This window comes from Trachurus trachurus, assembly GCF_905171665.1.
Source record: "Trachurus trachurus genome assembly, chromosome: 18".
Taxonomy (NCBI): Eukaryota; Metazoa; Chordata; class Actinopteri; order Carangiformes; family Carangidae; genus Trachurus; species Trachurus trachurus.
The window spans coordinates 29,177,879-29,245,829 of NC_139909.1; the positions used below are offsets into that span (position 1 = coordinate 29,177,879).

Below are 67,951 nucleotides of genomic sequence, written 5' to 3' on the forward strand. Positions count from 1 at the left end.
CTCATTTCTGCTTATCCACCCATGCTGGAGTGTGTGTGTCACTCCGTACCAACCAACAGTGGACCTCTGTCATTCCATATAAACCAAGTGTGGACCTTTTTCTGTAATGTAAAACAGTAAATAAAATACATCCTCATAAATACAGATTCATAATGCAAGTACATTAAAATGACCTAAAACCCTGAGTTTTAATTCAAATATTTTTCCTATAACAACAATGCAGTCAAGGAGTATAAAACTCTTGTAGGGGAAAAAATAATAGACTGTAGATATGTGTGTTGCAGTAGTACACCCTACATTTAAAAATAATTACAACATTATTGGTGCTACTTTATTAGAAATGTTTGTGTTAAGTTTTGATGAAAAATGTATCTTACGGATGATCACTTTTGCTTATTTCTTTCTTATTCATACATGATGGAGTGTGTATTTCACTCCATGCTAACTAAGTGGGCACTTGTATCATTATGCACCAACCAACAGTGGACCCCTGTCATTCTATATAAACCAAGTGTGGACCTTTTTCTAAAACGTAAATCAACAAATAATTCCTATACAGATTTATGACGCAAATACATTAAAATTAATTGAAATCACATGCATTTAAAAAGTAAAAGTCTGACAATAGGTGCTCCCAACAGGGCTTTATCTATATGAGATGTACGTGGCCAAAAAGTAACTTTTTGTGGCTCTGAGCCATCAGGCCATGTCAAACTGTGTTTTCCCATGACAATAATGCAGTTAAGTAGTATAAAACACCAGTACAGTGAAAAATTAATAGACTGTAGAAATGTGTCTGGCAATAGTTTAACATAGGGACTTTGTGAGATTAATCCTCTCAATGAATTATCCCTTGTATCTCTGACAAACTGATCTCCCAAACCCTCTGTATTTTCCCCAAAGATAACAAATTGCCGTGCCAATACTTTAATATCAGTTACTCTTTGATGGTTTACTTCTACATAATATATCATCATAGGTTGCCATTGAGTTTTCTGTAATATAAAACAGTAAATAAAATACATCCTTATGAATACAGATTTATGATGCAAGTACATTAAGATTACCCTAAATCCTAAAACCCTCTATTAAAAAATGAATAGACTGTAGAAATGTGTGTTGCAGTAGTACATCCTACATTTAAAAAATAATTACAACATTATTGGTGCTACTCATTATAAAGTTTTGATGAAAGTTTTCTCTTAAAAACTATCACTTCACACTCACATGATGGAGTGTGTATGTCACTCCATGCTAACTAAGTGGGGTCGTGTGTCATTATGCACCAACCAACAGTGGACGCCTGTCATTCCATATAAACCAAGTGTGGACCTTTTTCTGCAATGTAAGTCAACTAATAATTCCTATACAGATTGAGAACACATGTATATTGTAAAATTGAAACCCTGTGCTTAAAAAAACTGGACAAGCAACAATAGCAAGGTCAGTTATTTTTAATGTTTAATCAGAATTCAACAGAAATGATCTAAATTACCATTTCATTTAAAATTTTGTTATGGGTGATCAATTTTTTCAATATTTTAAAATGTCTATTATACCTAATACAGTGTTGAGTTTAAACTTAAGACATCCATGAAAACAGAACCTTTATATTTTGTTACAAAGAATAACAAATTATGTTTCAAGGTACTGGTTTGTTCACTAAGGAGCCTGTTTGATAGCCTCTCTACAGTCTGAAAGGCTGCCGGGGCTGCAAGTCGTTCACACTATGGAGGAGTGTAAGAAACGACGTGTGTGAATGAGTCGTTAAAAACCCTGCTCCAGCCTGCCGGGGCACTGCTGAATATGGTATTTTACACACACACACACACTCAGGTCCCCTCTTGGCTAAAGTTAAAAAAATTAACCAGAAGGTTTTTCACATGATTTTTAGTTGATTTAAAGCATGTCCAAGAGGGGACCTAAAAAAAGTCCCCTGTTGGCTGCTTGGTCCCCTGTTGGTGAATGTGTAACGACGCCGATGTCCCCTCTTAGATAGGTACAACAGTGCACACACACACACACACACACTCTCTCTCTCAGCTCTCTTACTCTCTCTCTCTCACACACACACACACACACACACACACTCTCAGCTCTCTTACTCTCTCTCACACACACACACACACACACACACACACACACACACACACAGAGGGAGACACACACTCATACGTATGGCGTCTATATGCACACATGCATATAGAGCATAAACCCACGCAGACTATACGGGTACATGTGTGGACATACGAGCAGAGCAGGGCAGAGCTGATATCCTGACCCACACACACACATGCACACGCACAGACACACACAATTTCAACCATACACACATGCGCGCTGCCTACACACACCTAGAAACAATTATTGCATCAATGGGAGTATCAGACAGTAACTCACCTGCAGGGTTCCAGCACTGCCTCCAACTTCTGCAGTTTATCCAGCTCAGCTGCTGTTGGCATGGTGACCTTGGTTGCATGGAGGGCCAGGGCATCTCTCAGTGGTTGATTTCTCAGAATACGCCTGATCATCTCCAGGGTGCTGTTCCATCTGGTTGAAACATCCGGTGTAAGCACCTCTTTAGTTTTTCCCCTCGCAACTTGTTGCTGCCCAAGCTCCGCTGAATTTGGCGCACTGTGCTTGAAATGGCCGACTACCTTTCTGCATTTTGCCAGTGCATTATCAAATGGGCTGTGTTGTAGAGAAACGGTGATAGCTCGCTGGAGAAGATGTGCTGTGCAGGGCATGTGCTCAAACGGGAGCTCCTTAGACGCCGCGATCATGTTCCGTGCACTATCGGTGGTCAGCGTGCTGACTTTCTCTGTGATGTCCCACTCTCTCGCTATGTGCATGAAATGCTCCGCGCACGTACTGGCGAAGTGCCTCTCCTCTGTTTTCATAACAGTTAGAGCTCGCGACTGAAGTCTCCACTCGTTATCAAAATAATGCGCCGTGACGCCGAGATAACTATGATTACTCAGTGAGGTCCAGTAGTCTCCGGTCAGCGCCACTGTGCCTGTCTGCCCCAACGCCGCCGCCACCTTGGCTCTCTCGCCCTCATACAGCTCGTGGATATTCTTGACCGTAGTGGCTCAACTAGGCAGTTCGTATGTCCAGTCCTTGGATGCAATGCGGATTATTTCTCGCAGACCGTCGTCCTCCACAATACTTATCGGCCTGCACGCTGTAGCCACCCATTTAGCGACTGCTTTTGTAAGTTTGCGGCTTGTAGAGTCGTCCACCTGTTTCCCTTTCAAATTATCCAGCGTGGTTTGCTTCATGCGAGGAGGGGGCGCCGGCGTCTCTGCATCCGCTGTGTGCTTGGCCGACAAGTGGTATTTGAGACTTGACGTACTCCGGTGGTAGGTAAATTCACGGTGACAATAAATACAAATGACTTTTGTCCTGTCACGAGAGCCATCTGGCAAGACTTTGTAGCTGAATTTGCCATTCAAAATACTACCACTTTCCATTACTGCTCACGGGGATGTAGTCTGTTGGCGGCATCGACCTCGGTGCATTGCTTCCTGGTTTTCCAAGCTACGGAATGGCCCGAGGTTCAAATGTCACTGCGTTAATCGCGCGTTAAAAAAAATAGTGCCGTTAACTCTTTGACTGCCAGCCATTCTCACAGCAGCTTCCTCCAGCTTGCCAGGCATTTTCCAGCTTTTTGACTGATTTCCGTAGACCCACCATATATTATGTACTGTTACTACATACACATTCAACCCATCAAAGGAAAGATGAGGGTCTCTACTTTCCAGCAAAAAAACCTGTTTGTTTCTATCTTGTTCCAGTCTTGTGAAATTGGTGGTTGAATATTGGTTACTTTAGCCCAAAATGCCATTTTGGCACCAACATCTTGAGAAAAAGAGGTTTTTGTGTCGGCTGTCATTTTCAGGTGAACCAGTACAATTGGCTCCTTTATATTTTGCTTTAGTGATGCCTCAGCATCTGTACAGTTGTTCTCTTGTAAACAACAACTAAATCAACACTGACAAATGACTTTTGATGACAACAGACAAAACATTTAGCTACTGACACACACTACTGCAGCCTCTTTTCTTTCTTTTCTTTGAGTTAGGCTACAAATTTTTCTTTCCTTTTTTTTAGTGTGTGCGTACGTGACGTGTGCGTGTGCATGTACGTGTGCGTGTGTGTGTGTGCGTGCGTGTGTGTCTGTGTGTGTGTGTGCGCGCGCGCGCGGATCAGTTCGACAGGTTTTTGTAGCCGAAACACGGCGCTTTAGATCAGATCCAGCTTCCTCTGGTCAGCAGGCAGCGGTCTCACTCTCTCTCTCTGTCTCACACACACACATCTACACACAGCCTACAGCTCTGGCTGACGTGCCCCCTGAACCCACAGCCACAGACAGTCTCTGCACGCTCACAACAGACACTCACCATCTTTAGCTCTCGTCACGTTCGCCGGCGCCGTCCGCTCCTCATCCACACTAGATCGCGGGATTTTCAAGCTGCTATCCGAGTGATTTCTCGCAAAATCTGGCGACTTTCCAAACGCTCATGACGACTAACGACGAGCGATCAACGGGGTTGTTGTTACTAACATGTGTGCTTTGTATCACGGAGCTGCACGGAGCTTCACGAGCTGCCGAGCTGCCGAGCCGCCATGAGCCCCGCCGCCGCCCCCTAAGCTCTCACCGGCGGCCAGAGTGTCACGGGGCGGCGCCGCTGCAGTCAGACACCCGCACCGCTCCGTGAGGGGGGAAAAACACACTATATTTTTTATATCTCTCAATCCAAATGTGTTTTTCTGCACTTTATTTTGATGATACAAGTCTGATCTTCACAGAGGAGTAGGGCAAGACATTCAACATGGCGTTGCCATTAAAAAAACGCTAAGACGTGTTATCTCGTCTTTGGCAGACTACGCTTGGATTCGCTAAGACGAGATAACTCGTCTTTGGCAGTGAAAGAGTTAAAGGCATGCTGGGTTAACGCGTTAATAACGCGTTAACTTTGACAGCCTTAATATATATATATATATATATATATATATATATATATATATAAATACACACATACACACATACACACATATATGTGTATATATATTAGGGCCGGGACTCGATTAAAATAATTAATCAAATTAATTAGAGGCTTTGTAATGAAATAATCGCATTTTAATCGCATATAAATATTTGACCTGAGAACAGTGAGAAGCATTTTTTTTTTCACATGGATTTTAGTATACCATTGAATAACTGAATACATAAGCTTAAGCATTCGAGGTGGTACTTAACCAAGACCAACAGACTAGGGATGCAAATTATCAATCGATATTTGATACATACAGATTAAATGGTCTTTCCTTCCAATACACTATGATGATTACTGTAGTATTTAACTAGGCTACTTAAATCACAGTAGCATAAACTGATTTGTTGAACTCAGCCTGATGTAAACATTAATAAAACTCAGTAACCAATCACACAGGCAGCTCCATGTTGTCCCTGTGTGATGTTGTGACAGTCTGAAGACAGAGCTCTGAGGGTGAAGTCCTATCATAATGAGATGCACCTGTGACAGTGACAGGTCATAGATATAGCGCTGCAGCTGAGCAATTAGCGCTATATAGCGCATTTAGCGTGCGCCCATGTCTGTGTATCTATGTGCAGGCAGAGATCAGAGATGGTGTTTTAAATAACCATGCTAGTGTTTCACCAGCTCTCATCTCTGCCAGTCAGCCTCTCAAACTGCCGCCTCTCTCGCGTGCGGGCGCACCGCACGTAGACACATGTGAGAAAAAAAAAAATTGAAATAAGTGCGATTAAAATGCGCTAATTTTTGTGTAATTAATTAATCGTAATTAACGCGTTAAAGTCCCGGCCCTAATAAAAAAAAAATATATATATATATATATATATATATATATATATATATATATATATATATAGATAGTTGGTATGGTTTACGAGGCTAAAAAAGGAAATATGCATATACTATAAATACACATACTATATAAAAGAATAGAATAAAGATATATACAAAATACAACTAAGTAATTTCAAAGGAGGTTAAATCGAAAGCAACTGGACTTGGTTATTTGTCTAGGAAGACGTTTCACCTCTCATCCAAGAGGCTTCATCAGTTCATGTAGCATCTGACCAGGCTGGGACTGGTCCAACTATCTGGTGTGGAGACCCAGGTATTTAACCTCTTGTGGGGGCGTTCACAAGGGCGATGATGTCACTGGTTCCCTTTCTTGCTCCAAGTGCCAACGACAGTCGTTTAAGTGACTGTCTTTGATGGAAAGTTGGTTTCGACTTCGTTAGTGCCCTATGTTGTTATAACGACAGTCGTTGGAGTCAGATGGGATGGAATGGAATGAAATAAGATTGTTGAATCTCCTGGGAAGGGATGAAAGGGCAGCATTGTAAATTGGAGATAGGTGGTCTCTCAGGGTTTATGAACTGATGAAGCCTCTTGGATGAGAGGTGAAACGTCTTCCCAGACAAATAACTAAGTCCAGTTGCTTTCGATTTAACCTCCTTTGAAATACTATGACCTGGACAAATGAGAATATGCACAGGCTTACAACTAAGTAAGTTATTGTGCAAAATGTTGTAGTGCAGAGTGACTGTCGGTCAGTAGGTTTAGTGTTATTTAGGGGGAGCTGGGCCATTGTTCATTAGGCTGACTGCAGAGAGGAAGAAACTGTTCTTGCGGCGTGAGGTCCTGGTCCGGATGGATCGGAGCCTTTTGCCAGAGGGGAGGGGCTGGAAGAGTTTGTGTCCAGGGTGAGAGGGGTCAGCAGCCATTCTGGCTCTGGTCTCCGGGTCCTGGAGATGTACAGCTCTTGAAGAGATGGGAGGCTGCAGCCGATCACCCTCTGGGCAGAGTGAATGACACGCTGCAGTTTGGCCTTGTCTCTGGCCGGAGCTGCAGCACACCAGACTGACATGGAGGATGTGAGGATGGATTCGATGGTGGCAGTGTAAAAGTTCACCAGCATCTTCACAGGGAGGTGAAACTTCTTCAGCTGCAGCAGGAAGTATAGCCTATCCTCTGCTGAGCCTTCTTGGTGAGGGAGCTGATGTTCTGCTCCCATCTGAGCTCCTGGGAGATGGTGGTGCCCAGGAAGCAGAAGGACTCAACCAGGGTCCCTGTAGAGTCACAGAGGATGACAGGGGGGGGGGGGGCAGCTTGGTCCTTTCTGAAGTCCACTATCATCTCCACTGTCTTCAGAGCGTTCAGCTCCAGGTTGTTCATGCTGCACCATGACACTCCTGTAGGCTGACTCGTCCCCATCAGAGATGAGGCCGATGAGGGTGGTGTCGTCAGCACTATGGTCTGGTGGTCAGATGTGCAGCTGTTGGTGTACAGGGAGAACAGCAGAGGAGAAAGGACGCAGCCTTGGGGGGATCCAGTGCTGATGGTCCGGGTGTCAGAGACATGCTTCCCCAGCCTCACCAACTGCCGTCTGTCTGTCTGTCTTCCAGCAGTATACTGACGTGTCTCTACATATCAGAGAGGAAAAGAATAGACATAAAAGTAATAATTAGAAATCCACAAGACCAAAAATATTAAAAGATTTTTTCACCTCAACAACAAATGTTGATTCATGGATGCTAAGGAGAAAGAAGAGCTGACTGTCTGCTAACATGACAGCTGCAGCTGGACTGGGACAAATAATCAGCCCTGGCAGTGTTGGCCCAGACTGGCCCAATACAACTGATCAGATACCACTGACCAGATACCACAGTTTCTGTTTTATTCAATAAACAAGTGTAACAGTTGTCTGCGTTGTGTTGTTTAGTTTCAAGAAGGATCGACACTCTCTTAGCTTCAGGACCGGACTTTTATTGCCTGGACAATGATACGGAAATGACTGGTCAGCTCACGGTCAAGCACAGCACTCGTTCGGCACAGCATGGGCTCAATCCTCGCATACTGGCCTTATTTGTGTACATCATTAATTAAATATAAATATATAAACAAAACACATGTACCTGGACAATGATACGGAAATGACTGGTCAGCTCACGGTCAAGCACAGCACTCGTTCAGCACAGCTTTATGGAGGAAAATTAGCAAGTTAGCTTAGCCTTCGAGCTAAGGTCGCTAGTTATAAACATTACACAAAATAAACCCTCTGTAACACATTTTGTTACATGTAAAACTGTCGCCAGCTTCCTGAACATAATATCATGATAACTGCATTATTACATTACATTGTTTACACAGTTTCAGTAAGAGTAGGCTATAACGCTGTGCTTCGTGTAACAAACCTACCATGGGCTCAATCCTCGCATACTGGCACTGTGTTTACGTCACAGCCCATATTTATGTGCTGAGGAGAGCCCTGCTAACCAGTGAGCGTCCGTGATACATGAATAAAGATAAATATGATTGGCTGTCACTGTGGAAGTGGAATCAACACCAAAACTCTGTTACACAAGCACTTACTCTTGATCTTTCCTGTAGATTACTAAATAATTACTAAATATTTTGATGATATCGATTGATTTTATGATATTTTGGTATTAGATCTAATGCTTATGAATGGCATCTTTTAAAATCTACTCATCACAGAATTAACTGATTTGTTAAACTTGCTTTTCTATCACAACAAAATAACACTGACAAATAAAAAGTAGCTAAGTAATAAGTAAATGTCAAAGACGACTGAGAAAGTCAGCGCTAACCTATGTATGTATGTGGAAACTTCCGGTTTTCAAAATAAACGAGGACTGTCAAATTGTGATTTAAAAACACACGACCTGGAAGCGATTGAGCTAAAAATACCCATATTTATTTAAAAGTGTAGGAGCATAGTACAACACTTGATTTATGACACAGCTTTTTAATGAAATTTTGGCAGTCCTCGTTTATTTTGGAAACCGGAAGTTTCCACATTCTGTAGTACGTTAGCGCTGATTTTCTCAGTCGTCTACTATTTGCAGCCATAATCTGTCTGCATTTGCAATGTTGGGGCGGCTGGCTTGACTACAGTCTCATATCGCCCCAAAGGTACGTCAGCCAACCGGTAAAATGCTCGGTAGCATACACCAGATTACAGACTGGTAATCTAAGAATAACTAGAACACGGTGGATCAAGGTACGCAAATACATACAGAGCACAGCTATTTCAAAAATAAATTAATGTTACTTCCTTCCTTGTCTATCACAAATATTACAGTTTTTGTTTTTAGGTGTCTTGGTCATATCAAATTATATTTACAATTTGTTTATTACAAAATGTAGATTGAAACATTAATGTAGACAGCTGTTTTTTTTTTTGCTTTTTTTTTACTCACCCATGTGTTAATATTTATCTGTAAAGGATCCTCAATGATGCTATTAATGTGAGTGATCTATAAATGTCCTTAAATATTGAAAATACCACACTTGCTCATTCACCAACAATGCAGAGTTGTCATTTCTTGGGCGCGTTTGCAATACCCATATTCCTCCACCAGGAGGCGCTTCCATTGGACCAATGCGTGTTGTTACTGTCTAGTTACAGCCACCGAAGATGCTGCAGGGGGAGTCGATGATTTACTACCCAGAAACCTTTGGAAGAAAAATTGTGATTGGTCCATTTCCCGTTCCATTATATTAAACCATTGTTTCCCAATTCCCGTTCCATTATATTAAACCATTGTTTCCCAAGAAATATTAGTCCAACTTTATAACAATGATCTAGAAAATATTACTAATGCGTTACTCACTGAATAAAATTATTGGGAGAATAAATAAATAAATAAATAAATAAATAAATAAATAAATAAAAGTGCAAAAATTATTTCAATATTTTTTCTTAGGCCTTCACTGAATACCTTGAAGTCCCCAAAGCACATGTCGTCGCTTTCTTCCTCCGATTCATCTTCCGAGGTCCAGCCCACGTAGGGGAGGAAGTCGACGTCTTCCTCTGCGATCAGCTTGGGGATGTCAGTGAAACCGTCCTCCGGTTGCTCCGAGTCCTGAAACAAGGTGCACAACGTGATGTGATGAAACTTGAGAGTGACAGGGGTGAAGGTGGCCGTGACGGACAGCTGCCAGAGGTGAATACAGGGAGTCGAATGTGGAAAAAAAGGCAGACGACTTCACAAACCCGTTCCTCGATGGCGACGAAGCTGGTGAACTGAGACTGGTTGGAGAACTCTTTGCTCAGGTTGATGATGAAGGACTTCAGCTCCGCCTTCTTCCCCTGGAAAAACAAAAATCCACGTCAGCAGGTGGAGCTCAAACTGGACGACTACACTGAAGTGGGCTGTTTTAAACCACACACACACACACACACACACACACACACACACACACACACACACACACACACACACACACACACACACACACACACACACACACACACACACACACACACACACACACACACACACACACACACTTAATTTTGTCGGCTATTTTTCAATTTAGTTTTAGTCTGGTGTCAAATGCCCTTATTCGTTTTAGTCATATTTAGTCAGCTTGTATTCTTTTTTGTTTAGTCACATTTTAGTCGACGAAAAGTCTTGGCATTTTAGTCTAGTTTTAGTCAAAGAAAATCCAAAGTATTTTAGTCTAGTTTAGTCAATAGTCTTTTTTAGTCTTTGAAAGCATGTTAATCACAACTAACCTAGTCAAACCAATAGATTAATTTTAGTCTTTTTCTCACTCATCTCACAAGATTTATGTCATTATTGACAGCTGTCAGATGAGCCAACTTTCCAGCTTGTGTGTGCGTTTATGTAGGCCATTTGTCAGTATCTAAACAGAGATGAACACACACACACCTACACCTACACGCTTGTCGGCTGACCAGCGCGGAGACGCGTCTACGCCAGGGACACACCGGCCGCAGAAGCGCCGCGAGTAGCCGCGAGGCGCCGAGAAGCGGAGCCCTTTGATGTTAACGATTGTGTCGTTCACACCAGCACCGGAGCCATATCGCTCTGGTTCACAGCAGCGCGCGCCGCGAGTGACCCTGTCATGCCGGGCAGGAAGTCGCACAAAGAAACAGCGAGAGAATCCGGTTAATTTTCAAAATAAAACACAGCGATTGACAAAATGCAATGATATGAACGGGAGGTGCTCCGGCTCGCACATGATTTCCGTTGCTCGGAGCTTCGCAGCGCGATTCCGCTGCCGATTTACAGCGCCCGCAGTCCCCCTGCAATGGCCATGCACCCCCTCCCTAGCCAGTGTGTACTCGCCGCACTTAGCACAGCACCGGTGTGTGTGTTCCCATCACTCAGGCGCGCACACACACACACACCCCTGGCAGCAGCACAGGAGGAGAAAAAAAAACTGATGCGCATCCAGTGAAGGCACTTTTTGGATTGAAATTTAAAAGTCTGTGACGAAAAAAGAAAGAGACATTTTATTAAGTTTTTATTTAATTAAGTAGATTTCGTCTCGTCTTTTTCGTCAACAAAAAATGCGTATAAATTTCGTCACAGTCAGTGTTTAAGGGCATTAATTTCGTCTCGTCTTCGTCTCGTCTTCGTCTCGTCTTCGTCTCGTTTTCGTCATGAAAAAAACCATCGTTGACGAATATTTTTCGTCTCGTCTCGTCTGACGAAATTAACACTGCACACACCACGTGTTCGGCCTCATCGCTATCCAGGTTCCCGTCCTCATAATCCCTGATGAGGGCCCGAGCTGTGAGCTTGTGAAGAAACTGAAAACACACATAATAATCATCACTTCATCATCTTCTTTATGGTCATGACAAAACCATCAACAAGTTGTGATGCGACAAAGTTTCACCTCTTTACAGCAAATCTTTTTTTTTTTTTGGGGGGGGGGGGGGTTTGATTGATGGGAAGAAACTGTTGTTCAGTGTTACGTGTCATTTAGAGACGCTTTCTCTGATTACTCTATTAATCTGATTACTTTTTTAAGTAATGGAGGAATGAAACACATTATCATGTCTAAAATAGTAACTAGATCACTTCCCCGTTGCAGTCGCTGCGAACGCCTACATTCTTGCAAGTAATAGTGATATTCAGGCAACGCGGCACCTTCCTGCCGGGTTGTGTACGTGTGTTTACTGTAAATTATTCAACATAATGTTTTATTTATCTGTTTCAAGGAAACAGAAACGTAGTTTGGACCCGTCTTTTGTTAATTTCCAATCCAACTGCATGCGACCGGAAGATCAGGGTGTTTACAACTCTATGCGCAGGTGCTCATGGGAAATGGGGTCTTCCTTCAGGTAAAACACTACCACTTTGGTCCACAGGCGCCGCCAAACTCAACCAAAAATGTAACGCAAGGTAAATATCCTGCATGGTTTCTTTTTTCTGTGCTCCTCTGATCAGAGTGCCGTCTCTAGCAACAGTCTGTTATACTTGACGACGGTCATTATAGAAATAACAGACTGTAGAACGCAGCGATGGACCAATCAGAGAACAGCATTCAATGGTACCGTGTAATAAATAACGTTATCCACCGCTCCATTTATTGATTTTTCGCAGGCTTTGTTGTAAAGAAATGCACATGGCTGGGAGGTGTTCTACACACAGAACATGCACAGTGCGTAGGGCCCCGCGATCCAATAGGGGCCCCGTTTTGCACAAAGGATGCGCATGCACAGCCGCGGGGCACGCTGGGCGCGCTACTAGATCAGCTGTCAGCGCGAGGCAGGAGAAGAGAGAGAAGAAGAGACCTTTTTTATTTTGTAATCTGACACCGCACGCGCCGTCACTGCAATGATTGACAGCAATCGATCTGACCAATCACTGGTCAGATGCATGTGCTGCAGGCACTTGTCAAGTAGCTGCAGGTGAAGACGTGATCACGGCTTCGAAAAGAACCTACGAGTCAGGCGCGAGCAAGAGGGGAAAAAAAGCAAAACAAGAGGAAACTGGTGCTTCTCTCGAAGGTGGGTATTTGTTGAAGTTAGTGCTGGGCCGTATTAACGGCGCCGTTACCGCCGTTAATGTCTGTTAATGGTGTTAACGCCAGCACTAGTAAAAATGTAAAACTTTGTGGCATAAGCAAGCACTAAACCTCCATGCTCAGCACAGCTGCTGCTGCAGGTAGGAGGAGAGATGCTGCTAGCCTCCAGTCCATTTAGCTAGAGTCATGTGGACTATGGTCTGGAGATGAAAGTCATTTTCCAGCGGCCCTTACCATTTATTAAATGTCTTGTTAACACCTTTGTCTGCATATGCATTCACCTCTGTTGAAAGGCAGTGGTAAATTTATCAGTTGTTGGTCGTATTTTCGGCTAAAGTTTATAATCTATTTTATCACCACACAAGGATTTGGCTAATGTTATTTTAATGGATGTAAAATGTCGCCATCTGTTGGTGAATTTAATCTATGACAGGCAGCTTTGGAGGAGATATTAGAGATAAATATTGATAGAAATGAGTGTATTTGGTACTTTGGTTGACAGAAGGAACTACATTTGAATATAGCTACATTTTGAAATAGGCAATCAGTCTGTTTGGTACTGAATTAGTATGTTTTATTAGGATTGTAGTTGTAGCCTATACAATAATAATGACAATAATAGTAATAATAGATAGCAATAGTTTTTTTTTAATTAATATTAGTATAAGTATAGAAGTAGTAGTACTGCCAGTATTAGTGGTTGTAGTTGTAGCATTATAATCGATTATAGTAGGGCCCAAAGAAATGTTTTCGCTTAGGGCCCCATTTTGGTCAGGGGGCAGCCCTGGGAGGAGGGTTAGCAAAACAGCGGAAACGCGACCAGACTTGCGTAGTTCCCCTTTAATGTTCAGAACTTATGACATTTTGGTATTTTATTTTATGTAAAACACATTTTTACAACTGATCTGATGGAGCAGCTGTCGTAGTGTAGAGGGTGACCGTTGTGTGGACTCACTGGGCCTCTGGTCTTCTGCAGCTCACTGGTCGACACCATGGTTTTAAGTTCCTGCCCGCTAAGGTTTCCCAGGAGGGTGGCCTGTGTGAAACAATCACGCATGAAGGAAACACACAAAGATCTTCTGGTTTTTAAACATGATGACTTTAGTTCTTTTTCTATAGCCAATTATTAAAAGTATGCAGAGACATCACACTGAGGTCTGGGAAAGTGTAACAGGAAGTTTGAACTTGTTTCTAATATTAGATGTAGAGACAGTCCCGTGTATACAGCGCGTACCTGGCTGGGTGCGGTGCGGCACGAAGCCGTAAACCAGAGTGTGACAGTCGTTGAACAGAGCGTGGAGCTGCTTGGGTGCCTGAACCGGAGTGGGTGCTGCTGGGTTGAACTGCAGCCAGGAGATGCAATACGCTTCACCTGACATGCCACCTGTGGCCATAACAGATCAATCAACAGTGGTCATTTCATTACGTGTGAGGATAATGGTCACACCTCATGGCTCATTGCATTAGAAATTCATCCAGGTTAGAAAGAAGCCTCTGGGGAAATTTTGTTTGTGTCGGGCACTTGTTCTCTGTAAAAGTAATTTAATTTCTCATATCTGTTCATCTTTTTAATTTCATGCAGTCAAATGAATACCATTGACTGTCACCTCCAACGTTAGCTTCCACTTTAATAGAGAGAGCTGTAGTCGTATCTTGTCTTTTGTCTCTTTTAAGTTTTATCACAATGTGCGTAGGAATTTAGAAGGACAAAACCGACCTGTGCCAAATGAAACAACGTTGACTCTGAGGCTGTGGCCGAGGGCTCTGAGGACCTGGAGGGAGACTCTCTGGGCCATGTGCAGAGACTCTCCCCTCATGGACTCAGACGTGTCCAGCAAGAGGACGACTTCAATTTCCCTGAGGGTAACCTCCAAAGGGATCAATAAAGTACTATCTATCTATCTATCATTGTCCGCAGAGCCGGAGTTGACGTCAAAGTCTGGGTAGAAAACCAACATGCAGGTCTAGAGGAGAGAGGAGTGGATTCAAATCTAAAAAGAACAAGATGTGACTGTGTGTGATAGAGAGAGGAGGAAGAGGTCTGACAAAGGTCCTTGTCAGGGTGTTTCTCCACTAGGGCTGTCCCAAACGATTATTTTTCTCCCAATTAATCTATCAACTATTTTTTCGATTAGTCCATTAGTCTAGCGATTAATTTTTTGACTAATCTAACGATTATTTTTTGGTTGACGATTAGTCATTTACAAAAAAACACTTCTGAACACTTCTCTTATTTAAATTCTTCAGATACTCTTTCTGGTGTGCATTCCTCTTCATAATCTTTTTTTTTTTTTGGAGGGGAAACACTGTGCCACATCAGTTTGCTTTAAACCTGGAAAATAGACAGATAAAGCAGAGTGCACACTGAAATATTAGCACAATGATTTTGAATAGGCACATTTATTTAGTATAGTCATGGAGCAGACCAGTGTTTCCTCTAGGATGTTTTTTAAGCCGGGGGTGCAGGACATCACCCTCACTTACGATCTGCATGCTGTGCCGCGCCCGGGTGCACACAGAGCAGCAACGGAGTGGATTAAAAAAAAAGGACAACACTACACAGGACGTGTTTACATCTATGGATACATAAAGCAGTGGAACCAGTGTTTCCCACAGGTTTGCAAGTTGACTGTGGCTGGTGGTCTGATTGTCCGACGAGGAGGGGGGCGCGGGGGGTCCGTGATCGGGCCGGAGTTTCGCTTTTACCGCGCACCCTTCGCTCTCTGTGTCGCTCTGTGTGTGTGTGAGAGTGTGAGAGAGAGAGAGAGAGAGAAAGAGAGCGTCAATAACGGCGAAAGAGCGCTATGCGGAGATGATCAGTCGGTAGTGGCAAGCACCATTTTCTTCGCAGCAGTGTGCTGGGGTGCGGGTATAAAGGCGAAGGACTCCAACGAAATTAATAAACTCATAAAAAAGGCTGGATCAGTCGTGGGGACCAGGCTGGCTCCACTGGAGGAGGTGGTGAGACACAGAATGCTGGGGAAGATCAAATCCATCATGGATAATGTCTCCCACCCCCTCCACAGCAGCCTGGACGGCCTGAGGAGCTGCCACAGCCAAAGACTCCGGCACGGGAGCGCTACAGTGCGTCCTTTCTGCCTGAGGCCATCAGACTTTATAACACATATGTAGTCTCCAGACCTGGGCAGTCTAGCTGACCATATTTTTAATGAATGATTGTTGTGTGTGTGTGCCGGGAGTATTTATCTGTCTATTTTTATATTGTGTATTTGTTTTTATTGTTGTGTGCTGCTGGGACAAACAAATTTCCCTCCTTCGGGATTAATTAAGTTAATTGAAATTTTTAAATTGAAATGAATGAACGGAACGATACTGCAGCTTCAGGTGCTGGTTCATGGCCGTGGTGCTGCTGTGGTACAGCGTGTGTTTTTCTGCTGCCCGACGGTATGTTGTACCTGTCGACGTATTTACGTCATCGACATAATCGATTAGGTCGATTAATTGGGACAGCCCTTTTCTCCACCCACATCCTGAGCAGGTGGCCGTCAGACAGAGTGATTGACAGCTGGAAACCTTCTGCACCCATGACCTCTCCCTGCAGTACACTCACTACTGCCTTGCAGTCTGTTTCCTATGGGACCACAAACACAGAGGGAGAGAGACTGAGAAAAGAAAAAACAACCTGATCTTACAACACAGAAAAACACATATTATTGAAGAAGGTTGTACAAAGTGTCTTAAAGACACTTTGTACAACCTTCTTCAATAATATGAAGGCTCCAGGAAATACTGAAGTTTTCATATAAAGACTGCAGTTTTCATATAAAGACTCTTTATATGAAAACTGCATATACACTTCATATAAAGAGTCTTTATATGAAAACTGCAGTATTTCCTGGAGCCTGTTCTCTTGATTTATTTTGAATGTTAATATTTTCATTTCATTTTTGTTTTATTTCCAAATTGCGAAACAAGAAACAAACCATAGTGAAACTAATATTAAATCTTGTAGACTTTCATGTGAGAGACAGAGGAAATATCTGACATCCATGTAAGAAAGTGCATCATCATCATCATCACGTTACCTTCATCTTGACTTTGTGAGTGATGCACTGTAGTTTGGTGATTTCATAGGGCATCTCGATCGACATGTCCAGCGTGAACTCTCTGAGGGAAAGAAACAACTCATCAGACGCAGCCTCCAAGTGCAGATCACAGAAAATAAATCAGAATGAAAACTATCGTCCCACAAGTTTGACCTCATCAGTAACAAATAATCATGAGTCGTTACAAAAGATGGGGTCAGAATTTAAGAAAACATGCTGTAGCGCACCTCGTACTCGCTGACTCATCAGTCACACACACTTTCTCCACGGTGACCTATAAAGCAACAGAAACACAGATTAAAAAAAACTGACAATCATTGAACTAGCAGTGTGGAGCTGCTCATGTACTATGACATAAAAGCTAACGTCCTGTCATGAACTCCCCAGAGCACAGAACTGGTGGACACAAATGCACGACACAGTAGGTTCAGACAAAAAGGCAGGTTTATTACCAGGCAGGGTTCGGTACACGGGCAGGCAGTCAGATAGGCAGAGGTTTCCAAAATCGAGAGGCAAAAGGCAGGTCAAAGGGGCAAACAAGGTCATCCACAAAACAGGCTATGGCTTGGACTATGATATACGTAAGCTGGGACGAGGACTGTGAGGTACAACGAACTGGCAACTAGACTGTGAGACACACAAGGTCAAGTACAAGAGGTAACGAGGGAAGATGGGAAACAGGTGGGGAGAACAATCAGGGAGCAGGTGTGACGGGACGGGGGAAGGACATGCAGGAAGTAAATCTAGAACAGAGACAGAGGGTTAGTGATTTCAAAATAAAACAGGAAAGACAAGACATAAACATGAAATGTGCAAAAGCAAACAGAAACTTGACAGACATGACACGTCCACATATTTCCTTTATACTACCACATTAAATCAGTGACGCAGGAATCACATCAACACAAAAATCAGTATATAACTGCTCAAAAACAAAATAGACTGTTGATGCCAAGGAAAGGACCGACCCTATATAGACTGATATGTTTTCATTTAAGCTTTAAATGCAAATATCAAAATTTTAAATAAAGAAAGAAAGAAAAATAGCAGCTTATTGCCTAAAAAAAAGACATTGTGACACTGTGTAAAAAAATAACGAGTACAACAATCTGATGCTTGGAGACAGACGCTGGGAGACAGGTCTTAATTTGAATACTTCCATGAGCACACTGTCATGTAGTATACTACTTACTTCTGTTGTGCACACATTTTGATGGTAGTCTAGTCTTGTATCAGATGGAATACTGTTGTTGTGCCCCTACCGGAACTAATGATCGCAACGGTTGCCAATGTTTTCTTTTTTTGTGTACCGCTATTCTCGCTTGTCAACACATCTACAGGCTTCCTCTTTTTTGCTTGTGCACCACCTGTTTAATGCGAGGTAGAGATTACGCCACCGGGTACTTACAGTACACTGCATTTTGATATACTTATCAACTGAGACGCACTCACACTTCAAATACTTGGTTTAAGTATGGAAGTATTCAAATTGAGCCACAGCAAGGGTTCTGTCTGTGGGTCCAGGTTCTCCTCACCTGTGTGGTCTGGTTGAGCGCTGCACTCTCCTGCCACGGGGCCACGGGGCCACGGGGCCACGCTGCCAGGCAGGGAGAAGAGAATCCCCCCGTCCCTGACCACCAGCTCAGACACGTAGGTCACTTTGATGAGGACGGTGGCGCCGGGCGGCAGGTTGCCCACTAGGGCTGTCACTTTTTATTCGACATTCGAATATTCGTTCGAATGTGGGGGGAAAAGTTTGTATTCGAGCAGTAATGACCTGCTCGATATGCAGGCTGCAGCAAAGATACTCTATTTACCGTCTTTGGCTGCAGTGCCCGGTGCCTGCATAGCACCGCGGAACGTCCACCGGACGCGGAAGGGCCGCGAAGAGCCGAGAAGCGGAGCCAGTTTACTTTCTGTGCCCATATTAACCGCTGGTGTGGTGTCGCGGCGTGCACCTCCTGAATGAAAAATGCATTAAAAGGGCCGTTAATATTTAGAGCTTGAATCAGCATGGTGATGTGTTCAGGTGACTTACAGGAGCATCCTGGTCCATGAGGTACGCTCCATGACCTTGCTCTATAGCTGGCCTGTACTCCTTACGAGCCGTCTCCTTCTCCTTCACCTGAGAACCACACAGACACACACATAGAAACACAGACACAGGGTTCAACTGGTTTTCATGATTCCCCTTCATGCTGCTTACATCCTTTGTGATGCAACAGTGGGTGAATTTAATGCATGGTAGTCCTTCGTGCGGCGTGGACCAAGAAAGTAATAAGATACGAGGACAGCCGGATTTTCTTCGACCAGGACTACTCCTCCAAAATACAAAAAGAGAGAAGCCTATATGCCCCAATAAGGAAAGAGCTACGAGAGAAAGGGGTGAAATCGCATATTATCTACCCATCGAAGTTAAAGGTATTTGGCAGCGAGGGATCCCAGACGTACAACACGGCGAGGGAGGCGGCGGCAGCCCTTCACGCACGGGGCACGGTCAGCGGAGTTCAACACCAAGGAGACCAGGGAGCCAGGCTACAAGCCGAAGACACACCAGGAGCAGCATCGTTTGAGGAGCATGGGAGGCAGAGAGAAGAATATAAGACTGCTGAGGATCTGCTGAAGGAGATGAGAGGAAACCTATTCGAGCCCTAACACACACACACACACACACACACACACACACACACACACACACACACACACACACACACACACACACACACACACACACACACACACACACACACACCTTGCACAAAGATGAAGAAAGGACAAGGACATGAACTCATTCTCTTTTTTTTCTCTCTTTTTTTGGGGGGGAGATGTTTTTTTTCTTCTCTCTCTCTTTTGGGGGGGTGGGGGGGGTATTCACAGTGACATATACAGGTAATACTCAGAAAATTAGAATATCGTGAAAAAGTTCATTCACTTCCCCATGATTGCGAACTGTACTGAACCAGACAGAGAGCTTTTAAAGGCTCAGGAACCCTTTGCAGGTGTTTTGGATTAATTGGCTGACAATTTGAGCTACAACATTGAACTTTTTCACGATATTCACATTTTTTGAGATTCTGATTTTGGGGTTTCATAAGCTGTAAGCCATAATAATCAAAATTCTAACAAATAAAAGCTTGAAATATCTTGCAATGCCTGTTATGAGTCTAAATAATATATTCATTTCACCTTTTAAGTTGAATTACTTAAATGAATGAACGTTTTCACGATATTCTAATTTTCTGAGTATTACCTGTGCAGCTTGTGTTTGATAAGCTGCTGTTGCTTTTTCAATTGGGGCAATTCTTAGTAGAGGCCCCAGATTCCTATTTTTTTTTAGGGAATCATCAATCTACAGGCAGTCTTGTAGGGACTGCTACCTTTGGAAGTCAGGTTTTCTTTATTTTTGTAGATGGGATTTATGTATGTTGTTCACTTTTTATGGTTAATCACAATGAGTTGAAAAGTAGTAGGACCAAGGATTTATTAACTAACAAGGAAGATATAAAAAATATTAATCAATTGTACCTGTCAAACCCCTCTTCTAATAAATGAAAGCTTTAAATATAATTTCATATAATGTGAATGGTATCAATAACCCAATTAAGCGTAAGAAACTACTAGTAAAGCTTAAAAAAGAAAAAGGAGATATCATTTTTTTTACAAGAGACACATCTCGTATCATCAGAACATGAAAAACTTAAGAAACTTACGAATGCCCAGGTATATTACTCTTCATATAAATCTTGTAGAAGAGGGGTTGCAGTTTTAATAATGCCTCAAACAGGTTTCACACTGAAGAAATTAATTGCTGATAAAGAAGGCAGATATGTAATGGTTGTGGGAATGATTGAACATGTATTGGTTTCATTTATGAATGTTTACAATCCTCCTGAAGAAGGTCCAGATTTAATTAAAAAGGTTGTTGAAATGATTGTATTGGAAAGTCAAGGAGTCACTATTGCCGCTGGTGACTTTAACCTCATAATGGACCCAAGTAAGGATACACAAAGTGTTCGACTACATAGTTCAAACCAAGCAGCCAAAATAATGAGAGGAGCTGTGAAAGAAATAGGGCTGACAGATGTATGGAGAGCCCTTCATCCGAAAGAGAGAGACTACACCTTCTTTTCAAAATATTTCTGTAAATATTCAAGGCTTGATTATTTTTTCATGTTTAAGAACCACATATCAATGGTTGCAGAATGTCACATAAAGGAAATTACATTGTCTGATCATGCTCTGATATCTTTAAAATTGAACTTTGACTTAGAGAAAGGCCAGAAGACATGGAGGTTAAACAACTCCCTGCTACAGATAGATGATTTTAAGACTAAAATAAAATTAGCCCTCAAAAATTATTTAGAGATTAATGATACAGGAGAAGTAGACCCACTTATACTGTGGGAGGGAATGAAAGTTGTTTTGAGAGGGGAAATTATATCATTTGCTTCATACAAGAAGAAAGAAAGGGAGAAAAGAACAAAGGAATTAGAACAATCAATTAAGATATTAGAATCTAAGCATAAGGAGACAGGTTGTAGTTCTGATCTGCAATCTTTAAATAAACTTAGAAATGAATTGGATAGATTATTAACTATGGAAGCAGAGAAAGCTCTGGTTTTTACAAAACAGAAATATTTTGACAGCGGGGCAAAAGCAATGAAAAATTTGGCCTATAAATTAAAAAAACAACAGGAAAAATCAAATATAGTAGCAATCAAAAATCAAACTAGGGACGTAATGGTTAAAGGCAAGAGGGATATTGCACATGAATTTGCTAAATATTATGAACAATTGTATAGTTCAGACAATAATTTGACTCAGCAAAACGGAGTTAAGGAATATCTATCTGGAATAAACTTACCGCAAGTAACAGTGGAACAAAATGCAAACTTGACATCAGCAGTTACCCCAGAGGAGATCATGGTGGTGATAAAAAAGTTAGAGAACGGCAAATGCCCAGGAAGCGATGGTTTTACAGGGGAATTTTATAAAGAATTTAGCAAAGAGTTACTGTTAGTTTTGGAAAGAGCCTTCAATTGGGCACTAAACCATGGTCAGTGGGCAAATACATGGCGTAACTCAATAGTTACAGTCATACATAAAGAAGGGAAAGACCCTACAAGTTGTGGATCCTATAGACCCATAACTTTATTAAATGTGGATCAGAAGCTGCTAAGCAGCATTATAGCAAATAGATTATCAAAGATCATCCCATTTATTATAGACCCTGACCAAACTGGTTTTATTCCAGATAGAAATTTATCAGATAACGTAAGACGAACATTGAATATAATAGATTTCTCAAAGAAAATGAACACTCAAACGCTGATTCTTACCCTGGATGCCGAAAAGGCCTTTGACAGGGTGTCATGGCCTTTTATATTTGAAACTTGTAGCAGATTTGGTTTTCATGACACCTTTATCAAATGGCTCCATGCTATGTATAGTAGTTCAAAAGCACAGATCAGAGTAAATGGGACTCTCTCGCATAGTTTTGAACTACAACGGGGAACAAGACAGGGAGATCCCCTATCTCCTCTGATCTTTGCAATCTGTATTGAACCCCTGGCAGCATGTATCAGAGCAACAAACGAAATCGAGGGGGTGAAAGTAGCAGAGCAATCTCATAAATTGGCTTTATACGCGGACGACGTGGTCTTATATCTTACAAATCTAGAAAAATCACTACCAGCTCTTATGAAGGTTATTGATAATTATAGTAATGTGTCAGGATATAAACTAAATATACAGAAGTGTGAAGCAATGGTTCTAGGAGCCCCAGTAAGTAGAGAGGTGAAGAGTAACTACCCATGGCAGTGGGACAGGGATAGAATAAAGTACCTAGGAACTGTGCTACCAGAGAATAATAAATTATTGTATCAGCTGAATTACAAAGACTTGGAAGCACATGTTAGACAGGATATGCATAGGTGGAAATTAGCTATATGGTCTTTGGGTAGAAGAATAGATGCAATCAGAATGAATGTACTCCCTCGTTTCTTATTTTTATTTCAAACAATACCACTATATATATGTGTGAACACTTTCAAAATCTGGGATACAATGATTGGTAAATTTATATGGGATGATAAGAAACCTAGAGTTAAGATGAAGACTTTGAAAATGCCCAAAGAGAGGGGGGGACTTGCCCTCCCAAACTTGAAGCATTACTATATGGCAGCGCAAATGAAGCACATACGTACCTGGTTAAATGACAACTAAGAGGCAAAGTGGAGATCAATAGAGATGTTTATGTGTCATGGTTCAATAAAAACGATTCCTTTCTGTACAGAATACCAACGAAAAGTACCAGTACCAAGTAACAGTACCAATATATCACTTAGAAACACTCTAGAAATTTGGGCTAGAATTAAAAATGTTGTTGAAGTAAAGAAAGACTTACTGGCTCTGAGAGAGATAAAAGAAGACCCTGAATTCATGCCTAACAAAACGGATGATGCCTTCGACATCTGGGCACAAAAGGGACTGACCATTTTTGGGCAGTGTTTAAATGAGAAGGGAATAATACAATTTGAATCTTTAAGTAAAGCGTATCGTTTGCCGCATTCCCACTTCTTCCGATATTTACAAATAAGAAGTTATATCCAAAATAGTGAAATAAAAAATAAGACCAGTAGAGACTTACATCCACTGGTACAATTTTTGATAAAGAATTATGATAAAATTAAAGTCCCACATCAAATCTCGGCTGTATATACTATTTTGGAAAATAACTGTAAATATCAAGATACAAAGGCAAAACTGAAATGGGAAGAAGAATTGAATATAGACCTATCAGAGGAGAGTTGGAAGGAAATGAATCAGAATGTTCACACAACAACTGTATCGCTGTATTGGAGGGAATATGCATGGAAAATACAATCACGATACTTCATAACACCAGTGCAGCAAGCTAAATATAATAATAAAATATCAGCAAGCTGCTGGAGGGAATGTGGCGAACCATACGCTAATGTTCAACATATATTCTGGTCATGTCCCATTTTGCAAATATTCTGGGAAAAGGTACAGAAAGAAATCAGTCATATTTTAAGATGTGCTGTACAATTAAATATGGAGTATATGCTATTGGGAAGGACCATAGACACACCCCATGAGGAAAACGACGACTATTTGCTCAGGGTGCTGCGTATAACTGCTCTAAAACAAATCACCAGAAACTGGCTTCAGAAAACCCAGCCAACAATAGAAAAATGGAGGGACACCATTCAACAGGTACATCAAATGGAGTATGTAACATATAAAATGAGGGGTAACCTCAGACTATATGAGATAAGATGGGCCAAGTGGTCAACCTACTACAATTGATTTAATCATCATAATTTTGTTGTTGTAACTGTGATTATCCTGCTCGTTGTAATTTTTATTTGTATTTATTTTTTTTAATGCTTATTTATTATTTATTTTCTGAGTGCCTGTCTATGTGATTGTTGATGTTATATGTTTTTTTTTTGTTTTCTTTTTCTTTCTCTTTTTCTTCTTCTTTTTCCATGTGTATGACGTTGTGACTGTTATGTTGTCTATGTCTCGTGACCTTCTTTCATGTGTACATGTAAATGTACAGACACGTGGTGACTTTAAAAATAAAGTACAAAAAAAAAAGAATTTAATGCATGGTATAATATAGGCCTACAGAATATGAGTGTGATGACACTGTTTGACTTGACTTGTTTTCAGTTTAGTTTATTTCGGTCTTTGAATTTGAATTTGAATTTATTGGTTTAAATATACAGAGACAATGCACATTAATAAACATTTCTGTAAACATGCCGGTTTAGCCACGTTGGCTAATTTTCAACCGTAGTCTCTGGGGCAGGTGACTTGAGCACTACAATAATTAAAAATGCATTAAAAAATAAACAAACACAAAACAGTACTATGCCTACTTATAAAGTACAGTATACAATACAATATATTACAGTGCATACAATAAAATACCTTCATTACAGTTTCAGAACAGATGGTCACATACTTGACCGTCTCTCAACCATAGTTTTAAATTTCTTTTAAAAGAAAGATAAGTGTCATACTCCCTGAGCTGCACTGGAAGAGTATTCCAGGTGTGAGTAGCTCTCACCGAGAAGGCTGCCTGACCAAAAGCAGTCCTTCTTTTTGGAACTACACAGTCCCCTCTGCTGACAGACCTAGTATGGTTTGGTTTGACACAGCACCTCATTGTGTAATAGAAATTACAACTCCACATAAATACAGCAGCTAGACAAGGCCCAGGAGAAGATGACAAAACAAAAATAAGCAAATCAAAAAAAGCAAATTGTGATTGCAAGAAAAACAAATAAGCAGATATTTAAAGCAGAAGTAAGCGATCCGGTCGTTTTGGCTAATGCTGCGTTCCAGGCAGGCTTTTGAAACCGTAAATTACAGCTTCAAGTCACAACTTACGACTTTGTAGCGTTCCAGGCAACCCACTCGTGTTTTTCCGACCTGTTTTACCTGTGAAAGTCACTATAACGGCCACTCGTAACTTCTGACCCGTGAACTCGTACCAGATTGAACTGGTATGACTTCACAGGTCGGAAAAACACGAGTTACGAGTTTCCTTGAACGCACCATAACAGTCCTCGTCCCTACGTCACCGCATTCACGGCGTCCCTTGGCTGCACACACAGCGCTGCATGCCGTTCTCTCTCCTCATTGGATAAAAACTGTAGGATACGATAAATGTTTTCTCTTCGGCGCAGAGCAGAGTGACTGACAGACCCGTGTTTCGGTCCAAACACTCTATGTAAGTGATTGCTGTCGGAAGATAGAACTATTTAAGACTTATATTAACACAAATATATCACTTACTTCTGCTTTAAGTGAGCATATTAACCATGCAGTTCCTGAGTTCTGCTTTAACTCATTGAGTGCCAACCACGTAATTTCTCGTTTTTCGTTCCCATGCGTTGAGTGCCAAAAACGTAATTTTACGTTTTTTGCTTTTTTTTTAAATTATGAAAATAGACACTTTAATACACATTATATGTAAATTTGGGGACTCTACGACGAAGAGAACTGAAATAGATGACGATCAAAGTCACATGACAGCTCATGATCTGGAAGTTTTTATCATAACTCGGCTTCTGCAAACGAGTTCTGCATGCAGATGCAGCGCAGCTGCTCTGCTCTCACCTGCGCTGCTGCTCCAGCTGCTCGAGCTGCTCGGAGCAGAAACAGGAAGCTCTCAGCCGACAGTCCGCCCGGTCTTCATCTGGAGCAACACCGTGTCCTCCCCAAAGTCCTCCCGCGGTAAAATCTGATGGTCTCTGGGCCAAAGCAGACCGGCATCACCGACCCGTACCACAGAAGGACCGCGACCACCGGCGGGACCGGTCTTCCCGAGCCGCGGTGGCCGACTGACCCTCACGTTCCGCGGGGAGAAGCTGTGACACGGCACGGTGCGTCTGTGTTATTGTTGTTTAGTGGCGCCCCCCCCCCGCCCCCGATGGTGGTTTTGTGAATAGAACAACAATTGTTGTATATATTTATCTTATACGAGCCCTTTGATCCAGAAATGCGAGTGTCAGAAGAGCGACAGACACAAACAGCGCACCTTTCATAAAAGACGCTCTATCTCCTTTTCTAGAAAAAAAGGAGGGATTTTGGTGAAACCCAGCCATGTTTAGCTTGACTTTTCTCAGGAACAGAGGCATGTAGAAACAAACGGTTTGTGGCCACTTGAAGCATTAAGTTAAACCTTTCAATTGAGCCACAGTATGTGTTGGTGGCAATAATATAGAATACACTGTGGCTCTACAAAAATCGTCAAAAATGGTCTAAATTGCCGGTACACTTGACTAAAACTTTGGAAAGGAGCGCGGCACTCAATGAGTTAATAGGTACCCTGCAACACTGAATAGAATAGAAAAAATATTTGAGCATACGTTTACTGAAGAAATTGCGCAAATCAATTAAACAGAAAGTAAATTTAACCCTCTCTTTCCTTCTCTCCTAATCATTGCATTTTAGGCGACCTTTTGCGATGTATTCTTGGCACATGTTCATATCACGATGATGATGAAAATACGATGAATCCGTCAGTCATAGTATAATACAATGACGGATTGAAAAAGTACTAATATTCTATAGATGCACACAGTACAAACTTTAAAGGACACAGCCTCACTCAGTGAATCTGCTCCACATGCAGCTGAACACACAGACTGACATCACATCATTATTTGTCAGTTGTCAGTCAAACCAGTCATGCTGTTGTGTTTGTTTATGTCGGCGACGTGCGGAGACGTTAGCAGCTTCTCTGATGACGGCATGGAAATAAACTAGACTTTTCAGACAAAAAAGAAAACAAGTTGCCATGGTTACAGAGAGTACCATGATTTTGTCTGTTTGTTTACATTTCTGGAGAAGTGTACTGAATTATCTATTTTAAGTTCCTGTTTGTTTTGCATCTCTGAGGAACTGTGACTTCTTTTTTCTCTGATTCATCATATTTATGACTCTGATAATTGAGGAAGATCAGTTTAGCCATTGAGATAATACAGATGCAAACTGCACTGAACTTTTTCACGTTCCTTTTTTATCAGCAAATGAATAATGAAGACATTAGACAATACAGAAATAGCTCAACTGGAGATTTAAAAAAGGTGAGTTACCTTTCCCATTGATGAAAGCCTCAAATCCACACACGGCTGCAGAGTCATCCAGAGGGAAGACATACTTTGCCTCGATGGGCACAGAGCTCGTGTTGGTGTATTTCTGGAAAATGATGACCTGCAGGTTGAAAGAAAAGACAAACTCTGGTTAGGTTTTATATCCATCCCTCAGTTCACAGGGCTGTTATCAAAATGAATCTAGAAAAAAAAAAGAAAAGCCAACCTGTGAGAGCAGATCCATCAGTTTACACTTCACATGGACGGCCTGCAGGGGGAGCTGCTGGCCTGAGCTGTCCAACAGTCCTGCCGTCACGTCACGTCCTCCAGAGGGTTTTTAACCTTTTCATCCCCCTCATCCAAATCCAGGCTGGCTGCTGGGACACGACCACACAGGACATGAGAAAATATATCAGACTGCAGTTACATGAACACAATGGCAGTACTTTTTTTTTTTTTTACAGTATTTAATGAAATGAATATGGAAATAAAACCAGGGTCTGGTTTACTGAAGTGGTTCTCACTGCCAAAACAAAACATCAGCACTGCAAGACTCAAAACAAGAAGAATTTTGTCTCTATTGCTTCCTCAACACTCTCACAGTTACTAGTTCTGCTCAGTGGATTTAGTATTGCAGTATTTACAGTTAAGCCGAGTACAATGGAGAACTGTATATTCAGTTATTTGGTAAAAAAGGAAAGGAACTGAAGTTAAAGATTTAATCTCAATCATAAAAACTGTGACATCTTCATGTTTCAGAAAAGCCTCAGGAGCAGTTGGGCACTCACCCAGATCAGAGGGAGGTGGACACGGCTCGGCGGAGGTGTTGATGGTCGGACTGAAATCCCTCAGCTTGTCTCCCTCCATGCTGAACCCAACCACGTACTTCAGTTTGACTTGGTCAGGACTGTACACCACATACTCATCATCCTGGAGCACAGGCAGAACCACACGTCACACACACAAGTCCACACAGTAACAGACAGTATAGATGTGTTCAGGCTGAAGGAGGTTAAGTCAAATGTGACATTCACGGTGCGACCACAATCTGACCATGACCCTTTGCTGCCAGAGGAAATTTACAAACAAGACAATTTTCACAAATATTAGCTTTAATGCAGCTATGGGCAATATGGAAGACCGCCCAGGGCGCAATCTTTGTGAGGGCGCACGAGCGCTCTCCAAAAAAAAAAAAAAAAAAAAAAAAAGACAAAACAAAACTCGCCGTCAAGTTAGTGGAGTGGTCGCTGGGGCGCCCCTATGTCACGTCAACTTGCTGCTGAGAGTCATAGGCCTACTACAGGTTGTGTGTGTGTCAGGAGAGGCGAGGGGCGGGGGATCAACTCGCGACTGCTGAGGTCTCACGTCGGATGCTCCGCCGGCCCAGAGGGCTCTCATGCGGGGAAAGAAAGGAGGGTTAAGCGCTAAACTCCTCGCCCTGAAGTTGGCTTCATTTTGGTAATGTTGCTATCGGGATGCCCAGCAATATTCCTCTTCTTCCTCTTCAATGTCCGGTCTCTGGTAAACAACACGAATGAACTGCGACAGGATCATGTGTTAAAAAGGATCCTGGACTGTCATGATGTTTCTAATGAGCAACGTCACGCTGTTTCCAAAACCACACCGACTTCAGCAGAGAAGTGAGTTCTTTATAAAGTCTATGGTTTAAGCACATTTTTAGTTTAGCCTACAGATGGAACAGTGGTTCCTTCCTGTCATTACTTTATATTCAAAATATCATCATGTTGCTGGCCCTACACTCACAAACAAAAACTATTTTAAATTGTGTATTTTTTTAGAGGTTCAGAGGTAGTCAAGCTGCTCAGTTTTAATATAGCCTAAGCCTATACTTTTATGTGATTGGTTATTTTAAAAAATCATTTAAATATGGCTGGATGATCAATAACAAATTAAACTGTGGTTTGACAAATTCAAACACATTTATTGATGATTTAATTTAAAGGAGCCACGGTAGCCTATAAGATCATGTGTAAGATCAAATTCAGTGTTAAAGGCGCTCAGGCAGGTGATTTTGAAATACGCTAAAAGTAATCCAGAAAGTACTATTAGTAGGGATGCACCGATTATTCGGTAACCGAATATATTCGGCCGAATATTGCAAAAAAAGCAACATTCGGCCTTCGGTGGAATAAGCGCAAAGCAAGGCCGAATATAAAAAAAAAAAAGTCTGATAAATACGCGATCGCGACGATCGAAACGGCAGCTTAAACCCCAGCTTTATTAGTGACTCCTACTGCTGGAAAAACAACAGCAACAAGAGCAGTGGGGGGAAGCTGCACAGCGACCGCGCGCACCGTTGCTCGCGCTCCAAGAGCCCGGTGCGTCCTGTCTGCGGCGGAGACACGGCCACTGAGAGGACTGAGTGAGGGGACCGTTCCTTATAACGCGCCTTTTAATTAATCATTTAAAAATCAAACACCCTGAACAGCATGCTGAGTGTGAGAGGGAGAGACGGCTGCAGCAGTTAAAACGAAAGTTCCTCGTCCCAGCCTGTCGCCCACTCCGTCCGTGGCCGACGTCTTTTAAAACAGTGTTTCCCAACCTTGGGGTCGGGACCCCACGTGGGGTCACCTGAAATTCAAATGAGGTCGCCTGAAATGTCTAGTAGCCTAATTGATTAATTAAAAAAAATCTGACCAAGAAAGGTTAGGAACCACTGTTTTAAAAGACACTTGGTTTTTTTGGAATGTAGCCTACTTGCATAGACAGGGGTGCAAACTCATCAGGGGTAAAAAAGGTGAGAAGATACCGACCCCCTAGGGGGGTCCGGGGGCATGGTCCCCCGGGGAATTTTAAAAAAACAACAACTTTAAAGGTGAATTTACAGTCAATTTTAGCACGAGACTAGGGTCCAGATTTACTCAGGTTTGCACAGCTTTTGCTCCTGTTAAACCTGCACAATCTGTCTCTCTGTGTTTGGTTTTGAAATATGTGAAGGGGGTCTTCAGCCTGTGCAGGTTTAGCATGAGTAAAAGCTGTGCAAAACTTGGAGAATCTGTCCCTTGATGTCCATCAGATGAACCTTGCAAACCTTGCCTTCAAACTAAATACAATTTAATACAGACTGATTGGTTCATTGTGAAACATTTATTTATTGATGTAAATGTGTTTTCTGTACGTAGGCTATGCTCCTAGGCAGCGCTGCTCTTTCTGTCCAATAACACACATGAAGCTTAAAAATGCCATAGGTTACATAAAACATATTAAGCGGCAGTATTTAAAAGATGTTCAAGCAAACGGTTTGGTTCACGGTTTTGTGGTCATGGTTTTCGGTTCGGTTTTGTATACTTTGATCGTTGGGAATATCAATCATGTCTTGTATATTCAGGTTAAAACTGAAAGAATGAGGCAGTCTGACATCTGATACATCATTGTGACAGTCTGAGGTTAAAAGTAGGTGATCTGGTGGCAAGAGAGGAGACATTGATAGTTCCATCATGTTTTAATTTATTGGGCAAATAAAGTTATCTAACAAATGCTAAGAACAATTAGATATTCACTGAAATATATAACCTATATTTATTAATTGTGGTTCTTACAAAAAATATATCTTATAAAATATAAAAGCTAAAATGTAAAGCTCTGCCCCTTTAATTAGTGCATACAAAATAATTTAACTTTAGCCTACTACTTTTACAACCACATTATTTACCAGCAACATAAAGTGAAACAGAGGCAGAGGTGTCCTGCCACAGTCAGTCAACCTCCTCCTCCTCCTCCTCCTGCTGAACAGGTCGCACTGGAGCTAGTCTCGCTCGCCAGACCCTCCTCCAGAGAAGAAGGAGACACTGGAGCTAATAAATGCTAAACGTGCTAATCGCTAATTGGCCGCGATCGCGATCATCACACACACGTGGTCCCATACAGCGCATCTTCTTGCTCCGACTCTTTCACTCGCCATGCTCAAAAAGTCGCGTTAGTCTGTATTAAAAGTGAAGCTTCAGGTGTGTATTGCTGGACAGAAGAGGAGCGCTGCCACCACTCGTTGTCATCCAGATAAGGTGCATGCGCCTTAAAGAGACAGGTGCATTGGCTCGGCTCAGCTTGCCTCGCCTCGCCAGACCCCCCCCCCCCCTCAATTTTTTTTTTATTGCGGATTTACACAAATCACATTATGACCAATTTGGGATCCAAAACGGCGAATTTCGCCGAAAGGTGACAAGTTTGCACCCCTGCATAGATCTTTCAGCACTCACAATGGGCCGATATAGGCCTAAATGAAAAACTTTATATAACTTGTTGTGCTTTTTTGATGAGCAACAGCAACTGGAATATTCAAAAACTGTCAGAATAGTCAATAAACATTTACTTTCTTTGAGTTAAGTTAAAAAAAATCACACACACACACACACACACACACACACACACACACACACACACACACACACACACACACACACACACACACACACACACACACACACACACACACACAAACTCTACCTCAAACTCAGAGTGAGTGTTAGGGCGGCGGCCGACTCCGTGCACACTGTGCATAGACTGTAAAAAGAATGGACGTAGCGTCCGTGACGTCACCCATTGGTTTTGGGGAGTCGTTTTTGTGACTCAAATATGGCGGCCTGAACAGCGCCATGTTGGATTGGCCGGCCGAGAACCCGCCCACTGGCCTCGAAGCAGCTGTCCACGGAGCTGCTCGGACCTGTCACTCAACGTTTTCGCGCCCTAATTGGCCAGGGTTTTAACCTAATAACAGTAAAACGGTAGAGTTAAAAAAAAATCCACCCCCCTCAGAGTGTGTGCGGGGGTAGAAACTATCGATTGAGAAAAAAAAACGTTCTGACACCAGGCTTTTAACATGTTTACTGAGGATGTAAAATCGGCGATTTTAACATGGGACGTCCTTGCAGCTTCCCAACGCCACGTCGCACACCAACAGCAGCCGAGAGCCGTCGGTCATGTTTTGCTCTTACTTTGATCAAGTGGATAAATTAAGAACAAGTTTTTGTTAGGTTCTTATGTCGGTGTAGCATTGTGTTGTCTGCTAAAACAGCACTAACCTAAAGGCATCGGTGAAGTAGATTCCACTGCCCAGATTACCGATGTCTGTTCTCTCAATCCCATGATGCTCCACTGCAATGTAAACACTGCATAAACATGCAGCAACGAAACACTGAAAAGACATGAGAAACACAATAACACATCAACACTATCAAACAAACTAAACTTGGCTTTTAAAGTGCTTTCATTAACCCCTCCACTTCCTCTGCAAAGCAGCCTACAGAGAGCAGGTGGACTAACTCTGGGCTGCTCTCTGCATGTTGGAAGGCCTGTAGCAGCAGGAGCATACAGGTTGTGGTGAGTCTGGCCCCCAAGGCTGCGGAAAAACTGAAAGCTTACTGTAAATGTGGTTTTCTCTAGTAATTTGTCATTTTGATATTTGAACTTTACCATGCTACCAGACAAATTATTATTCAAAGCATATATTCCTATAGGGATGCCAGGTTCAACATCATTGTACATTTATTTTTCACCAAAAAGTCTCAATCAAAGGCTACTTCTGTATTTAAAGTAAATTATTTGCGCATTTGTTCAGCCAGTAACAACCAATTAGTGTGGTTCTGTAAATGTACAGTAAGTATAAATACAATTCAAGCTTCAAGAAAAATGAATCAAATTGACTGTTATTACCTCCTGGAGAGTATTTGACTGTAATCATGAAATAAATAGAGCTACTGTTTTTGTTTGATCAAAGCATCAAATAGTTGATGAAAATGTAAAGGTGTAAACAAACAGTCTGAAATCCTTACATATATGATGTGTATGAGGAGTCCTCTGCAGTGCTCTGCCTCCGCAGTAGAGGCTGTTATGGAATGGTGAGCAATAATAAACATTAAGGGGGGGGGGGGGGGGTTCGGCTCCACTGCAACATTGAGGGACATCAATGAACATATATAATGATCAAACAAACAAAATCTCCAGTCACATCCCAAACATACACACAAACAGGATGTGGATGGAAAACCCAGTAACACACTCAAACAGAGACTGGTACATCCCAAGGACAGAACACCACACACCCACAAAAGCAATCTGGTTTATGCTGTCCAATGCAACGAGGAATGCAAAGACCTCTACATTGGAGAAACAAAACAACCACTGCATAAACGCATGGCCCAACACAGGAGAGCTAAGTCCTCAGGCCTGGACTCTGCTGTCCATTTACATCTCTCAAGGAGAAAGCCCACTCCTTTGATCAGGGTTTTTCCTGGCCAAAATTTCGGCTGAGGCGGCAGCGGGGGGTGGGGGGGGTGGGGGGGGTGGTAGTAGAATATTTGCTACTACCACCAAGATCTATATATATATAGCCGTGGTATAATGAACATATACCACGGCCTGTCGTGATATATTGCTTAAATATTGCGGAGAGTTGTGCGTACGCACAGCTTGATCAGTGTTTCCCACTGACAGAAGAAAAAAAAACAGTGTGTTTACGTGCGGTGCGCCCACACGCGAGAGAGGCGGCAGGTTGAGAGGCTGACTGGCGGAGATGAGAGTTGGTGAAACGCTAGCATGGTTATTAAAAATTTGGGACCGGCAGTAAATTGGGAGTCGGCTTTTACGGGTACCCGAAGTCCTGTCACCAAGCTGCAAAGGACACCACCGCGTCTCCTTCTCTCTCTCTTCACGCTCTGCGCTGGTGAGGTGCGTTCACGCTCAGCACAACGTCTGAACGGAGCGGAGCCCCGATGAGCCCCGCCCCCGCGGGCACACAAGCAGCGCGTCAGCGTCACCTTGCGGCCCGGCCCGGAGTTTAAATCAAACGCACCCCTTCTGCTGCGGTCGAGTTGAGAACGTCTCTGGTTGAAAACAGCGCCACTGAGCTTTCATTGATTTTCAATCAAGATTCAGGCGCGCGGCCGCCTCAAAATTTATAATGCAGAAAAAACCCTGCATATCGCTGGGGGCGGCACAAAATAAGGTGGAGGCGGCCGCCACGCAATTTTGAACGCAGGAAAAACCCTGTTTGATGACAACAATGTCCACATCCTGGACATTGGGGACAGATGGTTTGAAAGAGGAGTAAAAGAAGCCATCTATGTAAAAGTAGAGAAACCATCCCTAAACAGAGGAGGAGGTCTGAGACACCACCTATCTCCAGTTTACAATGCTGCCCTTTCATCCCTTCCCAGGTGATTCAACAATCTAATCTCAAAGAACAACTGTTCACAAATGGCCTCCTGTGACTCCAACGACTGTCGTTATAACACAGTAGGGCACTAACGAAGTCGAAACCAACTTCCCACCAACGACTGTCACTCCAACGACTGTCGTTGGCACATGGAGCACAAAGGGTTTCCAGTGACATCATCGGTCTTGTGAACGCCCCCACAAGAGGTTAAATACCTGGGTCTCCACACCAGATAGTTGGACCAGTCCCAGCTTGGTCAGATGCAACATGAACTGATGAAGCCTCTTGGATGAGAGGTGAAACGTCTTCCTAGACAAATAACCAAGTTCATTTGCTTTTGCTTTGCTTTTGCTTTTTACAAAATTAGGCCACGCCCCCGTCACACAATCAGGCCACGCCCCCGTTACACAATTAGGCCACGCCCCCGTTACAAAATTAGGCCACGCCCCCGTTACACAATTAGGCCACGCCCCCGTTACAAAATTAGGCAATTAGGCCACGCCCCCGTCACAAAATCAGGCCACGCCCCCGTCACACAATCAGGCCACGCCCCCCTCACCAATTAGGCCACGCCCCGTCACAAAATTAGGCCACGCCCCGTTACAAAATTAGGCCACGCCCCCGTCACACAATCAGGCCACGCCCCCGTTACAAAATTAGGCCACGCCCCCGTTACAAAATTAGGCAATTAGGCCACGCCCCCGTCACAAAATCAGGCCACGCCCCCGTCACGAAATTAGGCCACGCCCCGTCACACAATCAGGCCACGCCCCCGTTACAAAATTGGGCCACGCCCCCGTCACAAAATCAGGCCACGCCCCCGTTACAAATTAGGCCACGCCCCCGTCACAAAATTAGGCCATGCCCCCGTTACCAATTAGGCCACGCCCCCGCTACCAATTAGGCCACGCCCCCATTACAAAATCAGGCCACGCCCCCGTCACGAAATCAGGCCACGCCCCGTCACGAAATCAGGCCACGCCCCCTTCACGAAATTAGGCCACGCCCCCGTTACAAAATCAGGCCACGCCCCCGTTACAAAATTAGGCCACGCCCCTATTACCAATTAGGCCACGCCCCCGTTACAAAATTAGGTCACGCCCCCGTTACCAATTAGGCCACACCCCCGTTACAAAATTAGGCAATTAGGCCACGCCCCCGCCACAAAATCAGGCCACGCCCCCGTCACGAAATTAGGCCACGCCCCGTCACACAATCAGGCCACGCCCCCGTTACAAAATTGGGCCACGCCCCCGTCACAAAATCAGGCCACGCCCCCGTTACAAATTAGGCCACGCCCCCGTCACAAAATTAGGCCACGCCCCGTTACAAAATTAGGCCATGCCCCCGTTACCAATTAGGCCACGCCCCCGCTACCAATTAGGCCACGCCCCCATTACAAAATCAGGCCATGCCCCGTCACGAAATCAGGCCACGCCCCGTCACGAAATCAGGCCACGCCCCCGTCACGAAATTAGGCCACGCCCCCGTCACGAAATTAGGCCACGCCCCCGTTACTAAATCAGGCCACGCCCCCGTTACAAAATTGGGCCACGCCCCCGTCACAAAATCAGGCCACGCCCCCGTTACAAATTAGGCCACGCCCCCGTCACAAAATTAGGCCATGCCCCCGTTACCAATTAGGCCACGCCCCCGCTACCAATTAGGCCACGCCCCCATTACAAAATCAGGCCACGCCCCCGTCACGAAATCAGGCCACGCCCCGTCACGAAATCAGGCCACGCCCCCTTCACGAAATTAGGCCACGCCCCCGTTACAAAATCAGGCCACGCCCCCGTTACAAAATTAGGCCACGCCCCTATTACCAATTAGGCCACGCCCCCGTTACAAAATTAGGTCACGCCCCCGTTACCAATTAGGCCACACCCCCGTTACAAAATTAGGCAATTAGGCCACGCCCCCGCCACAAAATCAGGCCACGCCCCCGTCACGAAATTAGGCCACGCCCCGTCACACAATCAGGCCACGCCCCCGTTACAAAATTGGGCCACGCCCCCGTCACAAAATCAGGCCACGCCCCCGTTACAAATTAGGCCACGCCCCCGTCACAAAATTAGGCCACGCCCCGTTACAAAATTAGGCCATGCCCCCGTTACCAATTAGGCCACGCCCCCGCTACCAATTAGGCCACGCCCCCATTACAAAATCAGGCCATGCCCCGTCACGAAATCAGGCCACGCCCCGTCACGAAATCAGGCCACGCCCCCGTCACGAAATTAGGCCACGCCCCCGTCACGAAATTAGGCCACGCCCCCGTTACTAAATCAGGCCACGCCCCCGTTACAAAATTAGGCCACGCCCCCGTTACAAAATTAGGCCACGCCCCCGTCAAAAAATTAGGCCACGCCCCGTTACAAAATTAGGCCACGCCCCCGTTACCAATTAGGCCACGCCCCGTCACGAAATTAGGCCACGCCCCGTCACAAAATCAGGCCACGCCCCCGTCACGAAATTAGGCCACGCCCCGTCACGAAATTAGGCCACGCCCCCGTTACGAAATCAGGCCACGCCCCCATCACAAAATCAGGCCACGCCCCCGTCACCAATTAGGTTTCAAGACAATACACAGGTCCCTCTGGAGTCAGCTCCTTCCAATTTTCAAGCTGGTACCACCACAGCACCTTTATATATACACATGTGCCGTCAAAACGGTGGAATTTATGCAAATTTTCTGATGTTAACAAAGAATTTCAAAAAACTTGTAATACATTTTTTGTTTGTCTTAATGTAAGTAATCAACTCAGTAATTTTCATGGAGATATCTAAAGGTTAAATATTTTACCCTATTAACATTGTTTGTACTCCATACCACTTACGTGGTCGTGAGAAAATAAAGTAAAGTGTAAAAAGAAAAATAATTAATAGGCGTATAAATGGGATATATTTGGGTCTTTTTCCAAAACTTTCCCCTAATGGGATTCTTCAGGGCTTTTTTCCCCCTCATTCAGGACATGTTCAGGATACAAAATCAGTTGAGTTTGCTTCTGTTGCAATTTGTTCAACGTTGACCCCTTTTTTGGCTTAAAATTACTGGACTATCTCCATTTGTGCATACCTGGACTCTGCTGATGTCAATCTCCTGGAACAGTATGGAACAGTTTCCAGCTTTCGTCGTGCAGCTGTAGGAGGACACCTCATAACCCATAACTGCTGCGTAGCACTTAAGGGATAGTTCACCCAAAATTCAAATTTCTCATTTTCTACTCACCCTCATGTCGACTAAGGGTTGGGAGAGGTTTCAGACTCATCCGTGCCTTCTCGGAGTTACAGCAGTATTTGTCCATATAATAGTTGTGAATGGTGCTCACTTTTCTTCGTCCAAAAAGACACACCAAAAAAGCATCCAAATACCTCCATACTGCTCGTCTGTAATGTCCCTCTTGTATTGAAGCCCCGACATGAGAAATTGTTCTGAAAAAAATTAAATAAGTCTATATTTTACGCTTGTTTGTAGCAGAAGCTCCCAGTGTCTCAGTCTCAAATCTCACGTGATTTGCACCGACACAAAACCGGCAGAGCAGTGAACTGAGACACTGGGAGCTTATAGACTTAATTTTTTTCGGAACAACTTCTCATGTCGGGGCTTCAGTACAAGAGGGACATTACAGACGAGCAGTGTGGAGGTATTTGGATGGTTTTGTCTTTTTGGACGAAGAAAAGTGAGCCCCGTTTGCGACTGTCATATGGCAATGCAGTGCTGTGCGGACCCCGCTGTAACTTCAAAAAGGCACGGATGAGTGTGAAACTTAGTTGACATAAGGGGTGAGTAGAAAATGAGTGAAATTTGGGTAAACTATCACTTTTAGATACAAAACAGATTACTATGGTTAGGAGAAAATACCAGAATTAACCTGTAGATGGACTAGTGTCAAGAGGAGGTTCGACTCTAGGAGCTGAGGAGAATTGACGAGACACACACAACTGAATTGCAAAGAGATTAGGTGTATTGACAAAATATATACACAGAAACTTTAAAGTGAATTAATAATAATTAACAAAATAATTAAACAATAAAAAGGCCTTTGAGGGGAAAATATTTACAGAAGTTCAGTATGGTGATTCATATTATACTATCAGGAATAATCACAGTTCTCCGGGCAGCTTTAAATGTAGCTGAGGTTAATCGACTCAGTTGGAACACACTCATTCAGATAACCTCATTGCACAATACATTTCCCAGTACCATATTCACTTAAATACTCAGTGATTAATAAATACCTTTAGTAAACAGGATTCAAGTATAGTAATATTGCACAGTCCCAGGAAATAAGGGTTACTGGTTACTTGAGTGAGGGGGAAACAGGCTAATTGGGGAAAGAAAAGTTCTACCACACCACCTGGTTATCAGCCAGGCTTACGGCCTGTGTGCGTCTTAGCTGCCATCTTTCCTTCAAGGTTCTGGGTAGCTCGCCATCCGTGTCAGTCGATCTCCACTTTAATTCATCATCATCATCACGATCAAGCCTGACCTGTTAGTGAACAAGTATCATCATCAATCATTCATCCATCTATGTGTTACACTCCTCCTGATTGAAACGACGCTGAAGTTAGCCTCTGATTTGCCAGCTTCCAATTCGGTACTTAAGGCGAGACACGGCAGGCAAAAACATGGTTTTTTCATGCACTTATCAATTTTGAGATTTTGGGCTATTTTGCTTCCATAACATGTCTTCTTTCAGACTAATACAAAGAAATGGTCTAAAATACACATTATGGGTGTTTATTAGGGGTGTCACGATTCTCCAAATCCTCGATTCGATTTTAGGGTCACGATTCGATTCTCGATTTTTTTTCTTTTTCTTACAGCACAGACGCCTATGCTATTTTCAGACTAGTCTAGTCTACGATCATTGGTTTTATTCATCAAATTTTGTACAGTAAATCTTATTTCAAAAGATGGGATACATATAAGTGATGCAATTTCCATAATGTATCACATTAGGCACTAATGGTCACATTTAAATAATTTCTTTACAATATAAAGGTAACATGCCCCCAAAAATCATGATCCAGGGGCCAAAATTGCCCCCAAAGTTTTGAAATTTTATTTTCATTAATTTACTGTCGTGTCTCATTATTCTCCTGATGTCGGCTTAATATAATGTAAACAGATTGCGCTGATACGCCAGAGTCATGTGACAGGCAGCGGGGCAGAGCTGCAGCTGCAGCGCTGAGATGATGATCAGATCCTAATCAGACTGGCGGTGGCCACAGTCAATCAGTCCCGGATCCTCCACCGTCACCAGATCCCCCCGCAAATAATACATCGACAAAAAGTGGCAAGTTGCACCTTTCGTCGGCTTATTATTTGCGGTTTTTTTTTTTTTTTAATCTTATAGCGTCACTGCAACATGCGCACCAGGGCTGGGTGATAAAACGCTATAAATTGTGAAATAACTTTTCTTCGATAGAAATATGAGACGTGGTCGATAGTTTTCATTCATCCATGTTTTGGCAAATAGCCAATAATATTGAGAGTTCTGCTGCGCCGAACCAATCATGTGGCTGGAATAGAGCCAGTCAACATGTGCATTTGTTTGGGTTGCTGCAGACGTGCACATCAGCTGACACCGCCGGTAAAAAAAAAAAAAAAAGAGAGCGAGGGAGAGAGAGAGAGAGAGAATGAGTGAGTGTTGTCTCGAAATAAAAAGTAAAGGAGAACTCGGACCAGTGACTGACAAGACGCTTGGTGCGCAATGGGGACAACGGGCAGTTGTAGCTATGCGGGCGGGCGGGTGCGGGTGGCGGGGGTTTAAAAAAACCAAATCGTGACACCCCTAGTGTTTATTTTACTTCACTTTGACTGGTGTCGCCTGTAGATTTCTCCTAATTTCACCAGAACTGAGCGTTCTATCGCGGCGTACTGAGCCGTGATAGAACGCGTTCAGACTCCTGTCATATGTGAAGCTCTCTCTGTGAAGCTCTCTCTCTCCTGCACTAATTTGTCGGTTCCAAAAATGGTCATTTCCTTTGTACCAGCAACGAATCGTAAAAGTACGAGGGAGGGTCTCATTGGCTGGTGTCGTTTTCCGACAGCGTGATTCGTTTAGAAGCATCACGTGACGCGCTCTGAACAGCACGGAGGGACTTTTAAAAATGGGGAAAGGAAATCGATTTAAATCCTCACATAAAATAAAACAGCAACTCTCACTTGCTAGACTACGGAAGCGCATTGCATTCACTTGATAAAATACAATTTAGACACTTTATCTCGTAATTACGAGATCTTTTCTCGTAATTATGAGATCCTGATGTCGTAATTACGAGATATTTTCTCGTAATTATGAGATCCTGATCTCGTAATTATGAGATAGAGAAAAAGGAATGTCTATAAGTCCGCTCTTGTCTCAAATAGAATCAAAGGTCCATGGTAGTACAGTGGATAGAGCAGTCACCTCTCACACGGGAGACTGAGGATCGAATCCCGTGGTGGGGCTTATCGTTTACATTTTAATTCGGAATTAATTATTCTGAATTAAATAGTTTGGAATTAAAATATTCTCCTTCGAGTTTACACGGAAATAAAAATTCAGAATTGGGGTTAACATGGAAAACACATTAAATCGCCTTTATTTAATTCTGCTTAACGTCTGGGGGTCGGGAAGCGTTCTGATTGGACAGGGGGTACACGTGTTACGTATTTACGTCTACCGGAAGAAAACAAACTATATTCTCAGTGTGTGAAGTGAACTGAGCTGCAGCCGCGAGCCGCTCCGCTGCTCCTGAACTTAACAACTTAAGCAGAAAGTTTCTCCTCTTAACTGCCAGGATGGCCTTCCCTGGGTGGGGAAGGCGAAGCTCACTGATCGCCTCCCCCGCCTGGCCGCCCCCAGCGGCGGCGGCGGCGGGCTCACACACCCTCACTGCCAGGATCGCCTTCCCCGGGTGTGAGCCCGGCCGCCGCCGCTGCTCCGGCGGGGATCCTGGCAGTGAGCTTCGCCTTCCCCTCCGGAGCAGCAGCAGCAGCAGCGGCGGCCGGGCACCGGGGTCTGTGGAGCGGGTTCATGAAGCCTGGTTGTCCCGACATGACTCACTCACAACACTGCGGCTGTCACGTTATGTTGTGTGTGTTGTAGCCTTTCGGCTACAACATAACGTTACAGTGTTGTGAGTTGAGTCATGTCGGGACAACCAGGCTTCATGAACCCGCACCACAGACCCCGGTGCCCGGCCGCCACTAGAGCAGCGGCGGCGGCGGCGGCCAGGCACGGGGGTCTTTGGTGTGTATGAACGGCACAATTGGTTAACATGGGCCGGTGTGTCCCCCGCTGTCTAATAATGTAGGCTACAGTGGCCTAATATACAAAACGAGAACGATGTGCTCCACCCAGGATTCGACCCTCGGTTTCCTGTACAAGTAACAACTGCTCTAACCACTGCACCACCGTAGCATTCATCTATTATGACAACAAGAGCGGATTTATAGACATTTCCTTTTTCTTTATCTCGTAATTACGACATCAGGATCTCATAATTACGAGAAAAGATCTCGTAATTACGAGATAAGGTGTGTAAATTTTATTTTATCAAGTGAATGCAATGCGCTTCCGTACTAGACAACAAAAGACAGCACAGAAACTCACCGAGCGATAAGATCCCTTTACAAAGTGCGTCATCTCTATGTCTGCCTAATCATGATTAGCCAGACATAGAGAAACTGAAAACATTGGTTGTCATATTACAGATGAGCCCAACTAGGCCTAAAGTGTTTTTCTTATTTGTTTTTGTTTTTTTTATTTTATTTTCTTTCACCTACTGGCCCACACCTGGAATTCACAGTGGCCAGACACCCTTGTTACTTACAGACACCAAACCTTCCAGTTGTATTCCTGCCTATATTCTGAAGGTTTTTACAGAGGGGATTGTTGATATATCATTCACAGCCTGATTTATACAACAATTTATACCTAAAAACAGGGTGAAATTTGATTTTTTTTTTTTAGGGCTGGTGACAGTATTTTCTCATTTACAGAGTGATAAAAAGAGATATCCAAAATCCCCTCTGTAAAAACTTTTGACTTTAATATGTCAACAAAATAAAACAAGAATTTTGAAAGTGGCTTTATCCAATCTTCAGATTTCGGGGCTGGAAATGTACACAAATTCACGCATATTTAATTAGATAATGTCTCATTTCCATATTTAAGCATAATATTTAAGAAAACTTGTAATGCAAAAAATAATTGTCTCAATGTAAGTAATAAACATAGAAAGTTTCATGGCAATAGCTGTTAGTTAACCCTTTTTTTTTTTACCCTATTCACCTGTAGTGTCTCGCCTTAAAAGGGAAAGTTAAGAGGAAATTAAGGTAACGTGCAGTGTGACTGTTTGTACACTGATTGTCTCTTTTTTGTGACACTTCTTGATGTAAAAACATTTTAGCTAAGACATTAACTTTGCCTGACACCCGCTATTGTATTTGTGAAACGTTTATTTTATTTGTGAAAATGCTAAAGGGGAGATTTCACCCTTTTTGTTTGATACTTACAGACCTCATTAAACCAGATCCAGATCAAAAACCACTGTACCCAGACTTCTCAAATCTGGACTAGATTAATCTACAGGCCCTGAAGATTCATTCAGACACAGTTTCTGATCTGTGAAACCTTTATTCTATTTGTGAAAATGCAATAACGGCAGATTTCACCGTTTTCTCAGCATATAGACCAGGTCCTGCTCAAAAACCGTCTAGGCATAGTAGTTTTTGATCAGGACCTGATCTAATGTGGCCTATATGCTGAGAAAACAGTGAAATGTGCCTTTATTGCATTTTCACAAATAGAATGAAGGTTTCACAGATCAGAAACTGTGTTATAATGAATGTTTAGCCTCTGTAGGAAAATCTAATCCAGATTTGAGAAATCTGGGTACAGTGGTTTTTGATCAGGATCTGGTTTAAAGCAATACTTACCTTTCTGGAACTTTTGCACATTTCTTTGTCTAAGTTAAAATGCTATTAATAATCTGATGATACATTAAAATGTAAGAGAAACCCAACAGGGTTTAAAACTCATCATTTTTTCATTCTCATATAATTCTGAGAAAAGTCTGACGAGCGACCGAACCTACTTAATATGTAATCACTTTGTGCACCCCTCCTCCTCTCCCCCCTCCCGACCAGGAAGAATGCTTATTGACACAGAGCAGTAGCAGGACATGAGCAGAGGAGACTAGAGTCACAACACACAAGAAAGAAGGTTTTTGGAAATAAATCGTTTTTTAAAAGACCAATAACTGCAGCCGCAGCTGGTCGTGGCGTTTCATGTCTGATATTGTAACGTTGATAGTGATCAGCCCCGAGTGATACGTAAACACAGGAAGTCAAAAGCATCCAGTGCTAACGACTAGGCTACTGTTAGCTCCCTTAGCTCTGGGAGTTCTCAGCGGTCCGGACCCGGTTGAACTCCGGACCGGACCGGCTCGACTCGGCTCGGTCTGGATTTATTTTGGCCCTGAACCAGCGCATCAGGTGGCGCTGGTCCTGCCGCCAGCCCGGCTCGTTGAGAACTGTAATCTGTAACAATCACTTCCCCTGCGTCTCCAGTAGCAGTAGGCTAACAACAGTTTATTATAAAACTCATCAGTCATCATCACTGAGTCCGTTTATACGGTTTAAAACTCCGGTGTTGTGTTTGTTTGTGTTGTTCCCGTTTCACTCGCGTTCCTGTTCTGTTTACCGTTGCCATGCCAACGCATGCAGCAGGGAGGGAGGGGGCTCGTGGAGGTGCAGGAGGAGGGAGAGGTGGGTGGGACTTGTGAGGGAGGTGGAGCTGTTGATTTTCAAATGTTTGTGCTGTGCTGAGTGAAATGCCAGATCGGTAAGTATTGCTTTAATGAGGTCTGTAAGTATCAAACAAAAAGGGTGAAATCTCCCCTTTAGCATTTTCACAAATAAAATAAACGTTTCACAAATACAATAGCGGGTGTCAGGCAAAGTTAATGTCTTAGCTAAAATGTTTTTACATCAAGAAGTGTCACAAAAAAGAGACAATCACAGTGATGTTGATAGGTTTTTAAATGTAGTGAGTCCCCGGGACCCACAGGTGGTGATTTGGGTGGGTCCCTGGGAAATTCAATGGGTCCCCAATAGGGTTGTCATAATACCAGAATTTCTGTAAATTTCCACGATTCTCGATACTTATTCGATACCACAATTTAAAAAAAAACTAGGGCCTAGGGATGCAATTTATCAATTAATTCATTAATCGATAGTTGATGGACCTCATCGATTCATTAACTATTTACTGATGAGCAGCTATTTTCCTGAGAACCTAAATTTAAGTTTAAGCTCAACATTCCTTATACAGGACTCTACACTAGTATTTGTTAGTATATTTTTAGAGCACAGCACAATGAAAAATGTTTAAGTAATACGTTATTTAACCTTTAAATAATGTTGAGGGTCCAATGTGACCCATTTTTATATTTAGGAACAGTAAAAACACCCTAAACATTTTTCCTCTGACTTTAAATCTAACTTGTTCTTGACCAACACAATATTTGATACAGATGAAATGGTCTTTCCTGCCACTACACTATGATGATTACTGTATTTACTTCAATCACAGCAGCATAAACTGATTTGTTTAACTCAACCTGATGTAAACATTAATAAAACTCACAGTCAGCTCCATGTTGTCCCTGTGTGATCAGGGATGTGATTGGCCAAGGACAAAAAAGCAGGAAATTATACGGACCCATAGCGCGACCATGGGAGCGCGATACGGCAACAGTGCAGCCATTACACACAATGACATAATTTTGACACTTTATAAAAGTATATACACAAACAGAAAACAATTAATTTAAGGAGAAAAAAACCTCAAAAACAGCATGTCAATCAATAGGTGCAGATATTATTACAGTGTGTGTGTGTTGTAAATATCACACACACTGTCTGAGAGCCAGAGAGACAAGAGAGAGAGAGCCAGTTTTGGCAGGTGGAATTAGCACTTGATATTGAACTTATTTAAAAGGAAAACAAACATGCAGTAGGCTACTTGGCTCCATTTTAATATTTAATGATGGAAAAAAAGTTCTTGAACCATTGAGACCTTCCAGCCAGATGTGTGGTACATGTCTAATATATTTTGTAGCTGCTTAAGTAAATTTAAAAGAAAGAAAGAAGCAGATTTAGTACTGACTGAGGTTCCTATCATTGTAATGGCAAGAACGGCTGGAGTGTATGAAACTTAAACTGAACTCAGAACTGGTCTAGTGGGGAGCTGTGGCTGGACAGCCCCCTTTACAGCAGGTAGCACATGCACACACACACACACACACCTGTTGCTGTGCTGTCTCTCTCTGTCCCTCGGCTCTCTGGACTGTTGTTTTGGGCTCTAAGCATGGACGGTCCAACCCGTCCGGACGCGCTGGTTCGAGCCGGGTTCGCGCCGAGAATATGACTCTGTGAGGCCGGGTTTTTTTTTTTTTTTTACGGGTTCGGACTGAGAATTAATGCTCGTCGTAAATGTAAACACACTAACGTCAGCGCGTCACGTGCAGCACCACGCCGCTCCAACAAACACTACGGCGGCAAAAAAAAAAGAGAGAGAGAGAGAGAAAAGTACCGACTACCACCGCTACGTCTTCTTGTTACGTTGCTGCTCAATGGTCGGGGCAATATCAACACCTATGGCTGTGTGGGTTAAATGGTGGATAATGGCCGTCCGCCGGTCATTCCCATGATTTTAAACACGAGTTGTTGTTAACAATGTATCATTTTTCATGGGAAAAAAATGAGGTGCGTCCCCGGGACGCATGGATAGTGAGTTTACTGCGTCCTTTCAGATTTTAATGCGTCAGGGACGCAGGACGCGTACCTAGCAACATCACTGCAATCAGTCGCACTGCACGTTACATTAAAGGGATAGTTCACCCAAAATTCACTCATCTACTCACCCTCATCATGTCAACTAAGGGCTGGGAGAAGTTTCAGAGTCCTCCGTGCCTTCTCTGAGTTACAGGGGGGCTCAGCGCAGCACTGCATGTCCATATGGCGGTTGCGAACGGAGCTCAATTTTCTTCATCCAAAAAACATCCAAATACCTCCATAGTGCTTGTCTGTAATGTCCCTATTGTATTGAAGCTCCAACATGAGAAGTCTATATTTTAAGCTTGTTTGTAGCGGAAGCTCCCAGCACTGCTCTTCCTGGTCCGTCCAAATCTCGCGTGATTTGCATTGACGCCCAGTTCACGGCTCCGCAAATCGCGCCAGATTCCGGCAGAGCAACACTGGGAGCTTCCGCTACAAACAAACTTAGAATACAGACTTTTTTTTTTTTCAGAACAATTTCTCATGTTGGGGCTTCAATACAAGAAGGACATTACAGACGAGCACTATGGAGGTATTTAGATGTTTTTTGGTGTGTCTTTTTGGACGAAGAAAAGTGAGCTCCGTTTGCAACCGTCATATGGACATGCAGTGCTGCGCTGAGCCCCCCTGTAACTCAAAGAAGGCACTGAGGACTCTGAAACTTCTCCCAGCCCTTAGTCGACATGAGGGCGAGTAGATAATGAGTGAAATCAATTAAGAGTCATCTGTGCCTTCTTGGAGTCAGGCACAGTGGGGCTCTGTGCAGCACTGCATGTCCTATGACGGTCGCAAAAGGGGCTCACTTTTCTTCGTCCAAAAAGACACACCAAAAAACACCCAAATACCTCCACACAGCTCGTCTGTAATGTCCCTCTTGTATTGAACCCCCAACATGAGAAATTGTTCCGAAAAAAATTAAATAAGTCTATATTTTAAGCTTGTTTGTAGCGGAAGCTCCCAGTGTTTCAGTCTCAAATCGCGCAAGATTTGCACAGACATCGGCAGAGCAGTGAACTGAGACAATGGGAGCTTCTGCTACAAACAAGCTTAAAATATAGACTTATTTAATTTTTTGAGAACAATTTCTCATGTTGGGGCTTCAATACAAGAGGGACATTACAGACGAGCTGCGTGGAGGTATTTGGTGTCTTTTTGGACGAAGAAAAGTGACCCCAATTTGCAACCGTCATATGGCAATGCAATGCTGTGCAGACCACCCCTGTAACTTCAAAAAGGCACGGATCACTCTGAAATGTATCTTAACCCTTAGTCGACATGAGGGTGAGTAGATAATACGTGAAATTTTGGGTGAACTATCATTTTAAGTACCAAATCGGAAGCTAACTTCAGCGTCGTCTGATTGAATGAGTTAACATCAACAATCACAAATCCTCACCAGTGTTCAGTCCAATCCAGCATTAATCTTCAGCAGCAGCAGCAGCACAGCATCGCATCATCCGAGCAGGGCAGGTAAACTGTTAAATGACGGCAGGCATTACGAATTAGCACCAGAACTAGCGGCATTAGCCGTGTTAACAATGCTAGTAGCATTAGGCTAACTTCAGCGTCGTCTGATTGAATGAGTTAACTTCAACAATCACAATTCCTCACCAGTGTTCAGTCCAATCCTGGTCCAATCTAGCATTAATCTTCAGCAGCAGCACAGCAGCAGCAGCAGCAGCAGCAGCACAGCAGCATCACATCACATCATCCGAGCAGGGCAGGTAAACTGTTAAATGACGGCAGGCATCAGGGCCGGTTCTAGGCAGGCATATATGAGGGGGCAGTCAGAAATGTGAAGGGGGCATCATGTGAACACATCATGCTCCAGCACTTTTCTTTCTCTGTGCTTATAGTAACTTCATTGAATTGGGTTGTTGGCTATGTGTCCAACGGCAACCTGGAGAAGTGGATTGCACTTTGTCAGGCCTCTACCTTCAGACCTGTCCAACTAGGGGTCAGGGTGGCCAACCAGGGTCTTAGAGCCCAAATTTTTTTACTGTTGTAATGCAAAGAGCCACATTATAGTGGGGGGGGGGGGGGGGGGGGGCATATACCTGAAGATGCATTGCAAACCCAGAGGGGGTGAAAAAGGCGAGTAGCTAAATACTTGTAGGGGGGTCTGGGGGCATCCCCCCAGAAAATTTTTGTGATTTTAAAATGTGAGTGAAGCATTCTGGTGTACTCTGAGAAGAGGAGGGGGGGGAGACAGAACATTTTAGAAAAGAACACTGTCCCTTTTTCGGCGGATTTTTGTGCTACTGCAGATAATTTTGTCAATTTGTAGGATTAAGATTATTAAGAGTAAGATTATTCTTATTTCTGCTCCCTTTTGTTGAGATTTGGGAGGTTTTTGTTTTTATTGTAGCTTTGTTAAAATGCAAGATCATTTTTCTGACTGATTTATTGCCCGATGCCATGTAGCTATCTCGCTTTCTTCCCCCCGCCCTCCGCCCGTTGTCTTTGTTGTCACTTTGTTGTCGCTCCACAGAGCACATGGCTAATTAATATGCACGTGCTGACCATATATGGTTGTGTCTAGGCATTCCGGGGACGGAGGTGCGTTCACTTGCGCAACTGCGCACCATTGGATCCAGTTTGATTTATCGAAGAGAAATTGCTGAGAGTTGTGCACGCACAGTTTGATAGATCTGAAAAAGGTGTAAATATTTTGGGTGTCTTTTCGCCGTAGGGCTAAGCAAAACATTTAGTAGCAGCAGTTTTACACTGCTATACAGTTTTGATAAATGAGGCCCCAGGCCATAAGCCCAGAGCCCAGACGCTCACAGATGAAGCTTCTCCGCGGCTCATCCGCGGCGCTGTCCGTGGTGCTGAAGGTGACAGGTTAACTTGACAAACAAACTGCAGCATAGTTCTGTTTGTTTATCATGTGTGTCAGTTTTGTTTGTGACTTGATGTTTAGTTGTTGAGATTAAGAACATCACTCCCTCATCAAACCGGTGATAGGCATGCTGAAAAGAAAAGAGAGAGAGAGACGCGCCTGGGTATCGCAGCTGAAAAAAAGAAAAAGAAAAAAAAAAGAGACGCGCGGAATAGCGGTAGCCTATCAAAAAGTGTCGGACTACCGGCATGTCTAGATAGAGGGATGTCTGAACCCCCAACTTAACTTCTTTCTCTTTGGTAATATACACATTTGTTGAGTATATTAAAATGTGCTTTCTCAACTTCTAAAATTTGGATTTGAGGGGGCAAGACATTTATTTGAGGGGGCACTGCCCCCTCTTGCCCCTGCGTAGAGCCGGGCCCGGCAGGCATTACGAATTAGCACCGGAATTAGCGGCATCCGTGTTAGCAATGCTAGTAGCATTAGCTGTATCCGGCTAGCATTAGCATTCCACATTAAAATTCTCACTCACCGGCTTCTTCTTTCAGTTGGAACGTGACAAGTGAGTTTGTCCGGCTTCCTCTTCCAGTCACTGACTTCCAGCTGTCGCAGCAAAGCTCCGACTTTCAGCTCCAGTCCTCCCGTGTCTGTATCTCTGCTCTTGTGCCGAATGTGTGGGTAGCGAAGTGCCGCGAGTAGTGGACGGCTGCTAGCCTGTACGGCTTTCTTCAGTCACCTGGGGAAAGGGACGGCCCCGAATGACGACGACCGCTGCTGGAGTTAAACTTTTACCGGCGTTCCACTTGCGTCTGCTGAAACGGTTGTCTGTCTTTGAGGATCATAGTGGGACAGGTGAGGTGACGAGGGCTTCCTTGGGTGAGTGGGTAACGACTGCGGCCTGGCGGCAAGACGGGGCTTGGGCTTGACCGGCTGGACGGTTAAGCCCCGCCCATGCCACGCACGTCGCACGCCAAACTCTGCCTAGAGTGCACTACGTCATCATGGTTAGTTCAGGGACAGTCGGGATTTCGGAAACTCGGTAGAAACAGCGCCTGGATGTCGGATTTCATGTTGTTCGTCCCTACTACATGAACATTTACTAAACGAACATTTAAAGGAGTATTATCGCAAAATTCGGCCACTAGATGGAGCCAGGCGGAGCTTATCAGATATAAACAAGTGGGCAGCTGTCAGAGAGAGAGAGCAGCCTCGTTTAGTCCCCCCCCCCGCCCCCCCTCCTTCTCCCTCCCCCCTCCTCCTCCCTCACCAGGCCGAATGAACGTGCAATCGCGGGAAAAAGAAAACTCGCTAGTGGAAGCGGCAGCTCTACGTCGCGCACAACGACAACAACGACAACAACAACTGAAACGTCCTCCTCCTTAATAACGCTGAGAGGACAGCTGAAGAAAGACACAGGGACGTGGAGACAAAGTGTTCTACCAGCGATTCAGTGACTATGAGCACCCTAACACTGCTACATTACTTACTGTTGCATATTTGTCCGGTTCGGAGGTCGGATTTGCGAGTTCCGAGTGCATTTTAACGCAGCAAGCGCCGGGCCGGCTTGGATCATAACAAAGACAAATGCTGCATTTGCCCCACGGACACTATACTGTTGGCGATTTTTTTTGTAAATTTACTTATGGCTCCCCCCGACCCATCTTTTGCATATGTCAGCTTATTTTATGCTATTACTGCTGTATTTGCGATAATGCTCCTTTAAAGATAAATGGAAATATTTAAAATACTGCCGTCACGGTACGGGGGTCACGGTTCGGTGCACAGAGTCACACGACGAATACGTCTGAATGAATATTAAAAAAAAAAAAAAAAAAAGTCGAGTCCTCACTCCAACCCAGGTGGCGGTAATGAGCCTCGAAGCTGCCTGCCAACTGTCATAACAGATGAAGAAGAGAAGTGATGAGAGTGTGAAGTTAGAGGAGCTGCTGCTTCATTTATGTCACCGTGTGGTTTTTCAATGAAACACAACGGCGGCGGCAGCGACGGCTCGCAACCATAGAAAGCAGCTCGAGACCGGTCCACCGGACAAAGTCCGTCGGCGCTATTTCACGGATGCGCGCTGCGTCGCTAGAAACGCATCAATAGCGCATGTTCACCCCCGCCCTCCACATGTCAATCACTCGTGCAAGGAAAAAGACAAGTTGTGTGTAACAACTTATCCCGCTGCTTTTAAGCCTCTTGACATGAACACAGACAGGACCAGAAACATCACCAAAGCAACTGGTATCTAGTCTAAGTTAACTGTGTAAACCAACATTGATAGTTTCTTGTTTTGTTTTGTTTGTAATAGTTGTCAAGTGTAAGTGTTTTTCCCTCTAGAATTAATGAATGGCATGATAACACTCCTAATGCACCTGTTTAATTTTATATTCTATTTTTTTTTTTACATTTATAACACAGGACAGATTTTAGTTTTACATTCAAGAGTCTCTGTTGTACCGAAACCGTACCGAACCGTGACCCCTGAACCGAGGTACGTACCGAACCGTGACTTTTGTGTACCGTTACACCCCTTTTTTTTTTTTTTTTTTTTTTTTAAAGATTTGTTTTTTATTAACAGAATCTCTTACAGGATGTTTATGGTGCATAGCAAGCATCTACATTTTGTTACAATGAATAGATCGTATTATACAGAGAGAACGTACTGTACATAATCTTACAAATACACCACAAGGATGATTTCTAAACATCAGAAGAGATAATAAGAAAAGAAAAAATTATAATAATAAAAAAAAATATATATATAAAATCTAAACAAAATAAAAATATCACATTTAAACTTTCCCATCCCACCCTCTTCCCTTGTATGGTTCTCAATTTCCTTTCATTTACATACTTACACCGTCCATAATTTATACATAAACCCTTCTGTACACATTCATATATATATGGATCAGTGCACTATTCACAATAAATACACCAATGAGCAAATTTATACAGGAAGGATCACAGAGGGCTAATTTGAAGCTGATCCAGGAAGAGTCGCACCATCGTTATCAGCGAAGTCCAGTGAAGGCAGAATGTCTAAGGGGCCCCAGATGTTTTCAAAGGCTGCATGCTTCCCTCTCACATTATATAATATCTTTTCAGGCGTGCAGTAAGATACAAGCTCATTAATCCAGTGTCTAGTTGATGGAGAATTTTCAGATTTCCAGTTAACCAGGATACATTTTTCAGGGCAGTACCCACAAGTAAAATAAAGTATTTCTTATAAAAGTTCACATTAACTGAGCTTGTGTCCCCCAGAATCCAAACTTTTGGGTCCTGTTCAATTTGAATTCCTGTTACCCTTGAGGTTAATTCAATGGCACGTTTCCAATATTCTTCTAATATTGGGCAACTCCATAGCATGTGTAGAAGGTCACCATCGGTCACTTTACATCTCTGACATCTGGAGGAAATGTTGCTGTCAATTTTATGTAACCTGTAGGGGGTGTAGTAAGTCCTATGAAATATATTAAATTGAATTTGTCTGTGTTTTGTGGAGATTAACACAGTTTGTGCTTGTTCCAATAGCTGATGCCAATTCTCCTCCTCATAAGCGCAGCCTACTGTAAGTCTGCTTCCCATTTTCCTCTTGTAGATGTTTTATCATAAACAGGTGACTTTCCATTAATGATACGATATATAGAAGATATTATTCCTTTTGTTGAACTGCGTAATTTGTTACATAAATGGGTTTCAAGAGGAGTTTCTTTTGGGATATCTGGGAATGTTTCTTTAGATTTCTCCTTAACCCAGTCTCTTATTTGTAGGAATTTGAAGTTACACCCCTATTTTACATGTATTTAAATTTACTGCCATTGTGTTCATGTAACTGCAGTCTGATATATTTTCTCATGTCCCGTGTTGTCGTGTCCCAGCAGCCAGCCTGGATTTGGATGAGGGGGATGAAAAGGTTAAAAACCCTCTGGAGGACGTGACGTGACAGCGGGACTGTTGGACAGCTCAGGCCAGCAGCTCCCCCTGCAGGCCGTCCATGTGAAGTGTAAACTGATGGATCTGCTCTCACAGGTTGGCTTTTCTTTTTTTTTCTAGATTCATTTTGATAACAGCCCTGTGAACTGAGGGATGGATATAAAACCTAACCAGAGTTTGTCTTCTCTTTCAACCTGCAGGTCATCATTTTCCAGAAATACACCAACACGAGCTCTGTGCCCATCGAGGCAAAGTATGTCTTCCCTCTGGATGACTCTGCAGCCGTGTGTGGATTTGAGGCTTTCATCAATGGGAAAGGTAACTCACCTTTTTTAAATCTCCAGTTGAGCTATTTCTGTATTGTCTAATGTCTTCATTATTCATTTGCTGATAAAAAAGGAACGTGAAAAAGTTCAGTGCAGTTTGCATCTGTATTATCTCAATGGCTAAACTGATCTTCCTCAATTATCAGAGTCATAAATATGATGAATCAGAGAAAAAAGAAGTCACAGTTCCTCAGAGATGCAAAACAAACAGGAACTTAAAATAGATAATTCAGTACACTTCTCCAAAAATGTAAACAAACAGACAAAATCATGGTACTCTCTGTAACCATGGCAACTTGTTTTCTTTTTGTCTGAAAAGTCTAGTTTATTTCCATGCTGTCATCAGAGAAGCTGCTAACGTCTCCGCACGTCGCCGACATAAACAAACACAACAGCATGACTGGTTTGACTGACAACTGACAAATAATGATGTGATGTCAGTCTGTGTGTTCAGCTGCATGTGGAGCAGATTCACTGAGTGAGGCTGTGTCGTTTAAAGTTTGTACTGTGTGCATCTATAGAATATTAGTACTTTTTCAATCCGTCATTGTATTATACTATGACTGACGGATTCATCGTATTTTCATCATCATCGTGATATGAACATGTGCCAAGAATACATCGCAAAAGGTTGCCTAAAATGCAATGATTAGGAGAGAAGGAAAGAGAGGGTTAAATTTACTTTCTGTTTAATTGATTGATTTTTCATGCGCAATTTCTTCAGTAAACGTATGCTCAAATATTTTTTCTATTCTATTCAGTGTTGCAGGGTACCTATTAAAGCAGAACTCAGGAACTGCATGGCTAATATGCTCACTTAAATATCTGCTTATTTGTTTTTCTTGCAATCGCAATTTGTTTTTTTTGATTTGCTTATTTTTGTTTTGTCATCTTCTCCTGGGCCTTGTCTAGCTGCTGTATTTATGTGGAGTTGTAATTTCTATTACACAATGAGGTGCTGTGTCAAACCAAAGACCCAAATAAACTAAACTGAAAACAAGTCAAGTCAAACAGTGTCATCACACTCATATTCTGTAGGCCTATATTATATGTAAGGGATAATGCCCGACGAGGTGTCCATTATCAGAAATTAATGGACGACGCGGAGGCGTGAACCGTCCGACGCAAATTCCATTAATTTCTGATAATCTGACACCTCGAAGGGCATTTTCCCGCTTATACCATGGTCACTTACGAGATAAATACATATTAAATCAATTACTTATAATTTAATGTTGTTTTTACCGTTAAAATGTTGTTTTTACCGTTAAAATCATACGTCTTTAAGCGGCTGAGCCGAGCGGACTATTTAATAACACTCGTCGGCGATAAAAGAAAAAAAAAGAGGAACCCGCTGTGACCGCAGCGTACAGATGATATTTTCTCCAAAACCACCGGCCCGATTTCAACCAAACCTTCTGCGTTGGACTCCCCTCGGACCCCCAGATGATATATCCGAGTTTGGAGAAATTTGAAGAAATTTTAATTTTTGGTCAAAAAAAAAAACCGTAAGCCGCGCGCGGCTGTCGTCTTTTTAAAATCGCCTGTTTGGTTTTTGGTCATTTTCTCCAAAACCACCGGCCCGATTTCAACCAAACCTTCTGCGTTGGACTCCCCTCGGACCCCCAGATGATATATCCGAGTTTGGAGAAATTTGAAGAAATTTTAATTTTTGGTCCAAAAAAAGAAAAGTCGTCTTTTTAAAATCGCCTGTTTGGTTTTTGGTCATTTTCTCCAAAACCACCGGCCCGATTTCAACCAAACCTTCTGCGTTGGACTGTTTTTTTTTTTTTTTGACCAAAAAAAAAAATGTCTTCAAATTTCTCCAAACTCGGATATCATCGGGGGGTCCGAGGGGTGTTTGTTGGAGTTTGGTTGAAATCGGGCCGGTGGTTTTGGAGAAAATGACCAAAAACCAAACAGGCGAATTTAAAAAGACGACAGGCGCGCGGCTTATGTTTTTGTTTTTTTGACCAAAAAAAAAAAATTCTTCAAATTTCTCCAAACTCGGATATATCATCGGGGGGTCCGAGGGGAATCCAACGCAGAAGTTTGGTTGAAATCGGGCCGGTGGTTTTGGAGAAAATGACCAAAAACCAAACAGGCGAATTTAAAAAGACGACAGGCGCGCGGCTTATGTTTTTGTTTTTTTGACCAAAAAAAAAATTTCTTCAAATTTCTCCAAACTCGGATATATCATCGGGGGGTCCGAGGGGAATCCAACGCAGAAGTTTGGTTGAAATCGGGCCGGTGGTTTTGGAGAAAATGACCAAAAACCAAACAGGCGATTTTTATGTTGTTGTTTTTTTTTTTGACCAAAAAAAAAAAAATTCTTCAAATTTCTCCAAACTCGGATATATCATCGGGGGGTCCGAGGGGAGTCCGACGTAGAAGTTTGGTTGAAATCGGGCCGGTGGTTTTGGAGAAAATGACCAAAAACCAAACAGGCGAATTTAAAAAGACAGGCGCGGGGCTTATGTTTGTTTTTTTTTTTGACCAAAAAAAAAAATTCTTCAAATTTCTCCAAACTCGGATATATCATCGGGGGGTCCGAGGGGAGTCCAACGCAGAAGTTTGGTTGAAATCGGGGCGGTGGTTTTGGAGAAAATGACCAAAAACCAAACAGGCGAATTTCATGTTTGTTTGTTTTTTACCAAAAAAAAAATTTCTTCAAATTTCTCCAAACTCGGATATATCATCGGGGGGTCCGAGGGGAGTCCAACGCAGAAGTTTGGTTGAAATCGGGGCGGTGGTTTTGGAGAAAATGACCAAAAACCAAACAGGCCATTTTAAAAAAGACGACAGGGGGGGGGGTTACTTTTTTTTTTTTTTGACCAAAAAAAAAAAATTCTTCAAATTTCTCCAAACTCGGATATATCATCGGGGGGTCCGAGGGGAGTCCAACGCAGAAGTTTGGTTGAAATCGGGGCGGTGGTTTTGGAGAAAATGACCAAACAGGCGAATTTCATGTTTGTTTTTTTTTTACCAAAAAAAAAAAATGTCTTCAAATTTCTCCAAACTCGGATATATCATCGGGGGGTCCGAGGGGAGTCCAACGCAGAAGTTTGGTTGAAATCGGGGCGGTGGTTTTGGAGAAAATGACCAAAAACCAAACAGGCCATTTTAAAAAAGACGACAGGGGGGGGGGTTACGTTTTTTTTTTTTTGACCAAAAAAAAAAAAATCTTCAAATTTCTCCAAACTCGGATATATCATCGGGGGGTCCGAGGGGAGTCCAACGCAGAAGTTTGGTTGAAATCGGGGCGGTGGTTTTGGAGAAAATGACCAAACAGGCGAATTTCATGTTTGTTTGTTTTTTACCAAAAAAAAAAAATGTCTTCAAATTTCTCCAAACTCGGATATATCATCGGGGGGTCCGAGGGGAGTCCAACGCAGAAGTTTGGTTGAAATCGGGGCGGTGGTTTTGGAGAAAATGACCAAAAACCAAACAGGCGAATTTCATGTTTGTTTGTTTTTTTTTACCAAAAAAAAAAATTTCTTCAAATTTCTCCAAACTCGGATATATCATTGGGGGGTCCGAGGGGAGTCCAACGCAGAAGTTTGGTTGAAATCGGGGCGGTGGTTTTGGAGAAAATGACCAAAAACCAAACAGGCGAATTTCATGTTTTTTTGTTTTTTTTTTTGACCAAAAAAAAAATTTTCTTCAAATTTCTCCAAACTCGGATATATCATCGGGGGGTCCGAGGGGAGTCCAACGCAGAAGTTTGGTTGAAATCGGGGCGGTGGTTTTGGAGAAAATGACTAAAAAAACAGGCGAATTTCATGTTTGTTTGTTTTTTTACCAAAAAAAAAAAATTCTTCAAATTTCTCCAAACTCGGATATATCATCGGGGGGTCCGAGGGGAGTCCAACGCAGAAGTTTGGTTGAAATCGGGGCGGTGGTTTTGGAGAAAATGACCAAAAACCAAACAGGCGAATTTCATGTTTGTTTGTTTGTTTTTTACCAAAAAAAAAAAATTTCTTCAAATTTCTCCAAACTCGGATATATCATCGGGGGGTCCGAGGGGAGTCCAACGCAGAAGTTTGGTTGAAATCGGGGCGGTGGTTTTGGAGAAAGTGACCAAAAACCAAACAGACGAATTTTATGTTTGTTTGTTTTTTTTTGACCAAAAAAAAAAATGTCTTCAAATTTCTCCAAACTCGGATATATTTTCGGGGGGTCCGAGGGGAGTCCAACGCAGAAGTTTGGTTGAAATCGGGGCGGTGGTTTTGGAGAAAATGACCAAAAACCAAACAGGCGAATTTCATGTTTGTTTGTTTGTTTTTTACCAAAAAAAAAAAATTTCTTCAAATTTCTCCAAACTCGGATATATTATCGGGTGGTCCGAGGGGAGTCCAACGCAGAAGTTTGGTTGAAATCGGGGCGGTGGTTTTGGAGAAAGTGACCAAAAACCAAACAGGCGAATTTTATGTTTGTTTGTTTTTTTTTTTTACCAAAAAAAAAAATTCTTAAAATTTCTCCAAACTCGGATATATCATCGGGGGGTCCGAGGGGAGTCCAACGCAGAAGTTTGGTTGAAATCGGGGCGGTGGTTTTGGAGAAAATGACCAAAAACCAAAGAGGCGAATTTCATGTTTGTTTGTTTTTTTTTGACCAAAAAAAAAAATTTTCTTCAAATTTCTCCAAACTCGGATATATCATCGGGGGGTCCGAGGGGAGTCCAACGCAGAAGTTTGGTTGAAATCGGGGCGGTGGTTTTGGAGAAAATGACCAAAAACCAAACAGGCGAATTTCATGTTTTCTTTTTTTTTTGACCAAAAAAAAAAAATTCTTCAAATTTCTCCAAACTCGGATATATCATCGAGGGGTCCGAGGGGAGTCCAACACAGAAGTTTGGTTGAAATCGGGGCGGTGGTTTTGGAGAAAATGACCAAAAACCAAACAGGCGAATTTCATGTTTTCTTTTTTTTTTGACCAAAAAAAAAAAAATTCTTCAAATTTCTCCAAACTCGGATATGTCATCGGGGGGTCCGAGGGGAGTCCAACGCAGAAGTTTGGTTGAAATCGGGGCGGTGGTTTTGGAGAAAATGACCAAAAACCAAACAGGCCATTTTAAAAAAGACGACAGGGGGGGGTGTTACGTTTTTTTTTTTTTGACCAAAAAAAAAAAAATTCTTCAAATTTCTCCAAACTCGGATATATCATCGAGGGGTCCGAGGGGAGTCCAACACAGAAGTTTGGTTGAAATCGGGGCGGTGGTTTTGGAGAAAATGACCAAAAACCAAACAGGCGAATTTCATGTTTTCTTTTTTTTTTGACCAAAAAAAAAAAAATTCTTCAAATTTCTCCAAACTCGGATATATCATCGGGGGGTCCGAGGGAGTCCAACGCAGAAGTTTGGTTGAAATCGGGGCGGTGGTTTTGGAGAAAATGACCAAAAACCAAACAGGCCATTTTAAAAAAGACGACAGGGGGGGGTGTTACGTTTTTTTTTTTTTTTGACCAAAAAAAAAAAATTTCTTCAAATTTCTCCAAACTCGGATATATCATCGGGGGGTCCGAGGGGAGTCCAACGCAGAAGTTTGGTTGAAATCGGGGCGGTGGTTTTGGAGAAAATGACCAAAAACCAAACAGGCCATTTTAAAAAAGACGACAGGGGGGGGTGTTACGTTTTTTTTTTTTTGACCAAAAAAAAAAATTTCTTCAAATTTCTCCAAACTCGGATATATCATCGAGGGGTCCGAGGGGAGTCCAACACAGAAGTTTGGTTGAAATCGGGGCGGTGGTTTTGGAGAAAATGACCAAAAACCAAACAGGCGAATTTCATGTTTTCTTTTTTTTTTGACCAAAAAAAAAAAATTCTTCAAATTTCTCCAAACTCGGATATGTCATCGGGGGGTCCGAGGGGAGTCCAACGCAGAAGTTTGGTTGAAATCGGGGCGGTGGTTTTGGAGAAAATGACCAAAAACCAAACAGGCCATTTTAAAAAAGACGACAGGGGGGGGTGTTACGTTTTTTTTTTTTTTGACCAAAAAAAAAAAATTTCTTCAAATTTCTCCAAACTCGGATATATCATCGGGGGGTCCGAGGGGAGTCCAACGCAGAAGTTTGGTTGAAATCGGGGCGGTGGTTTTGGAGAAAATGACCAAAAACCAAACAGGCCATTTTAAAAAAGACGACAGGGGGGGGTGTTACGTTTTTTTTTTTTTGACCAAAAAAAAAAAATTTCTTCAAATTTCTCCAAACTCGGATATATCATCGGGGGGTCCGAGGGGAGTCCAACGCAGAAGTTTGGTTGAAATCGGGGCGGTGGTTTTGGAGAAAATGACCAAAAACCAAACAGGCCATTTTAAAAAAGACGACAGGGGGGGGTGTTACGTTTTTTTTTTTTTGACCAAAAAAAAAAAATTTCTTCAAATTTCTCCAAACTCGGATATATCATCGAGGGGTCCGAGGGGAGTCCAACACAGAAGTTTGGTTGAAATCGGGGCGGTGGTTTTGGAGAAAATGACCAAAAACCAAACAGGCGAATTTCATGTTTTCTTTTTTTTTTTGACCAAAAAAAAAAAAATTCTTCAAATTTCTCCAAACTCGGATATATCATCGGGGGGTCCGAGGGGAGTCCAACGCAGAAGTTTGGTTGAAATCGGGGCGGTGGTTTTGGAGAAAATTACCAAAAACCAAACAGGCCATTTTAAAAAAGACGACAGGGGGGGGTGTTACGTTTTTTTTTTTTTTGACCAAAAAAAAAAAATTTCTTCAACTTTCTCCAAACTCGGATATATCATCGGGGGGTCCGAGGGGAGTCCAACGCAGAAGTTTGGTTGAAATCGGGGCGGTGGTTTGGGAGAAAATGACCAAAAACCAAACAGGCCATTTTAAAAAAGACGACAGGGGGGGGTGTTACGTTTTTTTTTTTTTGACCAAAAAAAAAAAATTTCTTCAAATTTCTCCAAACTCGGATATATCATCGAGGGGTCCGAGGGGAGTCCAACACAGAAGTTTGGTTGAAATCGGGGCGGTGGTTTTGGAGAAAATGACCAAAAACCAAACAGGCGAATTTCATGTTTTCTTTTTTTTTTTACCAAAAAAAAAAAAATTCTTCAAATTTCTCCAAACTCGGATATATCATCGGGGGGTCCGAGGGGAGTCCAACGCAGAAGTTTGGTTGAAATCGGGGCGGTGGTTTTGGAGAAAATGACCAAAAACCAAACAGGCCATTTTAAAAAAGACGACAGGGGGGGGTGTTACGTTTTTTTTTTTTTTGACCAAAAAAAAAAAATTTCTTCAAATTTCTCCAAACTCGGATATATCATCGGGGGGTCCGAGGGGAGTCCAACACAGAAGTTTGGTTGAAATCGGGGCGGTGGTTTTGGAGAAAATGACCAAAAACCAAACAGGCCATTTTAAAAAAGACGACAGGGGGGGGTGTTACGTTTTGTTTTTTTTTACCAAAAAAAAAAAAATTCTTCAAATTTCTCCAAACTCGGATATATCATCGAGGGGTCCGAGGGGAGTCCAACACAGAAGTTTGTTTGAAATCGGGGCGGTGGTTTTGGAGAAAATGACCAAAAACCAAACAGGCGAATTTCATGTTTTCTTTTTTTTTTGACCAAAAAAAAAAAATTTCTTCAAATTTCTCCAAACTCGGATATATCATCGAGGGGTCCGAGGGGAGTCCAACACAGAAGTTTGGTTGAAATCGGGGCGGTGGTTTTGGAGAAAATGACCAAAAACCAAACAGGCCATTTTAAAAAAGACGACAGGGGGGGGTGTTACGTTTTGTTTTTTTTGACCAAAAAAAAAAAAATTCTTCAAATTTCTCCAAACTCGGATATATCATCGAGGGGTCCGAGGGGAGTCCAACACAGAAGTTTGTTTGAAATCGGGGCGGTGGTTTTGGAGAAAATGACCAAAAACCAAACAGGCGAATTTCATGTTTTCTTTTTTTTTTGACCAAAAAAGAAAAATTTCTTCAAATTTCTCCAAACTCGGATATATCATCGAGGGGTCCGAGGGGAGTCCAACACAGAAGTTTGGTTGAAATCGGGGCGGTGGTTTTGGAGAAAATGACCAAAAACCAAACAGGCGAATTTCATGTTTTCTTTTTTTTTTGACCAAAAAAAAAAAAATTCTTCAAATTTCTCCAAACTCGGATATGTCATCGGGGGGTCCGAGGGGAGTCCAACGCAGAAGTTTGGTTGAAATCGGGGCGGTGGTTTTGGAGAAAATGACCAAAAACCAAACAGGCCATTTTAAAAAAGACGACAGGGGGGGGTGTTACGTTTTTTTTTTTTTGACCAAAAAAAAAAAAAATTCTTCAAATTTCTCCAAACTCGGATATATCATCGAGGGGTCCGAGGGGAGTCCAACACAGAAGTTTGGTTGAAATCGGGGCGGTGGTTTTGGAGAAAATGACCAAAAACCAAACAGGCGAATTTCATGTTTTCTTTTTTTTTTGACCAAAAAAAAATAAAATTCTTCAAATTTCTCCAAACTCGGATATATCATCGAGGGGTCCGAGGGGAGTCCAACACAGAAGTTTGTTTGAAATCGGGGCGGTGGTTTTGGAGAAAATGACCAAAAACCAAACAGGCGAATTTCATGTTTTCTTTTTTTTTTGACCAAAAAAGAAAAATTTCTTCAAATTTCTCCAAACTCGGATATATCATCGAGGGGTCCGAGGGGAGTCCAACACAGAAGTTTGGTTGAAATCGGGGCGGTGGTTTTGGAGAAAATGACCAAAAACCAAACAGGCGAATTTCATGTTTTCTTTTTTTTTTGACCAAAAAAAAAAAATTCTTCAAATTTCTCCAAACTCGGATATGTCATCGGGGGGTCCGAGGGGAGTCCAACGCAGAAGTTTGGTTGAAATCGGGGCGGTGGTTTTGGAGAAAATGACCAAAAACCAAACAGGCCATTTTAAAAAAGACGACAGGGGGGGGTGTTACGTTTTTTTTTTTTTGACCAAAAAAAAAAAAAATTCTTCAAATTTCTCCAAACTCGGATATATCATCGAGGGGTCCGAGGGGAGTCCAACACAGAAGTTTGGTTGAAATCGGGGCGGTGGTTTTGGAGAAAATGACCAAAAACCAAACAGGCGAATTTCATGTTTTCTTTTTTTTTTGACCAAAAAAAAATAAAATTCTTCAAATTTCTCCAAACTCGGATATATCATCGGGGGGTCCGAGGGAAGTCCAACGCAGAAGTTTGGTTGAAATCGGGGCGGTGGTTTTGGAGAAAATGACCAAAAACCAAACAGGCCATTTTAAAAAAGACGACAGGGGGGGGTGTTACGTTTTTTTTTTTTTGACCAAAAAAAAAAAATTTCTTCAAATTTCTCCAAACTCGGATATATCATCGAGGGGTCCGAGGGGAGTCCAACACAGAAGTTTGGTTGAAATCGGGGCGGTGGTTTTGGAGAAAATGACCAAAAACCAAACAGGCGAATTTCATGTTTTCTTTTTTTTTTTGACCAAAAAAAAAAAATTCTTCAAATTTCTCCAAACTCGGATATATCATCGGGGGGTCCGAGGGGAGTCCAACGCAGAAGTTTGGTTGAAATCGGGGCGGTGGTTTTGGAGAAAATTACCAAAAACCAAACAGGCCATTTTAAAAAAGACGACAGGGGGGGGTGTTACGTTTTTTTTTTTTTTTGACCAAAAAAAAAAAATTTCTTCAACTTTCTCCAAACTCGGATATATCATCGGGGGGTCCGAGGGGAGTCCAACGCAGAAGTTTGGTTGAAATCGGGGCGGTGGTTTTGGAGAAAATGACCAAAAACCAAACAGGCCATTTCAAAAAAGACGACAGGGGGGGGTGTTACGTTTTTTTTTTTTTTGACCAAAAAAAAAAAATTCTTCAAATTTCTCCAAACTCGGATATATCATCGAGGGGTCCGAGGGGAGTCCAACACAGAAGTTTGGTTGAAATCGGGGCGGTGGTTTTGGAGAAAATGACCAAAAACCAAACAGGCGAATTTCATGTTTTCTTTTTTTTTTGACCAAAAAAAAAAAAATTCTTCAAATTTCTCCAAACTCGGATATATCATCGAGGGGTCCGAGGGGAGTCCAACACAGAAGTTTGGTTGAAATCGGGGCGGTGGTTTTGGAGAAAATGACCAAAAACCAAACAGGCGAATTTCATGTTTTCTTTTTTTTTTGACCAAAAAAAAAAAAATTCTTCAAATTTCTCCAAACTCGGATATATCATCGGGGGGTCCGAGGGGAGTCCAACGCAGAAGTTTGGTTGAAATCGGGGCGGTGGTTTTGGAGAAAATTACCAAAAACCAAACAGGCCATTTTAAAAAAGACGACAGGGGGGGGTGTTACGTTTTGTTTTTTTTTGACCAAAAAAAAAAAATTTCTTCAACTTTCTCCAAACTCGGATATATCATCGGGGGGTCCGAGGGGAGTCCAACGCAGAAGTTTGGTTGAAATCGGGGCGGTGGTTTGGGAGAAAATGACCAAAAACCAAACAGGCCATTTTAAAAAAGACGACAGGGGGGGATGTTACGTTTTTTTTTTTTTGACCAAAAAAAAAAAAATTCTTCAAATTTCTCCAAACTCGGATATATCATCGAGGGGTCCGAGGGGAGTCCAACACAGAAGTTTGGTTGAAATCGGGGCGGTGGTTTTGGAGAAAATGACCAAAAACCAAACAGGCCATTTTAAAAAAGACGACAGGGGGGGGTGTTACGTTTTTTTTTTTTTGACCAAAAAAAAAAAATTTCTTCAAATTTCTCCAAACTCGGATATATCATCGGGGGGTCCGAGGGGAGTCCAACACAGAAGTTTGGTTGAAATCGGGGCGGTGGTTTTGGAGAAAATGACCAAAAACCAAACAGGCGAATTTCATGTTTTCTTTTTTTTTTGACCAAAAAAAAAAAAATTCTTCAAATTTCTCCAAACTCGGATATATCATCGGGGGGTCCGAGGGGAGTCCAACGCAGAAGTTTGGTTGAAATCGGGGCGGTGGTTTTGGAGAAAATGACCAAAAACCAAACAGGCCATTTTAAAAAAGACGACAGGGGGGGGTGTTACGTTTTTTTTTTTTTGACCAAAAAAAAAAAATTTCTTCAAATTTCTCCAAACTCGGATATATCATCGGGGGGTCCGAGGGGAGTCCAACGCAGAAGTTTGGTTGAAATCGGGGCGGTGGTTTTGGAGAAAATGACCAAAAACCAAACAGGCGAATTTCATGTTTTCTTTTTTTTTTGACCAAAAAAAAAAAAATTCTTCAAATTTCTCCAAACTCGGATATATCATCGGGGGGTCCGAGGGGAGTCCAACGCAGAAGTTTGGTTGAAATCGGGGCGGTGGTTTTGGAGAAAATGACCAAAAACCAAACAGGCCATTTTAAAAAAGACGACAGGGGGGGGTGTTACGTTTTTTTTTTTTTTGACCAAAAAAAAAAAATTTCTTCAAATTTCTCCAAACTCGGATATATCATCGAGGGGTCCGAGGGGAGTCCAACACAGAAGTTTGGTTGAAATCGGGGCGGTGGTTTTGGAGAAAATGACCAAAAACCAAACAGGCGAATTTCATGTTTTCTTTTTTTTTTGACCAAAAAAAAAAAAATTCTTCAAATTTCTCCAAACTCGGATATATCATCGGGGGGTCCGAGGGGAGTCCAACGCAGAAGTTTGGTTGAAATCGGGGCGGTGGTTTTGGAGAAAATTACCAAAAACCAAACAGGCCATTTTAAAAAAGACGACAGGGGGGGGTGTTACGTTTTTTTTTTTTTGACCAAAAAAAAAAAATTTCTTCAAATTTCTCCAAACTCGGATATATCATCGGGGGGTCCGAGGGGAGTCCAACGCAGAAGTTTGGTTGAAATCGGGGCGGTGGTTTGGAGAAAATGACCAAAAACCAAACAGGCCATTTTAAAAAAGACGACAGGGGGGGGTGTTACGTTTTTTTTTTTTTGACCAAAAAAAAAAAAATTCTTCAAATTTCTCCAAACTCGGATATATCATCGAGGGGTCCGAGGGGAGTCCAACACAGAAGTTTGGTTGAAATCGGGGCGGTGGTTTTGGAGAAAATGACCAAAAACCAAACAGGCGAATTTCATGTTTGTTTGTTTTTTTTTTACCAAAAAAAAAAAATTTCTTCAAATTTCTCCAAACTCGGATATATCATCGGGGGGTCCGAGGGGAGTCCAACGCAGAAGTTTGGTTGAAATCGGGGCGGTGGTTTTGGAGAAAATGACCAAAAACCAAACAGGCCATTTTAAAAAAGACGACAGGGGGGGGTGTTACGTTTTTTTTTTTTTTGACCAAAAAAAAAAAAATTCTTCAAATTTCTCCAAACTCGGATATATCATCGGGGGGTCCGAGGGGAGTCCAACACAGAAGTTTGGTTGAAATCGGGGCGGTGGTTTTGGAGAAAATGACCAAAAACCAAACAGGCGAATTTCATGTTTTCTTTTTTTTTTTTGACCAAAAAAAAAAAATTTCTTCAAATTTCTCCAAACTCGGATATATCATCGGGGGGTCCGAGGGGAGTCCAACGCAGAAGTTTGGTTGAAATCGGGGCGGTGGTTTTGGAGAAAATGACCAAAAACCAAACAGGCCATTTTAAAAAAGACGACAGGGGGGGGTGTTACGTTTTTTTTTTTTTTGACCAAAAAAAAAAAATTTCTTCAAATTTCTCCAAACTCGGATATATCATCGGGGGGTCCGAGGGGAGTCCAACGCAGAAGTTTGGTTGAAATCGGGGCGGTGGTTTTGGAGAAAATGACCAAAAACCAAACAGGCCATTTTAAAAAAGACGACAGGGGGGGGTGTTACGTTTTTTTTTTTTGACCAAAAAAAAAAAAATTCTTCAAATTTCTCCAAACTCGGATATATCATCGGGGGGTCCGAGGGGAGTCCAACGCAGAAGTTTGGTTGAAATCGGGGCGGTGGTTTTGGAGAAAATGACCAAAAACCAAACAGGCCATTTTAAAAAAGACGACAGGGGGGAGGGTTACGTTTTTTTTTTTTTGACCAAAAAAAAAAAATTTCTTCAAATTTCTCCAAACTCGGATATATCATCGGGGGGTCCGAGGGGAGTCCAACGCAGAAGTTTGGTTGAAATCGGGGCGGTGGTTTTGGAGAAAATGACCAAAAACCAAACAGGCCATTTTAAAAAAGACGACAGGGGGGGGTGTTACGTTTTTTTTTTTTTTGACCAAAAAAAAAAAATTTCTTCAAATTTCTCCAAACTCGGATATATCATCGGGGGGTCCGAGGGGAGTCCAACGCAGAAGTTTGGTTGAAATCGGGGCGGTGGTTTTGGAGAAAATGACCAAAAACCAAACAGGCGAATTTCATGTTTTCTTTTTTTTTTTTGACCAAAAAAAAAAAATTTCTTCAAATTTCTCCAAACTCGGATATATCATCGGGGGGTCCGAGGGGAGTCCAACGCAGAAGTTTGGTTGAAATCGGGGCGGTGGTTTTGGAGAAAATGACCAAAAACCAAACAGGCCATTTTAAAAAAGACGACAGGGGGGGGTGTTACGTTTTTTTTTTTTTTGACCAAAAAAAAAAAATTTCTTCAAATTTCTCCAAACTCGGATATATCATCGGGGGGTCCGAGGGGAGTCCAACGCAGAAGTTTGGTTGAAATCGGGGCGGTGGTTTTGGAGAAAATGACCAAAAACCAAACAGGCCATTTTAAAAAAGACGACAGGGGGGGGTGTTACGTTTTTTTTTTTTTGACCAAAAAAAAAAAAATTCTTCAAATTTCTCCAAACTCGGATATATCATCGAGGGGTCCGAGGGGAGTCCAACACAGAAGTTTGGTTGAAATCGGGGCGGTGGTTTTGGAGAAAATGACCAAAAACCAAACAGGCGAATTTCATGTTTTCTTTTTTTTTTGACCAAAAAAAAAAAATTTCTTCAAATTTCTCCAAACTCGGATATATCATCGGGGGGTCCGAGGGGAGTCCAACGCAGAAGTTTGGTTGAAATCGGGGCGGTGGTTTTGGAGAAAATGACCAAAAACCAAACAGGCCATTTTAAAAAAGACGACAGGGGGGGGTGTTACGTTTTTTTTTTTTTGACCAAAAAAAAAAAATTCTTCAAATTTCTCCAAACTCGGATATATCATCGGGGGGTCCGAGGGGAGTCCAACGCAGAAGTTTGGTTGAAATCGGGGCGGTGGTTTTGGAGAAAATGACCAAAAACCAAACAGGCGAATTTCATGTTTTCTTTTTTTTTTTGACCAAAAAAAAAAAATTTCTTCAAATTTCTCCAAACTCGGATATATCATCGGGGGGTCCGAGGGGAGTCCAACGCAGAAGTTTGGTTGAAATCGGGG

At 42.6% G+C, this 67,951-nt stretch overlaps 1 pseudogene across 1 annotated transcript; it reads right to left on the reverse strand.

Moving 5' to 3' along the window:
• Nucleotides 1-6,998: 6,998 nt before the first annotated feature.
• LOC311001983 (protein mono-ADP-ribosyltransferase PARP4-like) lies at nucleotides 6,999-37,907 on the reverse strand (annotated as a pseudogene). The gene is made up of 22 exons: nucleotides 37,818-37,907; nucleotides 32,606-32,722; nucleotides 32,450-32,515; nucleotides 32,035-32,091; nucleotides 28,359-28,500; nucleotides 27,797-27,944; nucleotides 27,574-27,691; nucleotides 23,343-23,347; nucleotides 18,971-19,061; nucleotides 18,472-18,645; nucleotides 17,164-17,210; nucleotides 16,916-16,997; nucleotides 16,339-16,461; nucleotides 15,820-15,968; nucleotides 14,587-14,726; nucleotides 14,108-14,253; nucleotides 13,825-13,905; nucleotides 11,566-11,646; nucleotides 10,078-10,173; nucleotides 9,803-9,946; nucleotides 7,434-7,480; nucleotides 6,999-7,332 (listed from the first exon to the last, which is right to left on the reverse strand). The product of its transcript is annotated as a protein mono-ADP-ribosyltransferase PARP4-like (transcript).
• Between the last annotated feature and the right edge of the window lie 30,044 nt (nucleotides 37,908-67,951).